Raw genomic sequence first — 72,089 nt, forward strand, 5'->3', positions numbered from 1 at the left:
AAAGTGCAAAAACAATGCTGCAAAGATGTGAATCAGTTACCTAGAAGTGAGTACTGGTAAAGTTACAGAGATAGTAAAAAGCAAGTACAATAGCTGGTCTGTTAAAAAGGAACAGAAAATAAGAGTTTAAAAAATATAAGTTTTTCTATAATGAAAGAAGACCCAATATTGAATCTGAAAGAGCTCACTCTGTACCAGGACAATTCATAAAGAACATCAATGCTAACATATATCCTAGTGAAATGACCAAAAGTCCTATAAGCAGTCAGAGAAAAACTGGACCACTAAGATGGGGGTAACTGCTGAGACAAACTACTATTTATCTTCAAGAACAGTAGGTGTAAAAAAGAACAATACAGGTTGGGCATGGTGGCTCACACCTGTAATCCCAGCACTTTGGGAGGCCGAGGCAAGCAGATCACCTGAGGTTAGGAGTTCAAGACCAGCCTGACCAACATGGAGAAACCCTGCCTCTACTAAAAATACAAAATTAGCCAGCATGGTGGAGCATGCCTATAATCCCAGTTACTCAGAAGACTGAGGAAGGAGAATTGCTTGAACCCAAGAGGTGGAGGTGGCGGTGAGCCGAGATCGTGCCATTGCACTCCAGCCTGGGCAACAAGAGCAAAACTCTGACTCAAAAATGAATGAATAAATAAATAAGAACAATACCTACTGATTTTTTAAGCAAATAGCATTTATTTTTCAAACTTTTTAAAGTTAATAGGTATATTGTAGAAAATTGAAAACACAAGAAACAAAGAACACAAATGCATCCTTAATCAAAGCAGTTTACAGTTTAAAGTAAACTTCTAGTTCTCTGTGTGTTTGTGTGTGTATATATAAACAGTGAACATACATTTAGGTGATTTACCAATTAAAAATTCCAAGGCCATGACTATTTTAACAACCAAAAATAGAATATGCCAATTTAATGAGGAGAAAAATGCAATCGTTCCTTTCTCAAGCTCAAAAATTGTTTAAACAACAAAAATGACAAGCCTCTGGATTAAAAAATGTTGGTAGAATTATAATTAAAATACAGTTTGAGCATGCCTAATCACAAAATCTAAAATCTGAAGTGCTCTGAAATCAAAAACTTTTTGAGTGCCACCATGACGCCACAAGTGGAAAATTCCATACTGAACCTTATGTGAGGGTTACAAGCAAAATGCATATGCACAACATACAGTTTATTTATCATCTCCAGTGGAAAAATGTACTTTCTCAGCCCCCTTCGGTTGCAGTATATCTTTTCTGGGGATTTCCAGATTCCCTCCTCAAGCATGCCCAAAAAGTTTAATGAAATGGCATGTATGCAGGCCCGACTCAACAATGGCAGTTTCTCCATGATGCCCTGCACAGGGCTAAAACCTATGTGCATTATTCACGGTATATTCTCTGTACTATGGTATAAATATATTACTGAAAATGTCAAAAAGGCCTGCAGTCATCCTAGTGGTAACAGTGATAAGAAAAAGAGGAAGCATTTATGTTTATATATGTCACAGAAAGTCAAGCTATTGGAGAAACCGGACAGCAGTTTAAATGTGAAATATCTTACAGAAGAATTTGGTGTTCAAATGACCACCTTATATAACCTGAAAAACAGAAGAATAAAATATTGAAGTTCTATGCTGAGAGTGATGAACAGAAGTTATTTAAAAATAGAAAAACACTGCATAAAGCTAATAATGAAGATCTTGATCATGTACTGAACGGGTGCATCTGTGAGTGTTGCAGTGAACATGAGCCACTTACCAGTATGCCAATTATGAAACAAGCAAAGATCTACAATGGACTGAAATTTGAAGGAAACACTGAATATTCAACAGGCTTATTGCAGAAATTTAAGATATACACAGCATTACATTTTAAAAAATGTGTGATGACAAGGCATCTGCTGATCACAAAGCAGGAGAGAAATTCATTGATGAGTTTGCCAAGGTCATAGCTGAAGAAAATATGACACCAGGACAAGTCTATAATGCTGATGAAACATTATCATTGTGGCATTATTGCCCTAGAAAAACACTGGCTGTAGCTGATGAGATGGACAGTATAGGAATTAAGGATGTCAAGGATAGAATAACTGTACTGGGATGTGCTGATGCAGCAGGCACACCTAAGTGTAAGTGTGTTGTCATTGGCAAAAGCTTGCATCCTTGCTGTTTTCAAGAAATTCATTTCTTACCTGTCCATTATCATGCTAACAAAAAGGCATGGATTACCAGGGAAATCTTTTCCGATTGGTTTCATAAACATTTCTACCAGCATCTCATGCTCTCTGCCACAAAGCTGGACTGCATGTCAATTGCAAGATTTTGTTTTTCCTTGACAATTATTCTGCTCATCTTCCAGCTGAAATTCTCATGAAAAATAATGTTTATGTCATGTACTTTCCCACAAATGTGACTTTATTAACTCAGCCATGTGATCAAAGTATCTTTAGATCAATTAAGAGTAAATATAAAAACACTTTCTTGAACAGCATGCTAGCAGTGCTGAACAGAAGTGAGGGTGCAAAAGATTTTTCAAAAGGAATTTAGCATGAAGAATGCCATATATGCTGTTGTTAATGCTTTTAATACCATGACTAAAAACACAATTGTTTTTAGTATAGCTTGCGACTGTTTTCAGTAATGGTGATGAACAAGGTGGTGACTTTGAAGGATTCCAAATGATGAAATTTTAAAAACTGATGTCTGACCTCCTTACATATGCAAAAAGTATACCTTCAGAGTCCAGAGTCTATCATGAAGGTGGAAGAAGTGGCTATTCAAGAAGTTTTTAACATCAGTAATGTGGCTCCAGTTATACATTTATTGACCAATGGTGAAACAGCCAACATGGTTCTGAATCAAGGTGATCATGATCATAGAAATGATGAAGATGACATTGTTAACATTGCAGAAAGAGTGGCTATAGACAATCTGGTGAAAATGTGTGATTGTTTTACTGAAGGAATAGAACAGTGTACATTCATAACAGATCAGGAAGTCATGTCAGTTTATAAAATCCAAGAGAGACTTCTGAGACAAAAAACATTCTTAAAGAGGCAGATGACTCAGGAGGGAATATTTTTAAAAAGCCATCCAGCAGAATGCCTCCTCATCACTAGAGAATGCACTTCCTGGTCCCTCAACTGCTTCTGATGTTTCTTTATACCTAAAAAATGGAATACAACGTACAATATCCTTTTACTCAAAACACAGCAACATAGATGGAGACTGAAAGCCTACTGTTGTTGTTGTTGAACAGTTGATATAGGTTTTCTGGTGTTGCCACTGTGCTGCTTAGTTACCCTGAAAAAATTTTCTACTGTATCAATGGTATGTAATATTTTTTTTACTAAGTACTTAGGTATGAATAAGTTTAAGGAAATAATTTCTTATCAGGAGCACATAAATACAGTCAAGAATAATTGTGATGCCTAACAACCCCAGATTTTCTACATGACTGGCTGAGATAGCAACACCTTTACTTTCTGATTGTTCGATGTACACTTTATTCCTTGCACAAAATTACCTAAAATATTGTATAAAGTTACTTCAGGCTATATGTATAATATGTCTAGAAAACAAATGAATTCTATGTTTAGACTTGGATTCCATCCACAAGATATCTCATTTATATGCTATTATCCATAATCTGAAAAAAATCCAAAATCTGAAACACTTCTGGTCCACAGCATTTCGGATAAGGGATGCTCAACCTGTACTGCATTGTCTTAATGTTCAGTTTAAAATGAGACACAACACAATGGAGTACAAGAGGTATAATGCTTCTAAAATAAGTCATTATTAGGTCTATAATATTAAAATAATAGCTAAAAGATGTTTCCCTTTAACTTTCCAACAATTTATTCATAAGTACAAAACTGTACTTATGGTCAAAAGAAATATACACATATATCCGTGGCTGTATTTTATATACTTTTAACATATGTTATACATTTCTAACATCTATAAATACTAAATTTTGCAAATTAGGACTTAAGTTTGTTCATTATACACAAACAGAATTGACTAAATCATATAGATGCCATAAACCTATAACCAGAAATTGTCTTCTAAATAAGGACAATTTGGCCTAGAAAGTTTCTTTTTCTTACTCCTTTTCACTTCTGTCCACTGAATGGACAAGTGTAAGCATTTGTAATGCTAAAAGGTGATTTTAACAACTGTATTTCCCTAAGTTATTTTCAGAAGACATTCTTGAATATGAAATTTAACAAGAAATGAAGAAAAACTTACTAACTCTACTTTTGTCATAACTGACAACCTCTTTAAATTCTAGAAAGACTAGATGTAAAATCAAAGCTGGTTAGTCCATTATAAACACCATAGACCAACAAAGTAAGATGACATATACAGAACATGGAGGACAAGTGTTTGTCTAAAATGATACAACTGTGAACACACTGCCACTAAGTCCTGAGTACTGTGTTCTCCTTCCTCTTGCCGGACCAAGTGCATAAACACAATGAGTATTGCTCCAAGAGAAGGTTTAGCCATTTCCTGCCTCAAAGATAAGATTTAATGTAAATTTCATATGAAAGTCTTATTTTACTACCACTAGTATAAATACATTGGACATTTCTAAATATTTAGAAAGTCTGCATATTTGAAGTAAGAACTTATTTGTCCATTTATGCAGAGTGCCATTCAACAAAACTGCACACACAAAATGATGCTTATGGTTTGAGGTGTCTCCTAATTGTACCCATCTTGGTCTTAAACCATGTCCTCCTCTCTTCACCCTTTTCACCACCAATTCAGTGGACAATTATAGACAAGTGTATTGCTTAGAGGCAGTTGAAGAAATTTAAATTTATTTCCCAAAGTGTTTTACAGAAGACATGTTTTCCTATGAGTTCCAATACAAAGTGTACAATGTTTTAGCTTTCTTAATACAATTAAGAATTCATAGAATTCTTTAACATATAGATAATAGAGGTTGCAAAATTGGGATGTATTCATTGATTATGTACTTATAAATATTGTAAAACAAAATACAGCTCACAAGGGAAGTTTATTTCCAAAATATATGATTTAATCTGAAATGTAACAAACACAATTAACAAAATGTGTTATTTTATTTCACTGTTTTTGACATACTTCGTGGACCTCAGAACATGTAGAGAGACTAGATATTTCAAAGAAAAGTAACATTATCAACGATATAACAAAAGGGGAACCAATGCACAAAGAGATGATTAATGTTTTAAGTGATGGATTTACTAATTACTCAGATTTGATTATAACACATTTTACATATGTATCAAAATATCACACTATACCCCATAAATATGTACAAGTATTATGTCAATGAAAAACAATAGTAAAATAATTAAAATAAGAAAAAGTAAAGGAAATATTGTTTTGAGGGGTGTGTGGGGTTGTAGGGGAAAAATGCATAAACAGAATGCATTTGTTATAAAATGAAATATCTTCTAAATATGAACTCTTTTCTTTCTTCTCAAGTCCTTTTGCTCCACCTCCTCTAACCCACCAAACAAATATGTTCATATGTTGCTCCTGATGTCCCTTTTAGTGGTTATATTCCCAGAAGTCATTTCCAGAAGATATTTATTTTTAAGTGTTTTTTAAAACAAAAGGTCACATACAAGACCAGACCTGTGATTTTCTAACTCTACATTTTTAACATATGTCAGCAACCTTTTTATTTCTAGAAGCCTAGATGTGGCAAAATAAGAATTTAAAGTTGTCTTTTAAAAGGTTGACAAAAATTGAGAGAAGTCTTTTTATAGTTATATGCGATAAGCCTTTTATAAATGACCTGAGCATCTTTCAAAACGTTGTTGGGCACTCCCTGCTGACCAAATGAAGTACGTTGTTCTAGTTTTTCTCTCGCCCACTCTCCAGGCCTGGTAGTAGGCCAACTGCTCACTTGCTGGCCACTGACTTCCTCCTGGCCTTGTCCAGGCTCTTCTCATCTGCTTGGACCCAACAAGGCCTGTTCTGTCATGGCCACAGCAAAGCAGGATCTATTTCACTTGGTACAGGGAGGCTGCACCAGATGCCTCGATCTGCATGTCTCCATTAAGCCAAGGTGGCTGAGCTCACGTCCATGTAAGCTTCTTCTCACACCTCTGATGCCCCTGTTATTCTCCACAGTGTTCTGACATCTGACAGCTTCTTGGCCCCACTGCAGTAACCAAATGGCTGGACCCAGTCGGGATTCTGGGCAGCCAGGCTCAGTGAGGCCACCACCATGACAATCAGGTCATCAGTACATATCATAGCTGCCTTCAGGCCTGGCATGGTCTCCAGCGCCTGGGCAGACCAGTGCAAGTGTCCCAAGTTCCCAGCACAAGGGCAGGTTGGTGGCCTGAAGGTCCCCAAAACCCTAGTGCACCAGCATGGTGGTGGTCAGAAAAGCCCACTGAGGCACCAGCACGAAGGAAGTAGCTGGAAGGGCCCCCTGGGGCAACAGTGTGAGGTCCAGAAAGCAGCTAGAAAGGTCTTTGTTTCCACAGCACATGAGCAGGTGGATGGCCCGAAGGGCCTGGGTTTCTCAGCGGATGGGCATAGTGATGGCTAAAAAGCCCCAACAGGTTATACAATGGTTATACAATGATTGAAAGGGCTAGTGGGTCTAGAGTTAAGGGGTGGGCCAGTGACTGGAAAAGACTTGGGGGCATCAGTGTGTGGCATGCATGACTGCTAATAGAGCCTGAGGTTCCGCAGATCACAGACAGGCTGCTGACCAGAAAGGACCCTGGGGTACTAGCGCCCTGGAAAAATGTTAGCCGAAAGGGCAATGAGGTCTGAACGTATGGGCTCACTGGTGACTGGAAGGGACTCCGAGTTTCCAGCCTGCTGTACAGATGGTTGCTAATAGGGTTCCATACCAAACAGGCAAGTTGGTTACTAGAACAAAGGCCTGGTTACCAGAGCAGGAGAAGGATGATCACCAAAGCCCTTGGTTCACTAACATGTACGTGGCAGGTCAGTGGTAGAAAACCGAAACAGCCCAGTTGCCTCAGTGTAGGATGGGAGGTGACTGGAAGGACCAAAATTTACTCAACACATAGGCAGAGTGGTGACTAGAAGGTCAAGTCCAGGGCAAGAAAAACTGTATCTGGAAATTAATACAGAAAGACTTGAACTGGGACTATTGGAATGGGAATAGGAGGACAGTTGCACTAGGGATATGCTGAAAACCTAATTCAGAAATATCTCAGGGAAGGAGTAGGCAAGCAAAGCTTTTATACGCAGATACCATGGGATAGGTGGCTGTGGAAGGAGGAAGTGAGTCCTAAAACTGCTAGCCAGAGGGCTTGAAATTACACAACTATATAAAATATTGCAATTAGGAGAATATTGAGGTAAGAAGTGTTTATTTGTGTTTAAGCACAAGGCGGAGGTTTGGGACTGAGATGAGCAAAGCAGTTATAGTGCAGGATGTTCCCATAAAAATTAGCATCTGGCTGTCCTAGTCAAGCCAGTCTAAAGTTACGTCAAGCACAAAGTTTCATCAATTTTGTCAGTACCTTCTCTTTTTCAAGACAGACTCAGCCAGATACTGTTCTTGAACAACTCAGGGATAAAGGGAACCAGAAACAGAGAATAGCTAAGTGAAATAATCCTCAGGGTAAATGCCTTCTTGGTGGGATTGTCCCTATAGGACCAGTTTAACCATCTGTTGCGCCAGGTGGCAGAGCTCAGTTGTTTTAAGGTCCTGCATTTGAGGCATTTTAAAAGAGTGGTGCCCAAAATGAAAATGATACATACTATTATAAAAGGTTATATGAAAGTAAACAGCCAGGAGTTGAGCACTAAGGGTATCCAGTTAAGCGAATTCCAAGAGGCTGATAGATGAAAATCTTTTGATTATGCAGCATTGCTCATTGAGTTTCTGGTACTCTTGGTAATGTTGTTCACAGTATTTGTTACCTCACTTATAAGGATATGGATTGCATGATGATTCTACTAGACTTTCTTAGTGTCTCAGACACTTGTCCCGTGAGAAATCTAGCCCATGCATAGTCTGCCATGGTAATGAATCCTTTAAGGTATATATCAAGTTGTTTGGGCTTTAAGTAACAGTGCTCCTTCAGATCTTGGGGAAAAGGCCAGCGATGGGTTTACTTGGAATTTCTATAAGGATCTGGGTAGCCATGTTTTATAGCTCTTGGTGATGTCAAGGCAGGAGGGAGGGAAAAAAATTGGAAATGTTAATTTGTGTAAGGTAACCAGATATTGAAAGAAACTAGAAGAATGGAAAATTTGCTATGGGTTGACAATTTAGAATCTAATCCAGTTTACAGGTAGGTAGCAAAACTGTTTTCTTCAACAGTGGGAATAAAAGTCAATTGAGTATCTACACCAGACAAGATAGAATTTGCATATCCATCAGTTACAAAGAGGTAAGTAGCTGAAAGACAATAAAAAGGACCAAAATCTTATAATCCATAAAGGTGGGCTATAGGTTTTCTTTATTGTATATTTTTAAGGTGTGCAACATGATGTTTTGATATAGATATAGATAGTGAAGTAATTACTGTAGTCAAATAAATTAACATCTGTATCTCACATAGTTCCCTTTCATTTTTGTGTGGTAATAAGTATCTAAACTTTACTCTCTTAGCAAATTTCCAATATACCATACAATATTATTAACTATAGTTCTCATATTGCACTTTAGCTCTTTAGGCTTATTCATCTCACATAAGTGCAACTTTGTACCCTTCGACATATATCTCGCCATTTCCCCTACTCCCTATTACTATGACTTTTGTATTAGTCATCTGTATTAGTCAGTTCTAGCATTGCCACATCCCTGGTAACCACTTTTCTACTCTCTGTTTCTATATATTCAATTTGTTTTAGATTCCTGATTAATGAGAGATCGTGTAATATTTTTCTTTCTCTGTCCTGTTTATTTCACTTAGCATAGTATCCTCTAGGTTGATTCATGTTGTCACAAATGGCAGAGTATCTTTTTTAGGGCTGAAAAACAATATGAATATTATTCATCCCTAAAAAGAATACTCTGCCATTTGTTCATAATCTTATGGAATTATGCATATATATACCACTACTTCTTTATCCATTATATATCAACAGACATTTAGGTTATTTGCATATCTTCATTATTGTGAATAATGCTGCAGTGAACAAAGAAGTGCAGATGCCTTTATAAAGTGGTGATTTTATCTCCTGTGAGTATATACTCAGAGGAGTGATTGTTGGTTCATATGGCAATTGTATTTCCAGGTTTTTTGGAAACTTACAAATTACATTCCAAAATTGATATACTAATTTACATTTCCACCAACAGTGTACTAGAGTTGACTTTTTTTTCCACATTCTTGCCAACACTTGTTGGCTCTTCTATTTTTTTTTTGTAATAGTCATCTGTATTAGTGAGTTCTAGCATTGCTATTAAAAATACCTGAGACTGGGTAATTTATAAAGAAAAGAGGTTTAATTGGCTCACTGTTCTGCAGGCTGTACAGGAAACATGATGCTGACATCTGCTTGGCTTCTGGGGAGGCCTCAGGAAACCTACAAACACAGCAGAAGGCAAAGTGAGAGCAAGCACCTCACATAGCTGGAGCAGGAGGAAGAGAGGGAGGAGGTGATACACACTTTTAAACTACCAGGTCTCACAAGCGCTTACTCACTATCAGGAGAGTAGCACCAAGGGGCACATCCACCCCCAGGATACAATCACCTCTCACCAGGCCTCACCTCCAACATCAGGGATTATAATTGAACATGAGATTTGGGTGGGGTCACAGAGAGAAACAATATCACCATCTTAACATGTTTAAGGTGATATCTCATTGTGGTTTGATTTGCATCACTTTGATAATTAGTGATGTTGAGCACCTTCTCTCATACCTGTTGGTCATTGATATGTTTCTTTTGGAGAAATATCTATTCAGGTCTTTTGCCCATTTTTAAGTTGGGTTATTGGTTTTCTTTCTATTGGTTGGTATGAGTTCCTTATATACTTTTAATATTACCCCCTTATCAGATATACAATTTGCAAATGTTTTCTTTATTTTGTTGTTCTGTGGCATGCAAATTCTGGTAATGTCAATCAAAAAAGTTTTATACAAAATATCTATAACATAGCGATTAGCCTTATTTTCAGAGAAAAGTGGATATCTCATTCATAAAAATGAATAAGCACAATTATTACACAGGAAAAAATCTTCAGATGTGTAAGAATCCTGAGACATAACACACCATAAGTATATCAAGTATTTAGTTAGAATATACCAAGACTATATCAAGGATATCAAGTAAAGAGATGCAGTCAGCCTGGAGTAGGTCCTAAACAACAGTATATAAAAACTCCATGGGTTAGTGATATGAATCCCCCATTGAAAACCACTGGTCTAGAACATACTAGATTGAATTTTAAGAAGTAAAACTGTGACCAAGTTAATGTTTTTAAAAATAACTAAAGTTATCAGTAATAACACCATACTGTTGTATAATATTAGGCAAAATAGCACCAGTACTCTGGTAAATAGAAACATCATGGACAGCAACAACACGGAAAATTCTCTAGGAACTTCATGTAATTTCTGAACTATTTATATTAATAAATTACTCAACATAGATTTGACCTAAGAAAGGCTAAATGTCTCTTCTGATTTGACAACCCTTCCTGTGCAACTCATAACATTTCAAATAAACCTAATTATTTCTAGCACTTCTTTTTGTACAAGGTGAAAGAACAACTCCTTTGTGATTTTCCAGGGACTTTCTGGGATGCAAAGGAAGTTTTAGGTGCTAAAGATAACATTTAAGATCCAATTTAAGGAAGACAAAATGCCAAAATTTGTCAGGAGGTTTGAACACTCTATTAAATAGAATCATGGGTGAGTGGAAAACAATACTGGGTTACTTATTTAATCCAAATGACAATGAAACAATTTAAAAGTAAATATAGGAGGTAACATGATTGCAGAAAACATTCACATTTTCAAATGGGATAGGAGGCTGGCTGCAGTGGCTCATTGCTATAATCCCAACACTTTGGGAGGCAGAGGTGGGAGGACTGCTTGAGCCCACGAGTTCTAGACCAGCGTGAGCAAGATAGCAAGACTCCATCTCTAACAAAAAATAAAATATATAAAAAAGAAAAAAATGTGAGATGAATTTTTTTCTTAAATAATCAAGGACGTAATAAAGTCAACGTAAAGCATCAGAAATTATTCTGATAAGAGATAGACTATTTACCTTCAAAGCAGAATACTTAAAAGGTAAAGGAAAACCTTTTCCAACCTCTTAAAAAAAGATCAATAATTCATGAAAATATTGTCATTTTGAGAGAAAAGCAAATTCTGATTTTGTATCAGTACCTTTGACACTGAAGTGCTTTCTAAATATTATCAACAAATGTATCAACGTTTGTTTTGACCACTGCAAAATTCTCTTTATCTGACTTTTTATAACTTTTTATATCTATTCAGGTTTTATCCTATGCTTTTTTCTTTACCATTCTGGAACAACCAGTTTTTTGACTTAGGACAAAACTATTCTCTTTTTCTTAATAAAAATATATTCTGCCTACCTTGCATATGTATACTATGTTGATTATAATTTTTACCATTGATAATTCTGTTTTACAAATAAACTTAGAGGTAGATAACTGTGAACTATCTGGCATACACTGGTATTTTGTAGCAGACTAGCAAAGCTTCAAGATACATGTTTAACAACTTTTTTGTTGTCATTACACAAAGGATATAGTACTACATCCTTAAAGTACAATTTCTTAATTTGGCAAAAATGAAAACACTAACAAATCCATGTATATATGTCCTTAAAATTATTTGTAGTACGATTTCAGTATTTTGTCTCATTTTTAATGATCTACATATGTAATGAATATTTATTAATTAGACTAATTTAGATAAGTCCAAGGTTTTCAGCTACCTAAACAGCTTGAAACTATCCTTTTTTTTATTTGTATAAATTCGAAGGGTACAAGGCCAGGTTATTTTTTGTTACATGGATATATTGCATAGTGTAGTGAAGATGTCTGGGCTTTTAGTGTAACTGTCACCCTAATAACGTACACTATATCCATTAAGTAATCTCTCATCCCACATTTCTTTCCCTCCTTATCTTGCAACAGTCAGAATAACTGCTATGAAAAAGTCACAAAATAACAGATATTGGTGATGATTCAGAGACAAGGAAACACTTATACATTGTCAATGGTAATGTAAATTAGTACAACCTCTCTGGAAAATAGTATGAAGATCTGGCAAAGAATGAAAAATTTTTAAACACCTGAATAGAGATAGAATTCATATATCGTACAGTTCAGTCCCCTAAGGACACAATTCAACAGTTTTTAATATATTACTGATTTAAAAAAAATTACACTAAAATTTCTCTTTTAACCACTTTTCAGGGTACAATTCACTGTCATTAAGTACATTCACAATGTTGTACAACCATTACCATTATCCATTTGCAGAACTTTTTCATCATCCAAAATAAAAACTCCGTACCTAATTAACAAGAACTCTTCTTTCTATCCTCCCCATCCCCTGGTAACCTCAATTACACTTTCTTAGTCTATGAATTTGCCTATGGGAGGTACCTCATATAAATGGAATCACACAATATGTGTCCCTTTTTTTGGTCTGGCTTATTTCACTTAACACAATATTTTCTAGGTTCCTCCCTGTTGTAGCATGTATCAGAAATTCATTCCTATTAATGGCTGAATAATATAATGTTGTATGCATATACCATATTTTATCTGTTCATCTAGATGGACACTAAGATTTTTTCGTCATTTTTTTCTTTTGTGAATCATACTGCAAAAAACATCTAACAATTAAACAGAACATCTAAATATTAAACAGAACAAGTATCTGAATATCTGCTTTAATTTCTTTGGTTATATACCTAGGTGGAATTGCTGACTCATTAGTAATTCTATGTGTAGCTTTTTGAGGAATTGCCAAACCATTTTCCCTAGCAGCTGCATCATTTTACCTTCTCACCAGCAATATATGAGGGTTCCAATGTTTCCACATTCTTGCTAACACTTCTTAGCTTCCATTTGTAAGTTTTAAATATAGCTGTCTAAGCAGGTGTGAGGTTCATTGTGGTTTCGATTTTCATTTCCCTAATGACTAATGTTGCACATATTTTCATGAGCCAATTGGCCATTTGTTTATCTTTTTTGAATAAATGTGTATGCAAAATTTTTACTGTGATGTTTGTTTGTTTTAGAGTTGTAGATGTTGTTTATATATTGTGGAGATTTAACCTTATGAGATCTATAATTTCCAAATATGTTCTCTCATTCTGTAGGTTGTTTTCACACTCTTGATAGTGTACTTTTGTGCACCAAAGTTTTTAATTTGATGGAGTTCATTATCTATTTTTCTCTTTTGTTGCTCATGGTCTTCCTCTGCCAAATCCAAGGTCACATAAATTTATTTCTATATTTTCTTTTAAGAGCTTTATGGTATTAGCACTTATATTCCGGTTGTTGCTTTATTCTGAGTTAACTTTTGTATATGGTGTGACGCAGAGGAGTCCAGCTTCATTCTTTAGAATGTGGAAATCCAGTTGACCATAGCATCATCTGTTGAAAAGACTATTCTTCCCTTGTTGAATGGGTGTGGCACTCCTGTCAAAATCAATTGCCATAGATGCATAGGTCAGTTTTTGAAATATTAGTTCTGTCACATTGGCCTATATGTCTATCCTTATGGCAGTACTGCCCTATTTTGATAATTGTAGATTTGCAGTAAGTTTTGAAATTTGAAACTATGAGTCCTCCAACGTTTTTTTCAAAAATGTTTTCACTATGTGTATCTCTTGAAATTTTATATGAAGTTGAGGATTGGCATTTTCACTTCTTCAAAACAAAAGCTGTTTTTATAGTGAATTTTGATAGAGATTGTGTGGAACCTGTAGATTGCTTTGAGTAGTATTGACACCTTAACAATATTCAGTCTCTCTATTCATGAATCCAGGATGTCTTTCCATTTAGTTAGGATACTTTTTGAGCAATGTCCTGTATTTTTTCATGTACAGTTTTTTTTCACCTAATTGATTAAATTTATTCCCATGTATTTTATTATTTTAGACACTATTATAAATGAATTGATTTCTTAGTTTCCTTTTTAGAGGAGTTTTTATTCCTGGTGTATGAAAATGCAAGTGAACTTTATGTTTTGATCTTGTACCCTGCAACTTTACTGAATTTGTTTATTAGGTGTAATAGTTTTCTTGTGGATTCGTGTTAGTCCATTTTCAGACTGCTATAAAGTCATACCTGAGACTGGGTAATTTATAAAGAAAAGAGGTTTAATTGACTTGCAGTTCCGCATTGCTGGGGAGACCTAAAATTATGGCAGAAGGCAAAGGGTAAGCAAAGACTTTCTTCACACACTGGCAGGAAAGAGAGATTGAGTGTGTGAGCACAGGAAAAACTATTTATAAAACCATCAGATCTCATAAGAATTCACTCACTATCGTGAGAACAGTATCAGGGTAACTGCCCCCATAATCCAATCACTTCTCACCAGGTATCTTCCTCAACAGCTGGGGATTACAATTCAAGAAGAGATTTGGGTAGGAACACAAAGCCTAACCATATCAGGATTCTTTAGGATTGTCTATATAAAGGATTATGTCATATGCAAATATAGATAGTTTTGATTCTTCCTTTTCAATTTGAATGCCTTTCATTTCTGTTTCTTGTCTAAATTCTTTGGCTGGAAATTCCAGTAAAATGTTAAATAGCAACGGTGAAAGCAGATATCCTTGTCTTGTTCTTGAGCTTAGGGGAAAAGCTTTCAGTCTTTTAGCATTGAGTGTGAAGTTTGCTATGTTTNTTTAATAAACATACTTCATTATGTTGAAAAAATCCTTTTCTATTTCAAGTTTTTTAACATTTCTTATCATGAAGAATTGGTGAATTCTTTTCATGTCAGTGGAGATGATTATGCATTTTCCCCTTTGTTCTACTAATGGGATGCATTAAATTAATTGATGTTCTTATGTTGAACCACACTTGCATTTCTGGGTTACATTCCACTTGGTCATCTTGCTTTATGAAATTGCACTCCTGTCTTCTGGCTTCAGTATGGAAGGTCCCCAACACATGGTAACAAGATTTACAGGATGATCAAACTTGGTCTGGGTATTGATGAAGATGACCTACTGCTGATGATACCAGTGCAGCTGTAACTGAAGAAATGCCACCCCTTGAAGGAGATGATGACAAATCATGCATAAAAGAAGTAGGCTAACCTCCATCTGAGGGATGACTTACCTGTTCAATACTCTACAATTCCTCTGATAATATATTTTCAAGGATGTTTTTCTTTATTTTTGTTAACATAAAAAATTCTGTAAGGCATAACAACAACTACTTTAAGGGGAAGATAAGATTTCTGTCTACTTCTAAGTGACGCTGTAATACCTTAGGCACTAAAGCAGAGCTAGTAATGATTTCTTAGTTTCACACTGGGTTATTTTAACAGATTGAGGTAACGTGTGTTGTAAGATGTATGTAACATGATGCTAACTTTGTGGTCTAAAGTGTTTAGTTCTCAAGCCAGATTCCTTAGTAGATCAAATCTTGTTATCAAAGTGTTTCTGAGGTATACCTTGATATTTAGAAGAAAAGTATTTGTTACATCTTGTAGGATCTACTTTTTGAACTTTTCATCCCCTGTAGTTGCTAATTCTGCATATACTAGTCCTCTAGAAATACGTTAAATTGAAGCAACTTGATGGAAGCAACTCTCCACAGGGCTTGTTTTCCAAAGAAAAGTATTGCTTGGAGGAGCAAAGTTATAAGCCTACCTAAGCATGTTATAAAAGCTGTTCAAAAACAACTCAGACCCAGTCTTGTGGATGGAAATGTAGTGCCTGAGTCACATTCTGCTTAAATATGTAACAAATACAGGTTAGTTAAAAGAAAAGAAAATCCACTGGGTCATGGTTTATAATCCTTTAAATGTGCTGTTGGAGACAACCTACAGAATGGGAATGATACGGTTTGGTTGCGTCCCCACCCAAATCTCATCTTGCATTGTAATAATCTCCACATGTCAAGGGTGGGGCCAGGTGGAGATGATTGAAACATGGGGGCAGTTTCCCCCATACTGTTCTCATGTTAGTGAATAAATCTCATGAGATCTGATGGTTTCATAAGTGGAAGTTGCTCTACACAAGCCCTCTTGCCTGCTACCATGTAAGAGGTGACTTTGTTCCTCATTTGCCTTCTGCCATGATTGTGAGGCTTCCCCAGCCATGTGGAATTGTGAGTCAATTAAACTTCTTTCCTTTATAAATTATTCGGTCTCAGGTATGTCTTTATTAGTAGCATGAGAACAGACTAATACAGGGAGAAATATTTTGCAAACTGTGCCTCTGATAAAAGTCTAATATCTAGCATCTGTAATATAAGGTATGTAAACAAATTTACAAGAGAAAACCAAACAACCCAATTAAACATTGGGTAAAGAATATGAACAGACACTTCTCAAAAGAAGACATTTATGTGGCCAACAAGCACATGAAAAAAAGCATAACATCATTGATCATTAGAGAAATGCAAATCAAAACCATAATGAGATACCATCTCACACCAGTCAGAATTGCTATTATTAAAAAGTTGGCTGAACACAGTGGCTCATGCCTGTAATCCCAGCACTTTGGTAGGTCAAGGCAGGTGGATCATCTGAGGTCGGGAGTTCGAGACCAGCCTGGCCAACATGGAGAAACCCCATCTCTACTAAAAATACAAAAAATTAGTTGGGCATGTTTGTGCATGCGTGTAGTCCCAGCTACTAGGGAGGCTGAGGCAGGAGAATCACTTGAACCTGGGAGGTGGAGGTTGTGGTGAGCTGAGATCGTGGCATTGCACTCCAGCTTGAGCAATGGGAGTGAAACTCTGTCTTAAAAAAAAAAAAGTAAAAAATAAATGCTGATGAAGTTGTGGAGAAAACAGGACACTTACACACTGTTGGTAGGAGTGTAAATTAGTTCAACCATTTTGGAAGGTAGTGTGGTGATTCCTCAAAAACCTAAAGACAGAAATACGGTTTGATCCAATATTCCCATTACTAGTATATACCCAAATAAATATAAATCATCCTATTATAAAGACATATCCACATGTATTTTCATTGTACCACTGTTTACAATAGCAAAGACATGGAATCAACCCAAATATCCATCAATGACAGACTGGATAAAGAAAATTTGGTACATATATCTCATGGAATACTATGTAGCCATAAAAAAGAATGAGACTATGTCCTTTGCAGGGACGTGGATGGAGCTAGAGGCCATTATCCTTAGTAAACTAACAGGAACAAAAAAGAAATATTGTGTGCTCTCACTTATAAGTGGGAGCTAAATGATAAGAACACATGGACACATAAGAGGAACAACACCCACTGGGGCCTATTGGAGGGTGGAGGGTGAAAGGTAGGAGGAGAAAGAGAATCAGGGAAAAAAACTGATGGATGCTAGGCTTAATACTTGGGTGATGAAATATTCAGTACAACAAATCCCCATGACACACATTTACCTATGTAACGAACCTGCATATCCTTCACGTATACTCCTGAACTTCAAAGTTTGAAAAAAAGTGTGTTGTTGAATTTGGCTTGCTAGTATTTTATTGAGACTTTTGCAGCTATATTCATAAGGAATACTGGTCTGTAATTTTCTTTTTTTGGGGATATCATTATCTGGTTTTGGTATCAAGGTAATGCTGGCCTCCTAGAGTGAATTAGAAAGTGTTCTCTCCTATTTTTTGGAAGCTTTTTTAAAAGAGTGATGTGGCAAATTTATCTAAACATAGCAATATTTACAAGAACTCTATTTAAACTTATGATGAAAAATGTAAAATGTCCATTTAAAACTGTCCAAAACAGTATAGATGTACTCAAAATTACTTTAGGCAGAACAAATACATTTGAAGACTAGATTAGCTTTAATGTAATTCAAACTTTGAGAAACTATAAGAACAGAAATCCAAGGTTCATAGATTCATTCAAATGTTTACTGAGCACCTGATATGTGCCAGGTAGTATTCAATATGCTAATGATACAGCAGGAAACAAAATAAAGATTCTACCTTATGCATTTATATCCTGATAAGGAAAGAGAAATAATAAGCAAGTATTCATGTAAATGTATAATATGTCAGGTAATGAGTGCTACAGAGAAAAATACAGCAAAAAAGAAATAGGATGAAGGGTAATGGGAAGGATTGCAATTATATGTAGAGCGAAGAAGGAAAGTGTAACAGCTAAGGTGACTTTTCAGCAGAGACATGATGATGAATGACGAATGATGTCGGCAAGGTAGCCATGTGATTATCCTCTATCCAGGTTGGGGGAAGAGATGGGCATTTTACTCTGATTGAAAACAAAAGCCATTAAAGGATGGAGGCACAAGAGAGTTCTTTTAACAAGATCCCTACATACTAAAGGATGAGGGTACAAAAATGGGTTTAGTTAAATAATTTTCGTTTGAACTAGCAACTTTAAAGGGCAAAACCATTTCAGTATTTAACTGCATATATTCTTTAAGGGGTGATTATTCAATCTAAGAAAATAGATTTTGGAAGCTTTTGAGAAAGATTGGTGTTAACTTGTCTTTAAATCTTTGGCTGAATTCACCAGTGAAGCCATCTGGTCCTGGATTTTCTTTTGTTGGTAGGTTTTAAATTACTGATTAAATCTCTTTACTTTGTATAGGTTGATCAAGATGTCCATTTCCTCTTCAGTCAATTTAGGTAACTTGTGGATTTCTAAGAGTTTGTCTATTTCATCTAGGTTAGCTAATTTATTGGGATGCAACTGTTCACACTAGTATTCTCTTATCATCCATTTTTTTTTCCTCAATGGTCATTAGTAATGCTCCCACTTTCCTTTCTGATTTTAATTATTTGCATCTTCTCTCATTTTTCTTTGTCAGTCTGGTTAAAGGATTGTCAATTTTGCAAATCTTTTCTAAGAATCAACTGTTATTTTCACTGATTCTCTGTATTGTTTTTCTATGCTGTTTCATTTATTTCTGCTCTAATCTTTATTATTTCCTTCATTCTCCTAACTTTGGTTTTAGTTTTCTTTTCCTAGTTTCTCAAGGTATAAAGTCAGGTTATTGATATGAAATTTTTCTTCTTTTTTATTAGTAGACTTAATTGTTACAGCACATTAAGGCTTATAGATAAATGGAGAATAAATTACAGAGCTTCTACTGCTTCCCCATCCCATACACACAGTTTCCTCTATTATTAATATCTTGTATCATTGTTGCACATTTGTTTCCATCGATGAGTCAATATTAATACATTATTATCAACTATAGTTCACAGTCTGCATTAGGGTTCACTCTTTGTGTTATGCATTCTATGGGATTTCACATATGTATAATGACATGTATCCACCACTACAGTTTTTTAAATGTCATATATATGACATTTATAAATAATATACATAAATGTCATATATATGTCATATATATGACATTTAAAAAACTGTAGTGGTGGGTCTCACTATGTTTCTCAGACTGGTCTCGAACTTTTGGCCTCAAGTGATCCTCCTGCCTCAGCCTCCCAAAGCACTGGGATCAGAGGTATGAGCCACCACACACAGTCACCATCATAGAATAGTTTCACTGTCCTAAAAATCCCTTGTTCTTCACCTCTTCATCCCTACTTCCCTTTCTCTGAGACCTTGGCAACTATTAATCATTTTATTGTCTGCATAGTTTTGCCTTTTCCCGAATGTCTAATCATTGTTATCATATAGTATGCAGCCTTATTTCACTTACCAATATGCATTTAAGGCTTCTCCATGCCTTTTCAGGACTTGATAGCTCATATTATTTGTATTGCTGAATAATATTCCATTGTATCGATATACCATGGTTTGTTTATTCAGTCACCTATTGACAGACATTTTGGTTGCTTCCAAGTTTTGTCAATTGTAAATTAAGCTGCTAGAAACATCTGTGTGCAGATTATAGCATGGATATGTTTTCAGTTAATTTGGGTAGATACCAAGAAGGACAATTCCTGGACTGTATGGTAAAAGTATGTTTAGTTTTTTAAGAAACTGTCAAACTGTCATCCAAAGTGGCTGTACTATTTTGCATACACATCAGTAATGAATGAAAGTTATTGCTTCATATCCTCTCCAGCATTTGAGATCAATGTTTCGGATTTTAGCCATTCTAATTGGTGTGCGGTGGTAACTTGTTTAAACTTGCAGTTCCCTAATGATATAGGATGTTGAGCATCTTTTAATATGTTTATCAGCCATCCTCCTTGGTGAGGTGTCATATCATTTACCTATTTTTATACTGGAATGTTTGCTTTCTTAATGTTGGGTTTTAAGAGTTCTTTGTGTAATTTGGATAATGGTCCTTTATCAAATATTTTATTTGCAAAAATTTTCTCCCAGTCTGTGGCTTATCTTTTCATTCTCTTAACAATGTCTTTTACAGAGCGCTTTTAAATTTTAATGAAGTCTAACTTATCCATTTTTTCTTCTATGACTCATGCTTTTGCTGTTGTATCTTAAAAGTCATTGCCAAAACCAAGGTTACCTAGATTCTGTACTATGTTATCTTCTAGGAGTTTTCATATTTTTTGTGTTTTACATTTCTCTCTTTGATCTATGATCAAATGTGTTCTAGTTGACACAGCAGGCAATAGGCTGATGGCAAAAAAACCCTTGGATTAGCAGCATGCCAGCCGGGTATAGCCGGAAGAAGGCTAGAACCAGCCTAGTGGGAAGTCTGATGCCTGAAATGTTCCCTGGGGCACTAGTTTGGTGAACAGTGGCCAAAAGTCTCTTGCTTTATTGGCTTGTAAGGCATACTGAGGTCCAAAAGACTCTATGGTACCCCTAGGAGAGGCCAGTACTATGACCTAAAATGCTCTCATTTCAACTACACATGGACAGTCTGGAAGTCAAAGAACCCTAGCTTCCTCAGCCAGAGGATGGACTGGGGACAGGCAGAAATACCCCAACCCTACATTGTGAGGCAAAACGGTGGCCTGAAGTTTTCCCAACACACAAGAACTCCGGAGGTAGAGTGGCTGAAAGGGTTTCCAAGGCACCACTGTGTTGGAAGGATGATTTACAATAGGTCCATAATTCCATAGTAATGAATCTAGTGCCCATAAGGGCTCACTGGAATCTAACCTGTGAGCAGTCTGGTCTCAAGAAAGGTTGAAGGGGGCATTAAGTACCAGGGGAGAATGTGTTTGGAAGTTCTCCAGGGTACCAGTATGCTGTAAAACACATATCTAGAAGAGCCCCAGGGTCCTAGAGGTAGGGATGTACTCAATGCCCAACAGATTCTAGGCTTCACAACCTAGAGAGAAGGTTGTGGCCCAAAAGCTATGCAGTTGCCTGGCATACAGACAGACTGCGGACCATGAAGACCCAGGGACCCTTAAGGACCAGGCCATCTGGTATTCAGAAAGTTCCCAGGGACAGAATTTATGGGAAAGTCGGTGACTAAAGTGTTCCAGTTTCTATTACAGATGGGTAGCTGAGGGCTAAGAGGGTCATTGGTTACCTAGAGCCATGCCTGTGGGTTTTCTTTTCCACATAATATGGGTAGGCTAATTGCTGAGAACCTTTGGTTTCCAGGCACACAGGATGATGCTGGGCAAGAAGGAACTCCACAACCCTAGCAAGTGGGCATGTTGATGGTTAGGTATTTTCACAGGTTCTCTTGATAGGAGAAGGGTGGACATATGGTAGCAAAACGAACCCACAGTACCCCTGCAGTGACCTGTACTGTGACCAAATATGATTCAGTTTCAACAACAGGCTTGCAAAATGATGACTGGTGATACCTCAGGTCCTTGGCATGCTTGTGTACTGTGGGCCAGAAGGAACTACAGAAATGTCTAGAGCTGAAAAGCCCTTCATGACACCACTGTGTTAGGAGTACAGGACCAAAAGGGGCACCAGTGTGCAGGAAGCATGATTCTCAAAAGGGCTGTACATTCTACTGCACAGGATCTGACTACTGTTAGCCACCCATAGAACTCCAGTGCATGGGCACTCTGGTCACCAAAAGGGTTTACTGGGCAGCAGTGCCAGGGCAGATAGTATCCAAAAGTATGACCTGAGGCACCAGTGAGGTGACAGGCTCATGTCAGGAAGTCCTGGACCTTGAAAGGGTACAATAGACCCAGGCGGAAAAACTTTGTCCTGCTGACAGTCTAGTAGGAGGAACCCAGGTTCCATCACATAAAAGACCTATAGATGAATGGAGAAAGAAAATGTGGTACTTATGCATAATGGAGTACTACTCAGCCATAAAAAAGAAAGTTTCTTTTGCAAGTCATTTGCAACAACATGAATGGAACTGGAGATCATTATGTTAAGTGAAATAAGCCAGGCTCAGAAAGACAAACATCACATGTTCTCAGTTACTTGCAGAATCTAAAAATCAAAGTAATTGAACTCACAGACATAGAGAGTAGATTAATTGTTACCAGAGGCTGGGATGGTAGTTGTGGGCTGGGGTGAGGTGGGGATGGCTAACAATTACAGAAAAAAAGAGAAAGAATAAATAAGACCTTCTATCTGATAGCATGATAGAGTGACTACAGTCAATAATAATTTAATTGTACATTTTAAAATAACCTAAAGAGTGTAATTGGATTATTTGTAACTCAAAGGATAAATGTGTGAGGAAATGGATATCCCATTCCCCATGTTGTGGTTATTTCCCATTGCATGCCTGTATCAAAACATCTCATGTACTACATAAATATATACCCCTACTGTGTACTCACAAAAATTTAAAAAATAAATAAATAATTTTGTTTTAACAAAAGAAGGATCCTGGACACCCTTGTGAGGTGTCCAGTGACAGTGGCCAACAGTCCTCAAAACTCCCAGGCTTGTGGGCTTCCTGAACACATGAAGCGCTAAGGGTTCCTGTGGTGGATATCAGTGCCCTGACCATAATCACTCTGCTTCCATTGCAGGCAGGCCGGCAGGTGGCTAAATAATCCTAGGTTCCCCAGCACACACTCAGATGTGCTAGAAGGAATTCCAGAACTCAGGGAGTTGGGAAGCCTTGTGACCACAAACTTCTCCAAGTCACCACTGTGATGAAGGTACATCAGCCAAAGATATTCTAAATCACCAGCTTTCTGGATGAATTATTGACAATAAGGCTCTATATTCGACAGCACAGACGATAGATGGTGCCTATAAGCTTCCCTTGTAACCTAGTGCGAGGCTTTCTGGTAACTAAAAAGTTATCCAAGGCACAGTGTGAGGGGACACTGTATGTCGAAGTGCCTTTGGGGCACCACTTTGTTTCCAGGCCATGGGGCCACAGAAGTTAAGATGGGCCAAGACTGAAAGTGCTTTCAGTTCTACATCTCGCAGGATGTTTGATACTCCACAAACTCTTATTTCCCTAGCACACAGGCAGGCTGGAAGCAGAAGGACCCTCATAACCCTCAGAGAAGGATTTCAGCTGGCCAAAACTTTCCCAAGGATACCAGCTTGGTGGCCAGATAGTGAACAAAATGGCTCTTGATTCTTCTGCTTGTGTGCTGGCTAAGGGCTGGTAGGATTCATGGTTTCCCTAGTCTGTCCTATGGCCAAAAGTGTTCCACAGCAGACAGCAGCTGATTACAGAAACTCCTTGATTCCCCAATACATGGATAAGGTTTGGTTGATAGATACCTTGTAACCCCAGGTGGCTGAAAATTTGGTGATCATAAGGTTCCCCAGGACACCAGTGAAAGGGAGTGGAGATACGGTGACAGAAAGGGCTCCCTCACAGCAGCACTTTAAACAGATTATTGCCAATAGGGCCTTATATTCCATATTTTTGTGCCTCCATAGCACAGATGGAGGCTGGTGTTCATAAGTGCACCCAGAAACCTATTGTGAAGGCTATCTGGTCACCAAAAGGGCCCCAAAAGGACCATGCAGCAGTGCATGGGCAGAGTTTCCGGAAGAGTCCTGGGAAGGCGGAGGGTGGGATGATGCAAAATTCAAAGATTTCCATATCCCACAGGATGGCTAATAGCCAATGATCCCTGTTTCCAAACACATAGGACTTAGTAGAGGGCAGAAGGCCCCCTTGGACACTAACACATGAGAAGTACCTTGGCCAAAAGGGTACTAAGGTCCATAGCACACAGGCTGGCTTATGGCCAACAAGGCCTTGTGTGCCATGGCACAGGAGCACGCTAGTGTGCCCATAAGTGCCCCCAGGAACCTAGTGTGTGGGATGTCTGGTTGCCAAATGGGTCAGTAGGACATCAGTGTAAGGGCAGGAGTTTCTAAAAGTGCCCCTGAGGCACAAGTGTGCTGGTAGGGGGTGTCCAGAGGAATCCCAGGGACAAAGAAGGTGGGATGATCAATGTCCAAAGGGCACTAGGTGCCACAGCCTATAGGGACAGTGACAATCAAAACAGTACATAGTTCCCTAGCACACAGACAGGCTATAGGGACCTGTGGAACTGCAGTGGGAGGGCTGGCTGGTGGTTGGCATGTCGCTAGAGATACCAATGCATGGGAAGGACAGTGGAAAAGGGTTTTAGGTTTCACAACACAGACATTGATTGAAGGCCAGAAAGGTCCTTAGTTCCCCAGTGAGAGACCTGTGCTGTAACTGAAAAGGTTCTAATTTCTGCATCACATGGGCAGGCTAGTTGCTGAAGAACCCTCAGTTACCTGAAGAGAGGACAGGATGGGGGCCAGAAGAAAACCACAAATCCTAGGTAGTGGAAGGTCAGCTGGCTAGGGAGTTTCCTAGGGCACCAGAACAATGGAGGTACAGTGTCCAAAAAGGCCTCAGAGCACCAGCATTCTAGATGGGCTTTTACTAATAGAACCAATGTTGTATGGCAGGGGAGTTGGCTAGTGCCCATATGAGCCTCCAGGATACCAGTGAGGAATGGTCTGGTCACTGATGGAGTATCTAGGGCACCAGATCATGGGGAAAACCATGATCAGAAGTACCCTCAGGATGCCAGCATTATGTCAGGCATGTGTCCCTAAGAGTCCCTGGCCTGCAGTGCATAATATGGATTAAAGCTAAAAGGGATCTAAGTTATACGACATCCACAACAATTCAGACTGCTATTAGCCTTGAATCTTTATACCTTCAATACAAAGGCAGGCTGTGGAGGCTGGGGAGGTGACAGGACTCTGGAAACCCTAATGGGCAGGCTATCTGGTGGTCAGAAGGCTCCCCAGTGCTGTGGACAGACCATACGTGAAAAGGTTTGCTTCCTCAGCTTGTGGGCTAGCAGAGCATCTATGGGGCCCACAGTTCTGCAAGAGGCCAATACTATGACTGAAAGTATTCTCTTTTTCACAGGAGGCAGCAGGGTGATCCCCAAAGAAACCTCAATTCCCCAGTAAACAGACAAGCTGGGTGACAAAACGAATCTAGGCACCCTTTGTGACAGGATGGCTGGTGGTTGGAAGGTTCCCCAGGGCACATGTGTGCTGGAGGTTTAGTTCCCCACGGGCAGGGCGCAGTTGCTCAAGCCTGCAATCCCAGCACTTTGGGAGGCTGAGGCCACCTGAGGTTGAAAGTTCAATACCAGCCTGGTCAACATGGCGAAACCCTGTCTCTGCTTAAAATATAAAAATTAGCCAAATGTGGTGGCACATACCTGTAATGTCAGCTACTTGGGAGGCTGAGGCAGGAGAATTGCTTGAACCTGGGAGGCGGAGGTGAAAGTAAGCCGAGATCGAAGCACTGAACTCCAGCCTGGGCAATAGAACAAGACTCTGTTTAAAAACAAGAAGAAGAAGACGAAGATGAAGAAGAAGAAGAAGAGGAGGAGGAGGGCCTTGTGTTAGTTTGCTAGAGTTATCATAACAAAATACCACAGACGTTGTGGCTTAAACAACAAAAATGTATTTTCTCACAGCTCTGGAGGCTGGAAGCCTAACATCGTAGTGTTGGCAGGTTTGGTTCCTTCTGTGGGCTCTCTCCCTGGTTTGCAGATTTCTGGGCTTGCAGATTCCTTGACTTGCAGCCTTTTCAATGTGTGCCCTCACTTGATCTTTCCTCTTTGTGTACAGGTTTGTGTTCAAATTTCCTCCTCTTAGAAGAACATTATTATCTTATATGACATTAAATCATATAGGATTAGGGCCCTATATCAGCCATATGACCTCATTTTATTTTTATTAATCCTTTAAAGACCCCAATTCTGAGATACTCGGTATTTGGACCTAAACATGAATTTTGGAGGGCACAACTCAGATGATAAATATCCCCTTGTACTAACAATCTGGATAAATGGTTGTCAATGGGGTCCTATGTTTTACAGCACAGGAACAGGCTAGTGCCCATAAGGGTCCCTAAGACCACCATGAGTGGGCAGTCTGGTCACCAAAAAGGCATCCAGAGCACCAACGTGGGGACAAACTTTGACTGGAAGTGCTCTGCCAGCACCCTGCCAGCCATGTGTCAGTTAAGAGTGTCAAATCTAAAGAAGGTAGAATGGACTGAGAATGAAAGGACTCTCAGTTCAACAGCAGGCAGGGTGCTGGTCAGAAGAGTACTTGGTTTGTTACAATCCAAACTCCCAGCAGAAACTAGTATAAACAGCCTTGTACATAAAAGGACCCTTACATGCTATGGAGCAGGCTGGCTGGTATTTGAAAGTTCCACAAAGATGTTAATGAAGGGATGCCAGTGGCTGAAAGATTACTAATTTTCATCGCACACTGGCTAGTTAAGGATAGAAAAGGCCATCGGTGTCCCCAACACAAGGCCTATTGAATCACCAAAAGGATTCTGGTTTCATCACACCAGAAGACTAACGGGCAAATAACCTTTGGTTCTGCAGCACACAGACTCAACAGGAGATGAAATGACCTCTGGATATCATGCTGATGGGAAGTGGCTGCCTGAAAGTTTCCCCTGAGCAGGAGTATTAGGGGTATGGTGGCCAAAAGGGGCATTAGTGTGCTGAAGAGCTGGCTGCCAACTGGAAAAATATTTCACAGCTCAAAAGCAGACTACTGCCTATAAAGGTCCCCATACTACTAGAATGTGGGTACTCCTCTTGCTGAAGTGGCATCCAGGACACTAGTACATGGGCAAACTGTATTTAGATGTTCTCTCTGGTCACCAACATTCTGCCAAGCAAGTGTCCAGAATGGCACCAAGGTAGCACAGGATGAGATGGAATGATGCCCAAAAGGCTGATTCCATAGCAGACTGGACAGCCTATGAACCCTCATATCACCAACACAAAGGCAGCCAGGGTTGCAGGGAAAAAAATGGAATCATAGGGAGCAGGCTGACTGTTGCTCAAAAATTTCTCTAGGGTACCAGCTCCATAGATGGATGGTGAACAAAATGGCTTTTGCATTCTCAGCTTGACAGCTAACTGAGAGCTTGTAGAACTCATAGTTTCCTATCTGGAGGCCAGTAATATAGCTAAATGTGCTCTTGTTTCCACACAAGTAGAGGAAAAATTGGCAAAGAGCTTTTAGTACCCTAGCATGCAGACAACCTGTGAGCCACAAGGAAAGCCAGAAATCTAAGGAGCAGAAAATAATATGGTGACTAAGGGTTTCTGCAGGGCATATCCCAGATGGAGATGCCCTGGTGAAAAGGGGCCTGTGCACCTGTGTTCTGGATGGATGTTTGTCAAAAGGGCCCTGTATTCCACCACATGGGAGCAGGTTCTGAGGGCTACCCTGGCACCCAATGTGGAGGCAGACTGGTCACAGGGTCCAGTGGGCAGCAGCACCAGGGCAGAATGTGTCTGGAAGTGTTCCTGGGGTGCCAGCACCCTGTCTGGTACAGCTGCAAAGAAACACCCAGGGTCCTAGGGTTCAGGATGACTGGATGCCAAATGGCCCAGGTCCACAGCATGTGAGGGAGAGTGATGGGCAGAAGGGTACACAAGAAAGGTAGGGATGGACCTGATGTCCAATGGGGTCTGTGTTCCCAAACCTATAGAAAGGGTGATTAATGATCAGAAGGGGATGTGGTTCCCCAATTTTTTAGGTAAGCTAGAAGCCATAAGGACATGTGGAATTCCAGGGGCCAGGACAGCTGGTGTTCTGAAGTTCCCCAGGCACACTAACATGTGGGGAAGGAAGTGACTGAAAGAGTTCCAAGATTCATTGCACATGGGGCAGCTGAAAGCAGGAAGAACCAATGGCTTGCCAGTGCGAGGACTGCCAGAGACCAGAAAGATTTTGGATTCTGAATTGTGAAAGCAGGCTGGTGGCTAAAGAACCTTCCCAAGCATGCACAATGACTTATGACCAGAAGGAGTCCTGGAACCCTAATGAAGGAAGATTCACCAGGTTATTAACACCAAAAGATTAACAGTGTAAGGGCCTGGATGATCACCAGAACTTTAGCAGAAGGTCAGATTGTTGATAGGAAAATTCCCTAGGGCACACTCGTCAGGGACAGGTGCTGGTCAAGAGGGATCATGATTCCTAAACTTTTAGTCTGCCTGAAGGACCAAAGAGTTCATGGTTCCCTTGCAAGATGGTAGGGCTATGACCAAATAGTCTCTTTTCCACCTAGGATGGGCAGACTGGTCCCTAAAAAACTGTTGGTTACCTACGGCATACACAGGCAAGGGCTGACAGGAAACCTGGGACCATAGTTGGCAAGAAATATGATGGTCAGAAGGTTCTACAGGGCACTGCAAAGATGGAGATGTGATAATAAAAAGTGGTCCCTGTGTCCCAGGGTCAGGATGGATGGTTGCATCCTGACCTGTGTTCCATTGTATGAGTACAGATTAGGGCCCATAAGGGCTCTCCTGAACCCAGTGTGAAGACAATCTGGTCCCAGAAAGGACCTGGAATGCCAGTTCCCTAAACAGTATGCGTACAGAAGAAGAGCCCATGGGCTCATATAGGTCTGAATAGGGATGGACATGATGCCCAAGGGGACTGGATTTCCCATTTCACAGGATTTGAGTGAGCATAGTGGGCATGAGGACACACAGAACCATAGTGGCAGGCTCAGAAGGCTATCAAAAGTTCCCCAGGGACACTAATGAGTGGGAAAGAGGTATACCAAAAGGAACCTGGGTTCCATGGCAAGCAGTGTAAGGTAGGACAGGACAGACCATTAGGATCTTGATGCTAGGCCTGTACAGTGAGTGGAAAGGATTCTGGATTCTACATTGTGCAGACAGGCTGGTAGCTGAAGAAACTTTGATTCCAAGGAAACTCTGATGACTCTGGGTCAGAAGGTGCTACAGAATCCTAGCAAGGGGTCACACAGGGGATCAGACAATTCCCCAGGGAACCCACATGGTTAACTTAGTAGAGGAAAAGGACAGTGACTGAAATGACTCTTATCCGTGAGAGCAGAGTACCCATGCTTCCCCAGTATGAGGTGTATAGAGTGATCAAACTTGCTCCAGTTCCAACAGCAGGCAGGTAAACTCATGAACAAAAACCTCTCAGAACCTAAGCATGGCCAGGCAGGAAAGAACCCAAAAACTTTATGGCCAGAAAGGCCCTGAAGTCACTAAAACCATGAAGTACAGGTGGTAAAAGGGGTCCCAGAGCGCTAGAGTCTTGTTACCATGATTTTCAATTAGGGTCATATATTCTATAATCTGTGATCTTGCTGTGTGGCTCATAGGACCCCCATTCACAGTCAGTCTGGTGGCAAAAATTTCTCCCAAAGGAGCAGTGCCGGGGCAGAGGGTGTCCAGAAGTCCTCTGTCCCTGCCCCTGGCACCCACAGAGTAGCTGACTTGTGTCCAAAAGGATGCTGTAGTGTAGGATATTGAGACGGACCCAGGCTGAAAGCCTTAGTCTTGCTGACAACCCTAGTAGGATAAGCCCCTGTTTCCATCCTAAAAGGATTATATGAGGACATGAAGGATTTCTAGAACACTGGCAAGAGCAGAGATTAGTGGCTGGAAGCTTTCCTGGGGACACTCACAGGAGGGATAGACAGTAGCTGAAAAAATCATGATTCCTGAGATTGTGAATTCACTTAATGCCTAAAGGGCTCATGGTTCTCCTGCAGAGTGCCAGTGGTCTAATGGTAAATGCTCTTCTTCCACCACAGGAAAGCAGGCTTGTCACAAAAGAAACTTTGTTTTCCCAAGGGCATTAACATGTGGGCAGTCCAGTGACTGAAATAATTCCAGGCTCAATTCCATACTTGGACTAGCTGAGGACCAGAAGAAACATTAAGTTCCCCTGGCCTGTCCAGTAATCAAAAGGATTCTGGAATCTGCATCATTCAGGTGGGCTGATGACCAAAGAACCTCCGTTTCCCAGGTACATGAGATGATGGGGCCAGAAAGAGCACTGGGACCCTAAATAAAGGGGCACATCCGTGGTCAGAAGATTCACCAGGATACACGCACCAGGGGAAGGGTGGTGGTAGGGACTAAAGGATCACTGGAACCCTAGTGAGCAGTCTGACTATGGATAGGAAGAGTCTTAGGGGTGCACTTGCAAGGGACAGACAGTGGCTGAGAGGGGTCATAACTTCTGAACTTGAAGCTTGGCTAAAAGCAAGAAGGGCTTATGGTTCGCTTGCCCAATGAAAGTGCTGTGACCAAAAATGCTCTTCCTTCCAGCTCATGCAGGTAGGTTGTTCACCCCTAGGGGGTTGAGGCCAACAAGAAACCTGGAACCCTAGCTGGCAGAAGTGTGATAACCACAAGGTTCCCCAGGGCACCACAAAGAGGGAGGTATGGTAGGGAAGTGGTTCTGAATGGATGGTTACCAACAAGACCCTGTGTTCCACACCACAGCACAGGCAAGTGCCCATAAGGATTCTCCTGGAACCCAGTGTGAAGGCATCCTGGCTTCACAAAGACTCTACAGGGCAGTGGTATCCCAGACAGTATGTGTTCAAAAGAATCCTAAATGTCCTGAATGTCAGAACGGAGATGGACATAATGCCCAAGGGGTCTGAGTTCCACAGCCTAAAAAGTGTATGATGGTTGCAGGCATACATTGTTCCCCAGCTGATGGGCAACAAGTGTACAGACCGTAAGGACATAGGGAACCATAGGTGCTAGCCCAGAGGGTGATCAGAAGGTCCACAGGGATTCTTGGTACCATTCCAAATAGGGTCACAGGACTGGAAGGGTCATAGGCTTCCCTCCCCAAACCTCTCCCCCAAGGGCTGTTCTGTGACTTTGATTGTTCTGATCTTGGCATCATGCAGCAGGCTTGCCAGATGACTTGATTGGAAGGAGCTCTTGCCAGGCTTGCTGGATGACTGGGTTGGAAGGAGCTCTGGAACCTTAGCAAAGGAGGCCTATTGATGGGCTGGAAGATTCCCAGTGTACCTGCACTGAGGAAAGTACAATGGCTCAAAGGGATGAGATCCTTGAGCCAAAATGTCCCACTGTGCCCCAGTATAATGCCTGTACTGTGAGCTGGGGGATTCCAGTTACAAGAGCAAGCGGGCAAACTGGTGTCTAGGCAATCCCTTAGTCCCCAGCATCCTGGTGAACTTTGGGCGAGAAGAACCCCCAGAAACTTTTAAGGCCAAAGGGCCCTCATGATACTAACACTATATAGAGTACAATGTCTAAATTAGACTGGTGACACCAATATGCTGGAAAAATAATTCCCAATAGGGCTGTGTATTTCACAGCAGGGTATCTGGCTATGGCTCTTGGAACCCCAGTTCAGGGTCAGTCTGGTCTTAGAAAGGGCCACAGGGCAGCAGTGCCAGGGCAAATGCTGTCCAGGAGTGCCCTGTAACTAGTATGTGCTCAAAGAGTCCCTAGTTGTGAGAGGACAAAATAGATCCAGGCCAAAAGGCCTCCCACCGCTAATGGCCTATTGCAAGAAACCTGTGTTTCCACCACATAAGGACTATTTGGCGGTCCTGAAGGATCCCCAGAACTCTGGCAAGAGAGGAGGCTGATGGCAGAAAGGTTCCCTGGAGCAGCCACAAGAAGGGTAGATGGCTGCTAGTGCTCATAATTCCTGAAGTTGCAGCTAACTCAAGGCCTGAAGAACTCACATTTTCCTTGTCCTAAGTCAGTATCCTAAAAATATAAATATAAATAATAGAAATGCTCTCCTTTAACCATAGGAAGGCAGGTGGATTACATGAGAACTCTCATTTCCCCAGAGATACAGGATGTGTGACAGCAGGAATCTAAAAACCCTAGCTGGTGGGAAGTCTGGTGGCCAGAGTTTTGAGATAATGCCCTGGTAGAGGGGCAGTGGAGAAAAGGGGCCCCAGTACTGGAGTGCTGGATGGATGTCTGCTTGTATTAGGCCATTCTGGTGTTGCTATAAAGAAATACCTGAGACTGGGTAGTTTAAAATGAAAGAGACTTAACTGGCTCACAGTTCTGCAGTCTGTATAGGAAGCATAGTGGCGTCTGCTTCTGAGGCGATCTTAAGAAGCTTCCAATCATGGCAGAAGGCAAAGGGGGAGCAGGCATATCACATGGTGAAAGCAAGAGTAAAAGACAGAGAGAGAGTGGTGGGGGAGGTGCCACACGCTTTTAAACGACCAGATCTCCTGTGAAACCAGGGCCACAGCTCACTTAACACCAAGGGGATTGCCCATTTATGAAGGATATGCCCCTTTGATCCAAATACCTCCCACCAGGCCCCACCTCCAATATTGGGGAATACATTTCAACATGAGATTTGGTTGGGGACAAATATCCAAACTATATCGCTCCCTTTAGGGAATTGTGATCCGTGGCATGGATGTAGTCTAGTGCCCGTAAGGGTTATCTTAGAACCCACTGGGCAGACAGCCTCGTCTCAGAAAGGGCTTGCATGGCATCAGCATCAGTGCAGAATGTATCTGGAAGTGCTCTTGGGGTGCCAGTGTCCAGGCAGGGTAAGACTAGAATAATGGACAGAGACCTAGAGGTGGGGATAGACATTGTAAGGGTTATTGCCTAGTCAAAATGAGGAAACTGAGGCCGGAGTAAGAATAATAAATGCCAATTTATTCAGCTCCTGGGCGAGGTTCTATGGTCCTGGGAAGGGGCCAGAGAAGTCGCGCCTGACTTCCAGAGGCGTGGGGTTTTATAGCGTGCGAGGGTGTGAGGGAACAGGACGTGGACGGGGCATCTGCTATTGGTAGGCGGGCGAGACTGCCGGTGAGCGGGCCGACCCGAGGGAAGTGGGGCATGGGGGCAGACTGCTATTGGGCGGGCTTGGCAGGGCTTCTTTTAAATTTAGGCGGGTTTTTCCAACGGCGGGCTAGGTGCAGAGTGCAGAGTCTAGTGTTGAGTGCACACTTGGGTGCAGAGTGCAGAAGTGGGCGTTGGGGGAGCTACGTGGCGAAGCTAGATGCTGAGTGTGGGGGTTGGTGCTGAGCGTGGGGGTTGGTGCTGAGCGCAGAGTGATGATGTAGTTTGCAGGCGCGGAGAGGGATGGACGTGTCTGAGCTCCCGGCGAGGCAACCGGCCTTACAGACATGACATCCGGTGGGTTCTGGGTTCTGAAGCTTGTAGGGAGGGTGAGGGGTGCAAGGGTACAAGATGCCCCAACTCACAGTCACACTGGGACCATAAGGATGCACGAAACCTAGGGACTGGGCCAGTTGGTGTTCAGGTCTCCAGGAACACCAGCACTGAGGCAGGTATGTGATCAAAAGAGTTACAGATTCCATTGCATACAGGCAATGAAGATTGGACGTGACATAGATTTTTTTCAGTACAAAACCTGTCTGGTAACTGGAATTGGTTCTGGATTCTGCAATATAGAGGTAGGCCAGTGGCCTACGAACCTTTGTTTTCCAGGTAACCCAGATGCTTCCGGGCCAAAAGGAGCACCGGAAACCCAGCAAGCGAGCATGTCAGCCGTAAGAAGGTTCCTTTGCGCACCCACACTGGGGATGGGGGATGGGGGCGGGGGCATAGGGGCACAGGAAGGAATGTACGGGTACAGACTGTGGTCAAAATTGCTCCAATTTCTGAACGCCAAGTCCCCACAATACCCCAGCATGAGGCCTGTACTTTGACAAAACTTGCACAGGTTTCTACATTAGAAGAACTTATGAGCAGAAAAACAACAGATACCAAGCATGTCTGCGGACTGTGGGCAGGAATGATCTCAGAAACTTTTAGGGCGAGAAGGGACCTCTTGACATTAATGTCGTGGAGTACGGCTGCCAAAAGGCGCCCCATGGCAGCAACATGCTAGAAGTTTGGTTCCCAATAGGTCCATGTATTCCACTGCACAAAAGCTGGTTAGGGCCCGTGGAATCTCATGTTGTGATCATTCTGGTCACAGAAAAAAAATGGTTCCCAGGGCAGAAATTCTTAGGTACATGTTGTCCAACAGTGCCCTCCTAGCAGCCCCAAAACAGTAGCAGGTATGTTATTTGGAAGAGTCCCGGGGTCTGGGAAAGCGAGAGAGACTCAAACTGAAAGGACTCGTGCTACTTAAAGCCTAAAAGAAGGAGCCCAGGGTTCCACCGCATAAGGACAATCTTGGGGGCATAAGGATCCCCGGAACCCTGGGGAGATGGCTGACTGGTGACTGGAAGATTCCAGGGCACCTGTGCGAAAGACAGACGGTGGTCTAGTGGGCTGGGCTCAGGATTCCCTAGATGGCTGGATGACCCCGAAGGTTCTGAAAGAATCATATTTCTCCTGCAAGAAGCCACTATCGGTATTGGAAATGTTACTTACATCGCCGGCGGGTGAGCGGGTTGCAGAACTCTCAGTTCTCCAGTGCTTGCACAGGCTTGTGGTAAGAGGCGACCCGGAACCCTAGCTGGTGGGAAGTTTGGAGGACGGAAGATTTCCCCAGTGCACTAGCCGGATGGAATTAAGGTGACCAAAGCTCCCTCACTCCGGAAGAATGAGAGCCAGTAGATCCCTGTTACCCGCGGAAGGGAGCAAGTTATAACCTGTGAGGCACCCCTGGAAACCAGTGCGCGTGCAGTCTGGTTTCAGAAAGGACTCTTAGGCCCCCAGGCGGCAGGACTGAAAGTGTCTGACATGCTCTCGGATGCGACTGAGGTGGCAGGTAAAAGTCTGAAAGAGTCCCAGATTCTGAGGGTGAGATGGACCCAGGCCAGACGGGCTAGTTCTGCTGATAGCTAGGGGTTCCGCAGCACCCGCATCACAGAAAGGGTCCCCTAAGGCCCCTTCGTATGGGCAAGGTGATTGCTGCCAGAGCCCTGGGTTCTTTTAGGCTGTCTTAGGTAAGCAGTCTGATGCTTCGAATGCTTTCCGGACACCAGTTCTTGGTCATTCTGGTGCCCCTGAGGGTCTGGGTCAGCATCTAGAGGACTGTAAATTAAACTGAAGGACCACTGGCCACCTGTGCCTCGTCAGGTTGGTGCTGCAAGGACCATGTTTCCCCATAGGGAATTTTTTTTTTGGGGGGGGACAGTTTCACTCTTGTTGCCGAGGCTGGAGTGCAATGGTGCGTTCTCGGCTCACCGCAACCTCTGCCTCCCTAGTTTAATCGATTTTCCTTTTTTAGCCTCTCAAGTAGCTGGGATTACAGGCATGCGCCACCACGCCAGGCTAATTTTGTATTTTTAGTAGAGATAGGGTTTCTCCATGTTGGTCAGGGTGGTCTTGAACTCCCGACCTCAGGTGATCTTCCCCCCCCCCCCTCGCTCCCCACCAGCCTCCTAAAGTGCTGGGATTACAGGCATGAGCTATCGCGCCTGGCCCCCATAAGGAATTTTGTGTTGGCTTCTACTTTTCTGGGATCATTACATGAGAGTTAGATAATGACTAGAAAGTGCCCCTGAGCCCCAGCACGGACAGTGGCTGCTCCTTATGTACGCTTTGCTCCTGGAACTCCTATCTAGTACTTTTCCGGGGAGAAATGTATCCCACTGCAATCCTAAATTTAACTAAACTGCCTTTTACAAACAAGATGACGAATTCCCAAAAACAAGAGACTTGGAAGTTTACCATCTTTGCACTAGTCCAGAAAACTCTTCTTGTATAAACAAGACAAGCAGGGAAGTTATATGCAAAAGAAGTTGCAATTCAAATCTTATACATGTAGATAAAGGGATGTTTAAGTAATTTTGATTAATGCTATTACAGAAGATAATATGCAGATATGCAGATTATAATTCCTGAAACAAAAGCTACATTATATATGCATAATTGTAATTTAACTCTAGTAGACTAGAACCAAAATCCCAGAAAATAAATTTACACAGTAAAAGAAAAAGAAAACACAAACTGGCCTCACCCCTTCTCCTTTGAGCATGGGGTTCATGTATAAGTTGTTAGAGTAAATGGTTTTGTTATTTTTAAAATTATTTAGTTGTCCTTATGATGGAGAAATGTAAGACCATGCCTTGGATAAATTGAGTTGAATTATTCTATGTAATAAAGTACAAGCAGATGGAAAATTACCTTTGTCAGATTATGATATGTATATATATGATTCATATATGCATATACATATATATCCATATATATGATTCATGTACATAAATTATATATGTAGAGGTAATATATATGTATGTGTATACACAAACACACACACACACACACACACACACACATTCCAGAAGCTTCACCTTGGCAGGGACTAGGGCCAAAGAAAAAATTTTTAGGATTAGATGAATTAATGGCCTTTGTGAACAGTAATGTTAAGCTATTTTCAGCTCTATGCTGGTCTATATTCTCCTATATTATTGCAAACTGTTATGAACTCTTAGTTAGACACATTATACTTGTTTTTATAAGACAAGGAAAATCCAACCTTGCAGGCACCAGATCTCTGGTGAGTTTGGCTTTCCAAACCCAAAGCAGAGCTGAGGACAGTAGAAATAAGGGATAAGAGAACATCTATTTTCAGAAAGGGATGACCCAGAAATTAGATGACAGATTTGTTTTTTAAAAAAACTGGGGGTACATAGTAGGTGTATATGTTTATCGGGCACATGAGATGTTTTGATACAGGCCTGCAGTGTGTAATAATCACATCATGTAAATGGGGTATCCGTCCCCTGAAGCATTTATTCTTTGTGTTATAAACAATTCAATTATACTCTTTTAGTTATTTTTAAATGTACAATTAAATAATTATTGAATATAGCCCCTTTGTTGTGCTATAAAATACTAGGTATTATTTTTTCTAACTATTTTTTGTACTGATTAACCGTCCTCACCTCCCCGCACACTCCCAATACCCTTCCCAGTCTCTGGTAAGTATCTCTCTACTCTCTATCTTCATGAGTTCAGTTGTTTTGATTTTGGGATCCCATAAATAACTGAGAACATGCAATATTTATCCTTTTGTGCCTGGCTTATTTCACTTAGCATAGTAAACTCCAGTCCCATCCGTGTTACTGCAAATGAGAGGGTCTCATTCTTTTTTGTGGTGGAATAGTACTCCGTTGTGTATATGTACCACATTTTCTTTATCCATTCGTCTGTTGATGGGCACTTAGGTTGCTCCCAGATTTTGGTTATTGTGAACAGTGCTGCAACAAATATGGGCGTGCAGATGTCTCTTCGATATACTGATTTTCTTTCTGTTGGGTATATACCCAGCAGTGTAATTGCTGCATCATATGGTAACTACATTTTTAGCTTTTTGAGCAACCTCCAAATTGTTCTCCATAGTGGTTGTACTGATTTACATTCCCACCAACAGTGTGCAAGGGTTCCCTTTCCTCCACATCCTCACCAGCATTTGTTACTGCCTGTCTTTTGGATATAAGCTATTTTTATTTATTTATCTATTTATTTATTTATTTTTGAGACATAGTTTCACTCTTGTTGCCCAAATTGGAGTGCAATGGCATGATCTCGGCTCATGGCAACCTCTGCCTCCCAGGTTCAAGTGATTCTCCTGCCTCAGCCTCCCAAATAGCTGATATTACAGGCATGTGCCATTATACCTGGTTAATTTTGTATTTTTAGTAGAGACAGGGTTTCTCCTTTTTGGTCAGGCTGGTCTCAAACTCCTGATCTCAGGTGATCTGCCCCCCTTGGCCTCCCAAAGTGCTGATATTATAGGCATGAGCCACTGCGCCTGGCCAGATAAAAGCCATCTTAACGGGAGTGAGATGATATCTCATTATAGTTTTGATATACATTTCTCTGATGATCAGTGATACTGAGCACCTTTTCCTATGCGTGTTTGCCATCTTTTCATATGCGTGTAGGTATTCTTTTGAGGAATGTCTATTCAGACCCTTTGCCCATTTGAAAAATTAGATTGTTAGATTTTTTCCTATAGAGTTGTTTGAGCTCCTTATATTTTCTGGTTATTAATATATATAAATATTATTAAATTTCTACGAATTTCTTGTCAGATTGGTAGTTTGGAAATATTTTTTTCTTTTCTGTGTGTTGCCTCTTCACTTTGTTGATTGTTTCTTTGCTGTGCAGAAGCTTTTTAACTTGATGTGATCCCATTTGTCCATTTTTGTTTTGATTGCTTATGCTTGTGGGGTATTACTCAAGAAATTTTTGCCCAGACCAATGTTCTGGAGAGCTTCACTGATGTTTTCTTGTAGTGGTTTCATAGTTTGAGGTCTTAGATTTAAGCCTTTAATCCACTGACAAATTTCTTTTGCCCCAAATATCAGAGAAAGTAATTGAAGAGGGATAAGCAAAAACCAGAGTTGTACTATCACAAATTGAGAGGAATAAATTAATAGTCAGGGTTTCATTTTAGAAATTAACTGAGGAAAATCAGTTTGAAGAAGATATTTTCATTCATAAAGGTAGCAACGTCAAATGTCAAAGACAGTTTACTTTAGAAATCATTGGAAAGGAAAACAGGATACACAGAGAAATATATGTTTGTCAGCTTTTTTGATACATCAACTTGACTAAGCTACTGTCTTCAGTTATTCAAACACTCATCTAGGTTTTGCTGTGTAGGGATTTTGTAGCTATAATTAAACTCTAATTAATTGACTTTCAATCAGGTTGCACCTGACCTAATCAGTTGGAAGGCCTACAAGCAGGACTGATGCTTTCCTATGACAGAGAAGATTTTCTTCCTGTGTACAGTAGGGTCTACCTGTGGCATGGACAGCTTCTGTCTTTCTCATAATTGTCCCTTCCTGACTGCCTGTGGGCACAATTTTGACCCATGTCCATGGGTTTCAACCTGTTTATGATAATTCCGTCCTGACTTCCTGCCTTACAGATACTGGATTTGCTTAGCCAGCCAACACAGTCATGTTCTTTGTATAAGATCAATCTCTCTCTCTAATACATCTATGTCTGTATCTCTCATGTATACTTATCTTACATTTGCCTATCTTATACATACCTACCCTACTGGTTCTGCTTCTCTGGTTGATACATTATGATAAAAATAAAGAAACGTAGAAATATCTTAAATGAAATAAGCTGAAACTGATGCTTTTCTTTTTAGAAAGTAAGAAACAAAAAGAAAAAAAAAGAGAAGAGCAATTGACAGATAAACCTAAGAGGTAGTCTTTTGATAAACAGATTCTATTAGTTAAGCAAAATTTGATATGAGAAAGTGGAAAATAACAAATTCATGCAAAAATGAAAGGATCACAGGAGACTATTTTCTGTAACTCTGCACTAATAGCTTTTCCAGTGTTATATGCTACCCTGAATTTGACTGAAGTACAGTTAAAAAGCAACAATAAACCACTTAACTCTGGAAGAATTAGAGATTGTAGTCAAAGGTACTACTCTGTTAAAACCTATACTGCTGTTTTTCATATAATTTCATTCAAATTATAGGGAATAGATTGTATAGCATTAACCATTCAAATCATAAAGAATGAAGAAATACCTAAAAGATGTTTATATGGAGCCATAATACAGTTATATTATTCAAACCAAAACAACTGAATATTACTTCTTTATGGTTACATATAAATTCCATATAAAATATTAATGAATATAATCCAGAATTACATTAAAAGAATAAAGGTTTAAGACAAACTGGTATTTATACAACAACTACAAGAATGGTTAATATGAGAATTTTATTATTATGTCAAAATAATTATAAGGTAATTTTGATAGAGGTTGATATTGCATTTGATAAACTTGAAATATTCATTCCTAATAATAAAATTTTTTACTAAAAGAGAAACATAAAGATGCCTCCTTACTCCTCAATAAATGAATGTTTTTTTCAACTTAACATACGCACACATATACATACACATATATGTATACACACTAAATGGTAAAAGACCAAAAGCATTTCTATTAAATTTGGAGGAAGAGAGAGCTATCTAAAATATTATTATTTATGTACATTTTGGAAATGCTAGCAAAAACAAGGAAAAAATAAGAGTAATAAATATTGAAAAGGTTAAAAATACATCTTCATTTGTACATGATATGGCTCTATACATGAAAAATTCCAGAAACAGACAAAGACCAAACATTTAAAGAATTATGAGAGTATTCAGAAAGTTGGGTAATTAAAATTAAAATGTTAAATTTATAGCTTCTTTTGCTACCAAAATCTTTTGAACTTTACAGAAGAACATTAAAAATAAACCTAGAATGACTTATTTTATTACTGGATAGACACACTATTTAAAAGATTCCAAATTTTAAACCATTTTATAAATATAGTGCAATTAAAACCCTACATATACTTATGTAGTTGTGTTTGTTCTTTTATTTGTTTGGCAGAAAGGAGCAAGAATGTTATGTGATGACTTTAGATATCTGGGTGAAATTTAGATTGGAAGTGAACACAGATAGGATGAAACAGAGCGTAGATAATTTACTTCATTTCCATGTACTTTCAGTTACCACTGTTATCTTGAATCAATAGTACTGTCCACTTAGATACAGTCTGAGTTTTAAAGTAAGTAGAGTATCTGAAAAGTAATAGCAATAATGCTAACATGTAGGGGATACTCAGTAAAAGCCATCTCCCTTTCTTTTATCCTTCTTAGATGATCTGGTAGCCCAGATGAAACAATTACAGTTGTCTATGATTTGAGCTAATGTATTTTGATACAAAATCAGAGTTCTTAATGTATTACTACGTAGAATAGTTCAGAGCTATCATATTTACTAACACATGCATCCTTATGTGACTGAAGGACTAACATAGTCTTTGGGGTAATGTTTAATCTTTATTTAACTTCAGAGTTCAAACTTTAGGTATTGGGCCAATTAGGGCAAGTTCCCAAAGCCTTAACTTGGTAGATCTCTAACTCAGTTTCTTTTGCCATTTGATCTTCTCTTCGGTTGGCTGGCAAAACCTGATGGAGCAAGAACTTAAATGAAGATCACTAAATCCCCCCTTTTCTGTTCAGAATCCCATGAGATTTCATTACATCCCACACACATCCGACTTCATCTCCAGGTTTCAGGGAAAGGAAATGATCCCTATCCTCTAGACAAGTTATAGAATCCTTTTTTAGTTTATATATTCTCAACTTAGCTTATGATAAATATCAGGTTAATGTTTCATCAGAAGGCTGGAGATTATTTCAGATATAAATAAAATGTTTTCTCCATTCTGCGGCTGTTTTCTGATAAGCAAGATTTGGCTGGAGATTCAGTTTCTTGATCATAAAACACAATTTCCACTGCTAAGGTGCTGTGATCAGGTCATTACCATGGTAGTCAAGCCCTTTACTTTGTTACACTTAGCTGCCAAGTATCTTCACGTAACCATCCCTGTTTTTCTTATGTATTTGTTTGCTGGTGGACTTTTTGTTAGCAGATATTTGGCATTTCAAGGTTGTCTGTGAACTTTTATTTTCATTAGTTTAATAAATATCTCCCCTATGTCAGATCTAGCAAAATATCTTATAGGACATAACTAATAAGTGTGAAATCCCCTTAAAGATGAGAAAACAATAGATCACAGTTCAATTATGGCAGTTTAAATGTAAGGAATCCATAACTTACATCCCAGCGGCCTCTAAAAGAGAAAAAAGTGACCATGTTTTTAATATATATATAAAAAATAATATTAAAACTGTTATTAATAGGGTATATTATGTAGCACACTTATATATAGGTCATGAAATGTACTATCTTATATTTGTCCTAAGGCAGAAAATGATTATAGTTTGTTTTTTACTTTCTGAAAGTGTTTTGAGGGAGATTAAAATAAATACACATGCAAAAAAATCATTCAAATAACTGAAAAAAGAAAACCCACACGCATACAATAAGACAGACTGACAAAGAAAAGAACTTTCAGATCAATGGGAATATTATATGAGAAAATGCAAGCTATAGCAACCAAGCTCTAAATTTCACCTGAAGAATTTTAGGATCTTTATTTCCTAAAGGAAATGCACTAAGGCAAGAGGAGAGATTTTTTCTTCCTTGTTATAAGCACCAAGAGGAATTTGTCATAGAATTATTTATATTTAAATGAAAAATGCTTTATTATTTAGAAGTGGGGAAATGGACATTGAAAACATTGGATTATTTGCATTCAATATTAATCTCCATTATTCTAAAAAAACCTAATTGTTCTACAGAATTTAATTCTAGAATCTTGAAAACATAAATAGTTTGAAAACAGGATTATTTATATAAACTATAAATATTATTTATATAAAATAATCCAGGGCTTATGGTGTGAAATTTATGTAATAATGTTTATTTTAATACAATATATGGCTAAAGTCCCTGAAAACATCTTTTTAATTATAACATAAGGATGATCTGATCAATGTAGCAAAATGACTGAAGAACACATTGAGGTGTACATCACCCTAAAATTTCCAAAGCAATAGGAAAATTCCTAACCTTTGGCAAATTTCAGAGTTGCTTTATTGACAGTGGGGGAAGAGAATATGTTTGGAGGGGATTCAGAGCGCCAATGAGAAAGAAACCTAAAGGAAATCCTTTGAGACTGGTTTTTTAAATGATTCTTTATAAACTCAAAAGTGAGACAAAGCAATGTAGATGTGTAAAAAATGATGAAAGCCCATCTACCCAAAGGGATCACTAGGGTTACACTATTTTGGTTAATCTATTGTTATCTAGGCTCAGGTCTACGGGTCTGATAGTTCAGATAATTAATTTCAAGAGCACAACACGAAAAGGTTTGTCACCCAAAACCAGATTTATATTCACTAAGCTTAGAGATAACTATGTGTAAAATTATAATAAAAGTTTGTAAAATTAAAATAAAAATTATCAATCTGTTTTAATCTATAGACTAGAGTTCATATGCAGTAGTGTGCATATGTTGATATGACCAATATCTTTTCTTTCCTTGGGTAGATCTACAGTGAGAAACTGAACCATAACTGAAACACTGCTAAGGAAATACGGGATGATGAGAGAAGACAAATTCCTCTTAGGATGTATTTGTTAACCATAGGTAGCTTAAACACTCATCCTCATAATAGTACCTTAATAAAATTTATGATCAAGACTCACTGTTCCCTAGACAGTGTTTGGGTAAGTCCCACACCCATTTCCTACTTCAACTCTTCTTCTTTATTTACAGAACCACTTTTAATATAGCTTAATACCTTCAGTCAAGCCCCATAAATATGTATATGAAATATTTATATGAAATATAAATATATATAACAAATATGTACATATATGAAAGCCATCTACCCAAAGGGATCATAATCCAAAGATGGCAGCTGAAGTCCCTGAAAACATCTTTTTGATTGTAAGTATAACATAAGGATGATCTGATTTATTTATTAAACCTGATTATCTTATTAATAATAAATATGTGGAGCTTGAGTGAACATATTAATTATATTAATATATATATATAATATGTTTAATCAAAACCAGGAGCTATACTAATATTTAAAGTAGTTTTATATATCCCTGCTGTTATTCTTTCTGGGCTGGATTTAGGGTAATACTTGTCTGCCTCATTTCTGAAGTTTTTCCCACAATAGACAGCTTAGCATTGCAATTAAAATTTGTCTTGCATATGATTGCATGTAAGGCTTCATAACATGACTCATATAGATTTGCTAACATACCTGGAGGTGAAGGGTTCTCTTCCCCCAATCTGGCTTGTTTTAAGAAAGTAGAATTGGCATCTATATGTAAAGTAGGATTAGAATGAATATCCTTTTTTAGAAACTTTTATTTTAGATACAGAGGGTACACGTGTAGGTTTGTTACATGAATGTATTGTGTGATGCTGAAATTTTGTGTATGATTGAAGCCATCACTGAGGTAGTGAGCACAGTACCCAAAAGGTAGTTTTTCAACCCTTGTTCCTCCCCCTCCCTCCTTCATATTGTAGTCCCCAGGTGTACCCAGGTTGTACCCAGTTTTTAGCTCCCACTTGTAAGTGAGAACATGCAATATTTGGTTTTCTGTGCCTGCATTAGTTCACTTAGGCTAATAGCCTCTAGTTGCATCCATGTTGCTGCAAAGGACATAATTTTGTTATTTTTATGGGTGCATAGTGTTCCATGATGTGTATATACCATTTTTTAAATCCAATCCACCTTTGATGGGAACTCAGGTTGATTCCAGGTTTTGTTATTGTGAATAGTGCTGCATTGAACATGGAGGTGCATGCGTCTTTTTGGTGGAATGATTTATTTTCCTTTGAGTATATACCCAGTAATGGAATTGCTATGTTGACTGGTAGTTCAATTTTGAGTTCTTTGAGAAATCTCCAAACTGCTTTCCACAGTGGCTGAACTAATTTACATTCCCACCAACAGTATATAAGTGTTCCCTTTTCTCTGCAGCCCTGCCAACATTTTTTTTTTCCTTCTTAATAGCCAAGGTATCAATGTCTTTAATGTTCTAGCATCCCTGATTTCAAATGAGAATGCAAATTGAGAAATTTTTATTTTTATTAAAACCATGAATATACCCTACATTTTAAACCTGAATATATCTTTAAGTGTTAAAATTATGACTTTTTTCTCCATAAATAAATGATAGAGGAAGAAATATATAAGGGGTTATCGAGCTTATATCTTAAAAAATAATTGCAATAAAGTTCTGATAATATTGCAGAGGTTATACATTTTTGCATGTAAAGGCAATCATATTTTAGTTGGTACTCATGGACATGAATTGAAAGAATGAATTGAAATGGTTATAATACTTTCATCTATTATTCAGCAAGCTATCAAATGAGATGTTATGACTTACAGTGAGCAACTTCAACCTATCATTTCTGCCAATCTAAAAATCTGATTAAATGTCAAGCAAGTGCAATGTGAATGTACTTTCCAGAAATGTCCTAAGTTAGTAGAAATGGCTGTTTCTGTAGCTTTTCTGATATAAGCTGTGCTCTTTATTTTTTTTGAGACATCAAGTTATTAGAACTGAGATGAACACTGGGTACCCCAAAGTGAAAATGACTGAATTTCAGCTGAGCAGCTTACCTCATGATCTAGTTCCTCTTCCTACTCACCCCCCCTTTTCATTATGCTCTAGTTATGTTGACCGTCTTTAGATTTCTTCCATATTCCTTTAATGCTAAGACATGTTGCCTTTTTCAGCCTTTACATTCGTGCTTCCCCAGACTGGATATCTACACTCAAATCTTTGTATGATTGCAGTCTCTGAAAGATTAATAGGGCTAGAAGATCTGCTTTTAATGTGGCTCACTCATATGGCTGCCAATTTGGTGCTGGCTGTTAGCAGGGGAACTTATTTTCTCTCCACAAAGCTGCTTGAATGTTCTCACAATATGGAAGCTGGTTTCTCAAAGAATGAGCTATCCAAGAGAAAGACAGCCAGACGTATTTATGATTTATATAACCTAACATTGGAAGTCACATAGTATCACTTCTACTCCATTCTATATTTTAGAAGTGATTACTGAAGACCATTCCACATTAAGGGGGAGGGAATTACATTCCACCTTTTGAAGGGAAGAGTGTCAAATAATTTGTATTTTAAAACCACCACGCTAAGACCTGATTTTATTGAATCTAAACAGTTACTCCTCACTTAACAGATATTGTATGGCTCATAAAATTAGTACAATGACAATAGTAGTATCTAATATTTATTTTAATATTGTCATCTTTTCTTTCATCATGTAACTTTTTTATACTCCCCTGAAATTTTAAATTTAATTTTGTTGTATCTACTGTTTCAAGTCTTATCAAGGATGTTTTTCTCCAATTTTATAATGCAAATATGTAGAAAATCAATTCACTCACAAATTGATCTATAGCAAACAATGTGGGACACATAGATTCTGATATATCCTATATAATAGTATCTATAAAATAAATGTGAATTTTAGATCATTTTAAATATTGATTAGCAAATGATGATAAATTGTATTATGTACAAAGATTTGCATACCTACATTTCATTTTATCCAATTAATTAAAGTAGAAATTATTTTATTCTAGGACCTACTTTAATTTTCAAAGAATTGTATAAAATTGTAAAAAGAGAGATGCCATAGCATATAAGAAGTGTGTATGTTTTTTCTTTTTTTAAATAATGTAATATAATAAGGGTAATTCAAACTAAGGTTTTAACTGAATTGGTTAAATGTTACTGCATTTATTATAAATTCTTAATCTTTGAAACAACTAATTTGATAAGCAATTTTTTTACAGAAATAGAAGGTAAAACTTTTAAGTGGCATTTTATGCATCTTATGTTGAAGTGATAAACAGAAGCGAGTTTACCAGTGTCCCTAAATATACTATAGTTAATCAAGCCTTAAAACAAAATAGCAGAGTGCATTTTTCAAGCACGCAAATATACAAAACTCTAGAAATTAAAGGCCTTATAATCATCCCAGCACCCACTATACTTAAAATATTCATACTATGGACTGATATCTTTCCTGGAGATATATTCCGTTATAGGCAAGAAGGGAATGTTTAAAATTACTAAAACTATTTCTGTTCTTCAGCTAGAAAAATTCAGTTACATCACCAGCTGGAATCTAAACACAATGCATAGCCTAGCATTGAGTGGAATTAGTGTCTTAAAAATTGTTTTTTGATAATAGTTGTTAATTATAACCATCTTATTAACCAAATCTTGTAGTGTTATTTTTTTTCTTGCTGTGATTTTCTTTCATAATTGTACAAAGTGATTGTTTTCAAATTGGATTATTTTTAATATACCAAGTAAATCTGCTTTGTTTCTCCCTGGACAGCAGCCTGTTATTTTTGAAAAAAGACAGGTTTTAGAGTCATTTAGAACTATATTTGAATTGTAGATCTGCCTTTCCTTTACTTGTGACCTTGGAAGTTACTGATCTTTTCTTGGCTTCAGTGTTCTCATATTTAAAACATGGGGTTAACACCCAATATGCAGTGCCATTTTAATGATTTAATTAGACAACATGTATGTTTGGCACATACAGATGTCAATAAATGTAAGTTATTCACCCCTACCCAAAATACCATTATCTTGGTGCCATTTTTGTTAAATACAAATAAAAACATTTTGCAAATCTTTTTAAGAAAAAAATTATATGTGGTTATAACCTGTGGTCTGATTCTGAGAAAATGATGAAAAAAAACAAACAGAAATGAATGTCTGTTTTCTTCTGAATCTACTTTAGGAAATCCTCTTCCTTTTTTGCTATCACCTGGTAGAATCTAGCATTCACAAGCTGTGGACTTGAATAAATTACTTAACCTTCTTGTGCCTCAGTTTACATATCTATAAATTGGATATAATAATCGTGCCTGCATCATTAGATTGTTATGAAAATCAGTTGAATTAGTTCAAATAAATGCTGTAAAATAATGAACAATTAATTTATATTAGCTACCAATATTATTTGTAAAGTTTGTATAATTCTTTTTCCTAATGCTGAAGAACCACCTCCCACCCCCTACAACCTAACTTGAATTTAAATTTCAAATTTTCATGTATTACCATCACTACCAACATCCTATATAATTCTACTAAATTCCAGGCAGATGGTACACTATAATTTCAGGAGGTTCCCACAGCTCTTGAGGTCCATTCTTAGATCACTTAACTTATTTACAAAAATTTCTAACTTGAGTGTTATGTAAAGGAATATATAATATTTTAAGTGCAGAAGTATAACACAGCTCCAAATACACAGCCTAACATTTGATATTTTTATAAAATGATTTCTATTTATTTAGACATCTTTAATATGTGCTTATTCTACATCTCCCAAGCCTAGTCTCGTAAACTTCCATGGATTCCTTTTTCTGGCTTTTTCATCCAAGTTTATAGCATGTATTTTACTACAAAGGCATTCTAATGTATGTGTCCTCATTTTGCTGTTTAAAGCTCAGGTGAAAATTTTCATTATGTGGAACATGGCGATTATTACACTAGCTTTTTAAAAAAGCACTCATTTTCCTCCCTTCAAAGACATGCAAAACAGAAATCTTTCATAATTCTATTTACATAATGGGGTCCTATTGTGTGAGTCAGCATTAGCATTTTTCAGTGAACCATTATTTCCTTCCTTACCTAAAGGTAGCAAGTCCTTTTTTTATTGATAGATCCAAATTTCATCTCTCTGGTTATTGATAAAGAATGAACTATTGGAAACGTCACAATTCGAACAGATGAAGAACATAAATAATGGGTCTGCAAAATAAACTCTGATGAGAAAGGAAGGAGAATGGAAATAGCATCAGAGCAATAGACCTTTTCATTTTAAAATATTAGTTTATTTCAGAACTGTACACACTGTCTGGGATCATGAGTAAGCAAGAACATCAATAAATGGGAAAGTCAAGCCCTAACAGTTTGTTTTATAAAATATTTTTTAAAAAATATATAACGTTAGTCTTGAATTTTATAAATTATGGTCTGGGAAATGCTTAAAACAGCATTTTTTCATCTAGCAATAATATAGTCCCAAAAATGTACCAGTTGTATACATTTAGCCTTTTCTTCATTGCTATAGAAATGGAAAGGGAACTAGAACTTGATCTTTTCCTGAAAAATTAAGTGGGTATGTTCTGGGGAGGTAGAAAAATGATTCAAATGCTTGTTTTCAGTTTCCGTTTTCTATAATTAAAAGATATACAAATGGCTAACAGGTATGTGAAAAGATGCTCAACATCCTTAAATATCAGAAAAATGCTAATGAAAACCACAATGAGATATCTCTTTACATCCATTAAGGTGGCTATTATCAAAATGACAAGAGAAAACAAATGTTGGTGAGTGTGTGAAGAAAAAGGAACCCTTATACACTGCTGGTGGGAATGTAAATTGGTACAGCCATTATGGAAAGCAGTATAGAAGTTGCTGAGAAAATTAAAAGTAGAAATATCTTTTATTCATACCCTTGACAATTATTTTCCTTTGTCTTTTTAATAATTGCCACCTAACAAGTGTGAGGTGATATATTATTATAGTTTTGATTTGCATTACTTTGATAATTAGTGATGTTGTGTACCTTTTCCCATACTTACTGGCCATTTCTATGTCTTCTTTGAAAATATGTCTGTTTAGGTCTTTTGCCCATTTTTTACTTGGGCTGTTTCCTTTTTTTTATATTGTATTGTGTAAGTTTCTTATATATTTTAGATATTAATCCTTTATCAGATATATAGTTTGCAAATGTTTTTTTAAAATTATACTTTAAGTTCTGGAATGCATGTGCATGAACATAAATCTTTGCGGCAGTTTTTTTTAAATTATACTTTAAGTTCTGGGATGCATGAACATGCAGGTTTGTTACATAGGTGTACATGTGCCATGGTAGTTTGCTGCACCCATCAACCCAATATCTACATTAGGTATTTCTCCTAATGATATCCCTCCCCTAGTCTCCCGCCTCCAACAGGCCCTGGTGTGTGGTGTCCACCTCCCAATGTCCATGTGTTCTCTTTGTTCAACTCCCACTTATGAGTGAGAATATGCAATGTTTGGTTTTGTCACTTTGCTGAGAATGATGGTTTCCACCTTCATCCATGTCCCTGCAAAGGACATGAACTCATCCTTTTTATGACTGCATAGTATTCCATGGTGTATATGTGCCACATTTTCTTTATCCAGTCTATCATTGATGGGCATTTGGGTTGGTTCCAAGTCTTTGCTATTGTGAATAGTGCTGTAATAAACATATGTGTGCATGTGTCTTTATAGTAGAATGATTTATAATCGTTTGGGTATATACACAGTAATGGGATTGCTGGATCAAATGGTATTTCTGTTTCTGGATCCTTGAGGAATTGCCACATTGTCTTACACAATGGTTGAACTAATTTACACTCCCACCAACAGTGTAAAAGTGTTCCTATTTCTCCACATCCTCTGTAGCATGTTGTTTCCTGACTTTTTAATGATCGTCATTCTAACTGGCATGAGATGGTGTCTCAATGTGGTTTTGATTTGTATTTCTCTAAGGACCAGTGATGATGAGCTTTTTTTCATATGTTTGTTGGCTGCATAAATGTCTTCTTTTGAGAAGTGTCTGTTCATATCTTTCACCCACTTTTTGATGGGGTTGTTTTTTCTTATAAATTTGTTTAAGTTCCTTGTAGATTCTGGATATTAGACCTTTGTCAGATGGATAGGTGGTTTGCAAATATTTCCTTTCAATCTTTAGATTGTTCCTTCACTCTGATGATTTTTTTTGCATGCAGGGACGTGCAACTCTAAATCAGGAAATGTAGTTGTTGCCATACCCAGGTTCTGAAATGTCTGAACAAAAATACTTTGTTTATTATTTGAGTATTTTTAAGAATTAATAAAATGATGGGTATCATTCTTCATTCTTAATGCCAGCTGTGACTTCAGTAGTGGTAGAAAACATATTTTATTTAATTAATGAAAGAGCCAATAAATGAAATCTGCTGAATATTATGCTAAACTAGAAACTTTGTTAATATTATATTTTATTTGAATTTATATTTCTATATACATATGGGTAGGTATGCATGCTGAATTTGAATTTATATATATGAATATATATTTGTAAATATATACATTTATATATAAATATATGAACATATATGCATCTATATATTTATTTATGGAACTGATGAGATAGAGGGTTGTTGATATATCATTTATCTTATTCTGTTATTAGCTCATAGAAGATAGAGCTTCTGTCTTTTACTTCCTGTGAAGAACTCTACATTTTCTAAAGTAATATTTTACATGGGTGATAGCCCAATTTATGTAGATTGAACAAATTATAATGATCATAAGATTTTTAACTCAAAAATTTTTAATATCTGCTTTGCAATTAGCAACAAAATAAGATGGAAATGGTAATTTTTCCTACAGTTTTGTATGTGTATAGTTCATTGATTTAAAAGACTCACTACATGCTTCCCATTCCTAAAATTGTGTACTATATCTTTTTTATTTTGCTTTAAATTGTACTAATTTAAATGTGTTTTCATGTTGAGAGTTTTGGCTTACCTCTTTACCTTGTATCTTTCTTTTTGGCTAATTTTTATTATTTTAGTTAATGTAAAATTGCTTTAATCCCCTTACAGAACTTGTATTATGTTGAAGAAGAAAGTACAATCACCATTTTTTATACAGGATAACAGACAACTGGTAGTGAAGTTCAGTATTTGGTGATAAAGCAAAACAAATGCAATCAATACACATACAAAATTTCTAGACTGTTTCCCCTCAGTTTCACAGTCAATTGTTACTATTTTGATTGGGAGAAACTTTGATGAAATATAAATATATGTTCAATGAAATATAAATGAAATATAAGTGTATGTTCAATATGTCATTTATATATATGCAAGCTTTCAGTGTTTTAGGTGGTTAAAAGCAAATAATGCATAAGTGTTTTGACTATGGTTTTAAGCTTAGGAACAGAGGTGACTGCCCTTAAGGCCTAAGATGGCTGCTAGCCTGTGCCAGGAAGGAGGGTAATGTGCACGGCTGGCATTCTGCAGGACAATAGATTTAATGCAACAGTGCGTGTAACTTTCTTTGTTACTATAATCAGGGCTGCTGTCAGTTGTCATGGCAGACTGCCAACTGGTGGAGTCAGTGGTTGTATTTTATCATCCTAAGGAAAATTCATTCAGCAAGCTATAGAATAACTGCTGGCCTGTGGCTTGTTTATTTTTTTAAAATAAACATGTAATCCAGGGAGGGAATCACCATTCTATGCCTATTTAGTTTTGAGTCAAAGAGAAGTAATCTTTCAGTCGCTGTGTATTTGAAAAGAGAATATTCGGGAGGCATAAAAGCAGTTGTATCTAGTTTGCCTAATATTTATGGCTTTGCTTCTTTAGGAAGTGACCAAGTTCTGTATTTTTTTGAGTTTCAAATTTTGAACATAAAAAAGTAGAGAAATTTTGGTACTGAATTTTAAGGAGATATTGTGGTTAAATGAAGCAAAATACATAAAGGACTTTTAAGTATTCTACTTCCTGACCTTCAATGTCATCAGTTAGCTGTAGAGATATGTTTCCTGAATATACATAAGGTATTGGATAGTTAAAACTATTAAACATCTCTTGAAAATGTTAAAGCCATGAAATTATTGTGTTGGCTTCAATTCAAGTGATGTCTAATACATATGCTGTACTTTGAAGGATATTAAATATACTTTATTCTAACTCTTAACCAGGTTAAACTTAAGCATATAAACTGAAGATTTGCCAAATTAAAAGTGAATATATAAAAGAAGCACAGCATGTTAATTGATTCCTCTCTGGAAGAAAAAAGTCGTTTAAGTAGGATTCCCTTCTTAAATCGCAACCTTGAGAACAGAGGTTTAGTCTTTTTGGCTTGGTGGCCAAATTTTAAGAGGCAATAAGCTGTCCTCAGAATCACCATAAATCTTTGTGCCAGTTTCATGACAGTATACTGCAGTAGTTGAATCTGGTCCATTACTCAAATGAAGAATTCCAAAGGAATTTAATGTTCTTTCTTTTACTCATGCTTCTTTCATTGATTCTGGCTTACAATTAGGGACAGAAGATTTAACTTAGCAAATGTGCCAAAATGTGGCATCATGTTGGCATGCAAGAAAGCACGTGAGGAAAACAGAAATAGCCTGTGACATTTAGCCAGTAATTGTTGAAGGCACGAAACAGACTCAGGGAACAATAACCCAACACAACAGTTCTCAATGGGTTAAATCAAAGTTTCTATGAAATACCAAACTGATACTCCTAACCTTTCACCAAAATGACATTCATTAATATGTTCTTTAGACATTTATTGAGTGCCAAATATGTGCCAGGTGTAACTCGTTCATCATCTCATACAGCATGTACTTTGAAAAAATTTCCGAGAGAGATAACAGATTTACTTAGCTCAACTGTGCTCTCTTGCTGGCCTATCTTATAACTGAAGCCATATATTTTGAAATAGGTAATCAAGGTAGAGGCAATGGAATGCAGTAAAAGTTGACAGCAAATTATTTACAGAATCTGATTTAGATTCACCAATACAGCTTTAATGCTGTGACTTCCCGTTTTCTCAGCAACCTTACGTTTAACTATTCTTTATATAGTCTTACAATTTCTTCTGGATCCTTCCTATTAGCTAGTAAAATGGTTTTGTTTTACTTTCCTATGCCTGCTGACATGATTTCCTTATCTATCATTCATATTTCAACAGTTGTCTTGTCCCAACAATTTCAATGAAATTACTCTGATTAATGTCAATTAAAATCCCTATTTGGATCAGTATAATTGTAACATTTCAGTTCTCATCTTAAATTTCACACCTCCATTTTTTTTCTACTGTTTCCTGTTCCCCTCTCCACTGTTGTATCCTCTCAGGGTCCCATCATTACATATTTATGGGGTACATGTGAGTGTTCATTACATGCATAGAATGTGTAATAATCACATTAGGGTATTTGGGGTATGCATCACCTTGAGTATTTATTATTTCTATGAGTTGGTATTATTTCAAGTCCTCTCTTCTCATTACTTTGAGATACATAAAATATTGTTACTAAGTGTAGCCACCATAATCTATTACAAAACATTAGAACTTATTTCTAACTAACTATGTTTGTATACATTATCAAAGCTCTCTTCATCCCTCTTCACACCCTCACAGCTTTCCCAGCCTCTGGTATCTATCATTCTATTCTCTATGTCCATGAGATCAAGATTTTTTAGTTCCTACATATGAGTGAGAACATGTGGTATTTGTCTGGCTTACTTCACTTAACACATTGACCTCCTGTTTCATCCATGTTTCTACAAATTACATGATTTTATTCTTTTTTATGGCCCAGTAGTGTTCTGTTGTGTATATATACCACATTTTCTTTTCTTTTTTTAAATATATATTTTATTGTGTTTTAGGTTTTGGGGTCCATGTGAAGAACATGTAAGATTGTTGCATGGGTACATACATGGCAATGTGGTTTGCTGCCTTCCTCCCCATCACCTATATCTGGCATTTCTCCTCATGTTATCTTTCCCCAACTCCCCAGTCCCCACTGTCCCTCCCCTAATTTCCCCCTACAGACCCCTGTGGGGCATCTCCCCTCCCTGTGTCCATGTGTTCTCATTGTTCAACACCTGCCTATGAGTGAGAACCTGCGGTGTTTGATTTTCTGTTCTTGTGTCATTTTGCTGAGAATGATGGTTTCCAGGTTCATCCAGGTCCCTACAAAGGACACGAACTCATCGTTTTTTATGGCTGCATGGTATTCCATGGTGTATATACCACATTTTCTTAATTCATTCCTCTGTTGATGTCCATATAGGTTGATTCCCTATCTTTACTATTGTGAATAGTGCTGTGATAAACATGCATGTGCTGGTATCTCTTTGATATACTGATTTCTTTTACTTTGGATATATACCCAGTAGTGGGATTGCTGGGTCGTTTGGTAATTCTATTTTTAATTTTTTGAGAAATCTTTATACTGTCTTCCATAATGATTGTAGTAATTTACATTCCCACCAACAATGTGTAAGAGTTCCCCTTTCTCTGCATCTTCACCAACATGTTATTTTTTCTGTCTTCTTAATAATAGCCATTTCAGTTGGCAACCCACAATGATATCTCATTGTGGTTTTAATTTGCATTTTCTGATGACTAATGATTGATGTTGAGCATTTTCCATATACCTGTTGGTTATTTGTATGTCTTTTTTTATTTTTTAGAAATGTCTGTTCAGGTCTTTTGCCCATTTGTTACTTGGGCCATCTGTTTTCTTTCTATTGAGTAGTTTTTTTTATATATTCTGGATATTAAACCTTTATCAGATATATGGTTTGAAAATATATTCTCCCATTCTGTCAGTTGTCCCTTTACTCTTTTGATAGTTTCCTTTGCTGTGCAGAAGCTTTTTAATTTGATGTAATCCCATTTGTCTATTTTCACTTTTTCGCCCATGCTTCTGGGGTTATATATATATAAAAAAAAAACATTGCCCAGAACAATGCCATGAAGTTTGTTTTCTTGTTTTCTTCTATTAGCTTCATAGTTTCTGGTTTTAAATTTAAATCTCTATTACCTTTTGACTTGATGTATATGGAGTGATTTGAAATGTTATGGTTAATTTGAAATGTTAATATGTATATATTATAATTAAAACTATATATTGATACTAATATTAAAACTAATGTTAAATATAAATATTAGTTTATTAACATTTAATATCTATAAATTTGTTAACATATACTATTGATAAATATATATTAACTCCACATTCTTCTGCATGTGGATATCCAGTGTTTCAGCACCATTTATTACAGAGACTGTCCTTTGCTATTGCATTTTCCTGGTACCTTTGTTGAAAATCCATGTGTAAATGCATGGATTTATTTGTTGGCTCTCTATTCTCTTCCACTGGAATATATGTCTGTTTTTATGCCACTGCTATGCTGTTTTGTTTACTATAGCTTTGTAGTATAATTTGAAAACATGTAGTATGATGCCTCCAGCTTTGTTCTTTTCCCCAGGATTCCTTTGGCTCTCCAGGTTTTTTTGTGGTTCCATACAAATTTAAGATTTTTTTTTTTTGAGACAGAGTCTCCCTCTGTCACCCAGGCTGGAGTGCAGTGGCATGATCTCAGCTCATGGCAGCCTCTGCCTCCTGGGTTCAAGGGACTCTCCTGCCTCAGCCTCCTGAGTAGCTGGGATTACATGTGTGCACCACCACATTTGGCTAATTTTTTATTTTTTTGGTAGAGATGGGGTTTCACCATGTTGGACCAGGCTGGTCTCAAACTCCTGACCTCAAGTGCTCCGCCTACCTTGGCCTCCCAGAGTGCTGGAATTACAGGCATGAACAACCGTGCTTGGCTTTTTTTTTCTATTTCTGTGAAGAATGTCATTGGTATTTTGGCAGAAATTGCATTGAATCTATATGTTCCTTTGGATAGTATGAACATTTCACGTCTATGTTGGCAAGGGTTTACCATCTATATTATGTGCTACAACCATTGTAAAATCTCCTGAACTTTCATCATCAAAATGAAAAATTCCATTTCTCTCTTTAGAATGAGCAGTCAGATTTCAAAAACGTGTTTCTAGTATTGAGAGGAAATGGATTTATTTTCTTATATTTTATCAATTGTTTCAACTAATGGAATATTATAGTTTGTTTTGTAATTCAGGTATAATTTTATAGAAAATTCCTCCATGAGTTACCATTGGTTTATATTTGTGTCATTTGCCTTTCAAATTTTTATTAAATATTAAGCGTATATCAAATAATTTTTATAAAAATTAAATATTTAATACAAATTAAACTTTATATTTCATTAAATATGTACTTTCTTATGCCTTTAATATAAAATATGAGATACTTTGGAAATGTTAATATGTATATATTATAATTAAAACTGTATATTGATAGTTACTAATTTATAATATTAAAACTAATGTTAAATATAAATATTAGTTTATAAACATTTAATATCTGTACATTTGCTAACATATACTACTTAAATGTATATTAAATAGTTCAATATATATAAAAAACACAATTTATATGTTTTTAGGATTGATGATAATGTAAACATCCATGTATTCATTAATATTTGAAAAACTAAAACATTACAATTAAATTTGTAATCTCTGTGGGGAAGTGCCTTCTACCATTTCCTTCCATTTAGTTTCATAGATAACCACTAATGTGAATTTAATATTTACCATATCTTGCCTTTTTATAGAGGCTTAACATATATATTGCATTCTCAATATATATTGTTTAAGTTTGCATGTTTGGAGTCTATATAAATGGAACCATAATTCTCTGTTAATCCATACCATTTATTTTTTCTTCCTGTCATTTCATTCAAAATCATTTATATTTACATATTCCTTACATTCATATAATTTGTCTCTGATTACCTTAAACCAAAGGATTAAAAATAATACTTAAATATAATTGCATTCATAATATACAAAATTTGATTTATTTGCTGTAAAATTAGTTACATTTTTAAAATACAAAAATAAAATTATTTCCACATGTTTTTAATGAAACATTTTATTATAGAAGTCAAAGTTGTGTACCAAATTTCAAAACCATAACACAATTAATAATGGGTATCAAAGTATTACAATCAAGATTATTTAAATAATGCTGAATTAAAAATTTTTTTTTCAAAACTTATATCAAATATTTATACAAATAAAACTATTCACAATTATACAATTTAGTGGTTTAATGTTCATATGTTTGCAAAAAGAAAGGATTGGGTGATGATTCATGCATGTTACATCTATACTAGTGGTTCTAAACGTGGGGGTGAGAAGCAGGGGTTGCTGCCCAGGGGATGTTTGGCAATGTCTGGAGATATTACTTTTTGTTATTACAACTTGTGGGTGATGCTATGGCACGTAATTAGTACAAGCCAGGGATGCTGCTGAACATCCTACAATGCACAGAATAGCCCCTCTAAACAAATAATTTTTTGACCAAAAATATCAATAGAGTCAAGGTTGAGAAATCCTGATTGAGACCTACATATATTCCTGGCACATAACTGTCATCCGGGGATCTTTCTTTGCCATCATCTTCAGTAGTCCTTCTGCCTATTTTGTGTTTTGGATCTCCAGTTTGCTTTGTCCCCAAGTTTTCCTGTGTTTTTTTTTTCTTCTTTTTCTTGATTACTCATTTTTTTTTTAATCGAGTACATGCTCCACTGGGATGCTAAGAAAGAAGGAATGTTTTATAAAAACTCTTCCACCTCAGTACCCAAGACACCGTTTCTTATCTGTTTTTTATGCCGATCACCTGCTTATCCTGTACATCGCGGCTTAAGTACATACTTTGTCTCTAAGGATTTAGTAAGCTTACCCTTGCTATGTGCTTTTATAGTGCTCAGTACCTTTCCTGGTAGCATTACATTATATATTTATCTATTTAATTGTTTTTTCAATATTTTTCTTCCCTGCTAGACCATAAACTTCATAATAGCAAGGCTCATCTCGGCTTTATTATCTGCAGTGTCTATCACAGGGGCTGGCACGTTGCATTGAGTAGATATTGGTCCACTGAATTAATGAGTAAATAATTTTGTGGAATAGCAATGGTACTAGAAGGCTTCCAAAAAAAAAGTTGCAAGTTTTAAATATCCAGTATTCCAATAGTACTTGATTTTTATTTCAGTGTGTTATTATCCTCTTGTAAAACTATAAATATGTCTTCATCTGGCATTCTTTAGATACTTGCCATTATTAACACAGTTTGTGTTATATTTTATATAATAGTATAATTTTATATAATAGTATAATTCCCCAAATTGACATTAGGCTTATAAAGGATATTCATATAAATATAAATTGATCAACTTTTTTGATACAGGTTTACACACTGCTTGCTGAATTCTCCTGAAACAGACACTGAGTCGGAGTTTGAGGGCCAAGATGCTTATTAGAAATTAATACCTGTGAAAGGAAAGCGGATGGCTGGGCGCAGTGGCTCACGCTTGTTATCCCAGCACTTTGGGAGGCTGAGGTGGATGGATTGCTTGATGTCAGTCAGGAGTTCGAGACAAGCCTGGTCAACATGGTGAAACTTTGTCTCTACTAAAAATATAAAAATTAGCCAGGTGTGATGGTGCACACCTGTAATTCCAGCTACTCCAGTGGCTGAGGGAAGAGAATCACTTGAACCCAGAAGGCGGAGGCTGCAGTGAGCCAAGATTGTGCCACCAGCTTGGGAAACAGAGTGAGACTCTGTCTCAAAAAAAAAAAAAAAAGGGAAAGGGAGAAGGCAGGGACAGAGGGAGAAGGCAGGGACAGAGAGAGAAGCTGATTTGTAAACGCTGGGCTGATAAAGCCTTGACCAAACCAGCCAGAGCTTCTGAAGCAAGATGCCCATCAGAATGTCCCACTCTGTCTGAAATCGCAGGGCCTTTACACCCCTGCCTGATTCAGTCACCAGATACAGGCTGTTCTGAGAAGAGAATGGTCCTCTGACAAGGCAGCTCCCAGCAGCTGAGGCTGACCCTGAAGGAGCTGCCAGATGGAGGCAGCCTGCTGACCATACTTCCCGCAGGTGGAGAGCAAAACCTTCCTATGCTTACCATGTAAGTTCAGTATTCTGAGTACTTGTGAGTTTTGGCTCATTTTGTCCACAAAACAACCGTATTCAATAAGAAACACTAGTAAGTAGCAGAGTTGGGATTCACACGCAGTAAGTTTGGCCTCAGAGTTCACACTTCACCAGTCTGCTGTTTGTCTCCCTCCACTGTTCAGTAGAGAACTTCAAGCACAATATGAACAAATTGACTAGCTTTCTCTCTCTCTCTAATACATTATATACATACATTCATATATATATGAGAGAATGTGTAGTTTGAGCTTATATGGTAAACTGTAATTATGTTACTCCTCAAAAGTATCATTTTTATCTTTGCCTGGATCCATTTTCTTTGATTGACCATGCAATCAAATTGTTCTCTTACTCAACTGGTCTCCTCTATTCCAAGCCAGTCTATTCTAACCTGGCTACTTCCTGGGTTTTGAGCCAATCTGTTAAAGCAGGAATTTCCTCCACTTATAAATCCTCGATGCCTCAGAATTTCTTGGAGTCTCAAGGGAGTGTCTCACATGTCCTCATAAAAATATTTGTTGTTCTTCTATATAATGCCCATGATAGATTTCTGTTCTTTTGTCCTTCTGTCCTCTGCCATGTATCAGTGTATCCATGAAGAATGGCCATGTCTGTCAGGTATCTCAGCCTCCAAAAATGCACTACTGTTGCGTTTTTAGCTTCAAATGAAGAGATGGGAGGGTCGATAATACCACAGGGTACATAGAATTGCCCCTCTCCCTTGACAACTATGAAGTTGTTACTGGATCAAGTGACTTGTCTGGTTCTCTCCTCCCTTAGGCTGAGTTCCCTTTTGGAGTCCAGTCCCAGATCCTAATCCATATAGCTGTCTGTTGTTCCATGCATACCAGTATCCTAATATTGGTGGCTATGGTGATGTTCGAGCTATATGTCTTAGGCTACATTTCCTGGAAATTAATTCTGAGATGGAGTTTTGCTGGCAGGAGATTGACTGGTGACTGCTCTCAGGATCAAAATCTGTAATAGAGTGAGCATAGCCCCAAGGAGCAGAGGAAGATGTTAAACTGCAGTAAAGAGAAGCCTTGTTACCCTTGGAGGGCTGGGGAACTGGAATAGCTCTTCAGTGTTTAGTGTATTCGGCTAAAAGATGAGAGTGGCCTGAGTCTTTTACCCCTGGGTAGATCGGTCATTGGATGCTCTGTCTATGACCTTGGGTGAGACATTTCCCTTTAGCTGAGAATGATTCCTGGGGAGAGTCTCTGCTATAAGCTGCCATCGGGTAGCATTCTCAACAGCAAGGGGAATGATTGCCTTAGTCCTGACTCAGTCTTGCAGGGGGCATCTGAGTGACACCTCACACTATTCAGTGTACAGTCCAAAAGATTTTTTATGTCACTGATTGATATTTGGTCTTTAAAGTTATAAGATGGCCTTTAAAATACTTCCTATTGTATTTCTTTGGTTCTGGATATTTTTTATCTTTGCTCCTACACAAACACACACACACGCACGCATGCACACATGATACTTTTGCTATTAGGATGCTATGCCCTTAGCCCTTTTACTCTGCCTGTCCTGGTTATGATGTTTTTCATTTTAAAGGTTACAAAACATTCTGGCTTCAGGCAAATAAAAATATTATCTTCTGAGATAAGTGTTGTCTGGAAGACATGTGTAATTCACATGTGCTTTGCCTGCATGATGGATTCCTTTCTTTCAACATAGCTGGGACAGGAAGCTTATTAGCCAAAGACTGCCTCACTGAAGCCACTGAATGTGAGAAACACAACTCCCAACAGAAGGAGTTCTAAATAAGCTTTTTTTGTTGAGTGTTTCCAAGAATAATCATCTACTCCCCATTGTCCTATTTCTGCCCCTTGTCTCTCATTCCATTCCTCAGTGCTGTAGATCTCTGACAAGTGTTAGGGCAATGATGAAATAAAACACTTAGACTTTAAGAAGGTAACAGTTTATGTACCTCTTCTAAATATTTGCATATGAAAACATGAAACCCTTTGGTGAATTTTGGGGCTGTGAGGCAACAATGAGTGAAGTCTTTCTATATGTTAAATTGTAAGGAGGCTGGCATTCCTAATGCCCCTTAAAATAAACAGTTTAGGTAAATTCTGATTCCCATACACAATTGCCCTTCTAATTTTTCAAAATTTTTTAATTTTTAACTTTTGTGGGTACATATTAGGCCTATATACATATGGGGTATATGAGATATTTTGGTACGGGCATGCGATGCATAATAATCACATCCTAGAAAATGCAATATCCATTCCCTCCAGCATTTATCCTTTGAGTTACAAAAAAATCCAATTATACTCTTAATTATTTTAAAATGTGCAATTAAATTATTATTGACTATAGGCCCCCTGTTGTGCTGTCAAATACTAGGTCTATCCATTTCTTTCTACTTTTTGTACCCATTAACCATGCCACCTTCCCCACCCTGTACCCCTGGTGCCATTCCCAGCCTTCTACTCTCTATTTTCCTGAGTTCAATTGTTTTGATTTTTAGATCCCATAAATGAGAATGTGCGAGGTTTGTCTTTCTTTGCTGGCCTTATTTCACTTAACATAAGGGCCTCCAATTCCATCCATGTTGTTGCAAATGAAAAGATCTTATTATTTGTTATGGCTGAATAATACCCCATTGTGTATAAATACCACATTTTCTTTATCCACTTATGTGTTGGTGGACACTTAGGTTAATCCCAAATCTTGGCTATTGTGAACAGTGCTGCAACAGAGTGCAGACCTCATTTTGATATACTGATTTTCTTTGTTTTGGGTATATACCCAGCAGTGGGATGGCTTGGTCACATACGAGCTCTATTTTTGTTTTTCTGAGGATTCTCCTAATTGCTCTCCATTGTGGTCATATTGATTTACATTCCCACCGACAGTGTACAAGCGTTCCTTTTTCTCCACTTCCTCGCCAACATTTTTTATTACCTGTCTTTTGGTTAAAAGCCATTTTAACTGGGGTGAGATGACTCCTCATTATAGCTTTGATTTGCATTTCTCTGATAATCAGTGATGTTGAGCACATTTTCATATGCCTGTTTGCCATTTGTATGTCTTCTTTTGAGGAATGTCTATTCATTTGCCTATTTTTGATCGGATTAATAGACTTTTTTCTATAAAGTTGTTTGAGCTCTGTATATATTCTAGTTATTAACCCTTTGTCAGAGAGCTAGTTTGCAAATATTTTCTTTCATTCTGTGGGTTATCTCTTCACTTTGTTGATTGTTTCCTTGGCTGTGCAAAGCTTTCTAACTTGATGTGATCCCATTTGTCCATTTTTGCTTTGGTTGCCCGTGCTCGTGTGATATTACTCAAAAAATTTTTGCCCAGACCAAAGTCCTGGAGAGTTTCCCTGATGTTTTCTTGTAGGAGTTTCATAGTTTCAGGTTATATATTTAAGTATTTAACCAATTTCTATTTGATTTTTGTATATGGCGAGAGACAGGGGTCTAGTTTGACTCTTCTGCATATGGATATCCAGTTTTCCCAGCAACATTTATTGAAGAGACTTTTTCCCCAGTGTATGTTCTTGGTACCTTTGTTGAAAATGAGTTCACTGCAGGTGTGTGGATTTGTTTATACATTCTGTATTTTGTTCCATTGGTCTGTGTCTGTTTTTATGCATGTATCATGCTGTTTTGCTGTAGTATAAGTTGAACTCAAGTAATGTGATTCCTCCAGGGTTTTTTTTTTTTTTCCCTCAGAATAGCTTTGGCTATTCTGGCAATTCTGGGTCTTTTGTGATTCCATAGAAATTTTAGGATTGTTTTTTCTATTTCTGTGAAGAATGTCATTGGTATTTTGATAGGGATTGCATTGAATTTGTAGATTGCTTTGGATAGTATGGACATTTTAACAATATTGATTCTTCTAATTCATGAATGTTGAATAGCTTTCCTCGTTTTGCCTCCTCTTCAATTGTTTTCATCAGCATTTTATAGTTTTCATTGTAGGGATATTTCACTTCTTTGGTTACCTTAATTCCTAGGTATTTAAATTTATTTGTGGCTATTGTAAATGGGATAACTTTTTGATTTTTTCACAATGTTACTGTTAGCATATATCAATGTTACTAATTTTTGTATGTTGATTTTGTATCCTGCAACTTTACTGAATTTGTTTATTAATTCTAATAGTTTTCTTCTGGAATATTTAGGTTTTTCCAAGTATAAGAGCATATCATCTGCAAACAAGGATAATTTTACTTCTTCCTTTCCAATTTGGATGCCCTTTATAACTTTCTCTTCTGTGATTGCTCTAGCTAAGACTTTCCATACCATGTTTAATAACAGTAGTAAAAGTGAGCATCCTTCTCATGCTCCAGATCTTATGAAAGGATTTAAGTTTTCCCCCGACTCAGTATGAAACTAGCTTTTAGTCTGCCATATATGCCTTTTATTATGTTGAGATATGTTCCTTCTATACCCAGGTTTCTGAGGGTTTTTATCATGAAGGGAAGTTGAATTTTACTAAATGCTTTTGCAGCATCAATTGAAATGATCTTATGGTTTTTGTCCTTCATTGTGTTGATACAGTGTATCACATTGATTGATTTGTATGTGTTGAACTTGAACCATTCTTTCATCACAGTTAAATCCCATTTGGTCATAATAAATGGTCTTTTAATGAATTGTTGAATTTGGTTTGCTAGTATTTTGTTGAGAATTTTTGCATCAATGTTTATTAGAGATATTAGCCTGTAGTTTTCTCTTTGTTGACGTGTCTTTGTCTGGTTTTAGTATCATGGTAATACTGGCCTCATAGAATGAATTTGGAAGTATTTTCTTCTCTGTTATTAAGAACAATTTGAGTAGGATTGGTATTAGCTCTTAAATTCAGCAATGAAATCATCAGGTCCGGGGTTTTCTTTACTGGGAGACTTTTATTACAGCTTCAGTCTCTTTACTTGTTATTGGTCTGTTAATGTTTTGGATTTCTTTGTGGTTCAATCTTGGTAGGTTATATGTATCTAGGAATTTATTCATTTCTTCTTGATTTTCCAATTTATTGGCATATACTTGCCCATAATATCCACTATTGATCCCTAGAATTTCTGCAATATCAGTTGTAATGTCTTATTTTTCATCTCTGATGAAAGAAATTGAAGTCAATACAAAAAAAGATATTCTAGGTTCATGGATTGAAAGAATCAATATTGTAAAAATGTCTATGCTATCCAAAGTAATCAACAGAATCAGTGTAATTCTTATAAAAATACCAATGATATCTTTCACAGAAATAGAATATATATATATATATATATATATATATATATATATATAATTTATTTAGAACCACATAAGACCCAGAATAGCCAAACGTATCCTGAGCAAAAAGAACAAAATTGGAATCATTGCATTGCCTGGCTTTAATTTTACTACAAAGCTATAGTAAACAAAACAGCATGGTACTGGCATAAAAACAAACATATGGACGAGTGGAGCAGAATAGAGAACCCAGAAGTAAACCACACATTTAGTCAACTCATCTTTGACAAATGCACCAAGAATATACACTGGAGAAAGGACAGTCTCTTCAATAAATGGTCCTGGGAAAACTGGATATCCATATACAGAAGAATAAAATGAGACCTGTAGCTCTCACCATATACAAAAATAAAATGAAAATGTATTCCAAACTTAAATCTAAAACCTGAAACTATGAAACCACTAGAATAAAACTTTGGGAAAACACTCCAGGACATTGGTGTGGTAATGATTTCTTGAGTAAGATCTCAAAAGCACAGGCAACAAAAGCAAAAATGGATAAATGGGGTCACATCAGCCTACAAAGTTTCTACAAACCAAGGGAAGCAACGAACATAGTGAAGAGACAATCTACAATATAGAAGAAAAAGTTACAAAGTATCAAACTGACAAGAGATTAATAACGAGAATATATAAGGAACTGAAACAGCTTAGTAGCAAAAAACCAAATAATCCAATTAAAAATGTGCAGAAGCCCTGAGTACATAATACTCAAAAGAAGACATCCAAATGGGCATTAAGTGTATGAAAAAAGGCTCAACATCACTAATCATCAGGGAAATGCAAGCCAAAACTACAATGAGATATCATCTTACTCTGGTTAGAAAGGCTTTTATCCAAAAGAAAGGCAATAACAGATGCTGGCGATCATGTGGAGAAAGGGGAACCCTTGTACGCTGTTGGTAGGAATGTAAATTAGTATAGCCACTATGGAAAACAGTATGGAGATTCCCCTACAAACTAAAAATAGAACTACCATATGACCCAAGAATACCATTGGGTATATACCCCCCCAAAAAATAAAGTTACTATATCTAAGAGATATCTGCACTCCCATATTTGTTGCAGCATTATTCACAATAGCCAAGATATGGAATCAACCTAAATGTCCATCAATGAATGATTGGATAAAGAAGATGTGGTAAAGAAGACATATACACAATGGAATAATATTCACCTATATAAAAGAAGGAAATACTATCATTTGCAGCAATACAGATAGAACTAGAGGACATAATGTTAACTGAAATAAGCCAAGCACAGAAAGATAATGTCACATGTTCTCATTCATATGTGGAAGCTAAAACAATTGAACTCCTGGAGATAGAAGGCAGAATGATGGCTACTAGAGGCTGGAAAGAGGGGAGTGGTGAGTGGGAATAAAGAGAGAAGGGTAAATTAGTACTAAAATATAGTTAGATAGATGGAATAAGGTCTAGTGTTCGGTAGCACAATAGGGTGATGATATTTAATAATAATTTGTTGTGTCCTGTAAAATATCTGCAAAAGTAGATTGAAATGTTCCCTAAACAAGGTGATGTTAAAGTTTTGATGTGATGGCTATCCCAACAAACCAGATTTGATCATTACACACTATATTTTTATATTAAAATATCACACATATCCCATAAACATGTGTAACTATTATGTATCCATAAAAATTAAAAGAAAAAAATTAAAAATGTAAAAAGAACCTATTCTCATCTAGTTCTTTATTTTAGTTCTAGGAAAATCATGAGGAAGAGAACCAAGTAAATTTTTTTTGACAGTACAGCAATAGGAAGAGGTAAGTTAAACCCGTTTTGGTTTATTCATTTTGGAGCTGCTTATCACTGTACAAGTGATTTTCACGTAAGTTTTAAATTATTTAATAAGAAGATGATTTTCTTTATCTTCAATATGTGTATTAAATGTGTTTGCAGACAGCCTGTGATTCCTCTTTATTTATAACTATTTGCAAATTGCAGCCAACTGCAAGTTAAAGATTAACATATTGAAGTCACACTTCTATCTAGGAACTATAGGTTATGACAGGCAACTTAACCCTGTGATGTTCAAATTTCTTTAAAAAATAATTTTTTATTATTATGGGTATGAAATAAGTGTATTTATTTATTGGATGTACTGTATGTGATATTTTGATATAGGTATACAATGTGCAATAATCAAATCAGAGTAATTGAGGTAACCATCACCTTAAACATTTATCATTTCTGTTTTAGGAACATTCCAATTCCACTGTTTTGATTATCTTAAAATACACAAGTTGTTGTTGACTATAGTCACCTTGTTGTGCTATGAAATACTATATCTTATTCATTCTTTCTAGCTATATTTTTGTACCAATTAGCCATCCTTGCTTGCTCTCCACCCTTCCCAGTTTCTGGTAGCAATCATTCTACTCTCCGTCTCCATGAATTCAGTTGTTCTAATTTTTAGCTCCCACAAATGAGTGAAAACATGTGAAGTGTGTCTAGCTTGTTTTACTCAAGGTGATGCCTTACAATTCCATTCATGTTGTTGCAAATGACAAGATTCCCTTGTTTTTATGGCTGAATAACATTTCATTTTGTATATATATACCATATTTTCATGTCCAGTCCAATGTTGGTGGATACTTAGGTTGACTCCGAATCTTGGCTATTATGAGTAGTGTTGCAATAAATGTGGGAGTGCAGATACCTCTTTGATATACTGATTTTCTTCTTTTGGATATATACCTAGCAGTGGTATTGCTGGATCATTTGGTAGTTCAATTTTTAGTTTTTTGAGAAGCCTCCATACTGTTTTCCATAGTGGCTATACTGATTTACATTCCTACTGTAGTGTATCAGAGTTCCGCTTCCTCCACGTCCTTGCCAGCATCCGTTATTGCCTGTCTCTTGAATGAAAGTCATTTTAACTGGGGTAATATGATATCTCATTGAAGTTTTGATTTCCATTTTTTGATGATTAATAATATTGAACATTTTTTCATATACATACCTGTTGGCCATTTGTATATCTTCTTTTCAGAAATGTCTGTTCAGATCTTTTTTGCCTATTTTTAAATTAGATTATTTGTTTTCTTCTTATTGAGTTGTTTGAGCTCCTTATATATTCTGGTTATTGATCTTTTCAGGTCACGAGTTTGCAAATCTTTTCTCTCATTCTACATGTTGTCTGATCACTTTTTTTACAGTTTCCTTTGCTGTGCAGAAGCTTTTTAACTTAACGTGGTCCCATTTGTCCTTTTTTGCTTTGGTTGCCTGTACTTTTGAGGTCTTACTCAAGAAATCTTTGCCCAGACAGTGCTTCCTCAATGTTTTCTTTTACAGTTTCATAGTTTCAGGTTTAGATATAAGTCTTCAGTTTATTCTGGTTTAATTTTTGTATATGGTGAGAGATAGGGGTCTAGTTTCATTCTTCTGTATATGGATATCCAGTTTTCCCAGCACTGTTTATTGAAGAGATTGTACTTTCTCCAGTGTATATACTTGGCACCTTTGTGAGTTCACTGTAGATGTGCGGATTCATTAGTATTTTATACAGAATAATTTTTCCCATGATTAAAACAATAAGGAGCACTAAAGTCATCACAATAATTGACAGTGACTCAATGCAGGGAAGGCTTTTATTGTGAATCTAGGTCAAAGTGAAGTAGTGGCACCTATTTTCAAGATTATCCTGCCATGATTGCTATAACATTTTTAGCAACTTTATTTCATAAGCATTTAGCTCTTCGACTGGATATTACACAGGTAAAATGACTATTTTATATATATATGCATACATATATATGTATGTATATAGACACTTCATAAATACATATGTATATGTACATATATTTATGAGGGGTCTTCTAAAAATTTATGGAAAATACATATTATGAAAAATATGCATACATTTTAAAATTTTTGACACCAAAATAAACGTGCTAAATTTTTATAACATATCTGAACAAGATCTAGTTGAGAAGACATCAGTTTGACAAGTCTCTATCAGAACAACATGAACTCTGCTAAAATTGAAGCAAAAATAAACTTCAAATTCATGGTGAATCTTGAGTATAAGAATAGTGAAATCATTCACCATGAAAAGTTTATAGTGAAAGTGCCCCCAAAGAAATCAGCAGTTTACAAATGGATAACTTTTTTTTTTTTTGTAAAAAAATTTTTTAGAGGTTTGTTGAGGCAAAATTTACTTATAATAAAATATACATACTTGAAATGTACAACGTAAAGTTTGGATGAATGAATATATCTATCTAAATTTATCAAATCCAGAATATTTTCAACACTCCAGAAAGTTTCCACAAACATCTTATCAGCCTGTCCTCACCTGCAGAGGCAACGACTTTCCCAATCTTTATTTATTTATTTTTTTAATTTTACTTTACGTTCTGGGGTACACGTACAGGTCACACAGGATTGTTGCATAGGTGCATACATGACTAGGTGGTTTGCTGCCTCTATTCCCCCTTCATCTGTATCCGGCATTTCTCCCCATGTTATTTCTCCCCACTCTCCCCACCCCCCCCTGTCCCCCCCCTAGCCCCCCCCAACTGCCCCCAGTGTGTGATGCTCCTCTCCCTGAGTCCACGTCTTCTCATTGTTCAACACCTGCCTATGAATGAGAACATGAGGTGTTTGGTTTTCTGTTCTTGTGTCAGTTTCCTGAGAATGATGGTTTCCATATTCATCCAAGTGCCAACAAAGGACACGAACTCATCGTTATTTATGGCTGTGTAGTATTCCATTGTGTATATGTGCCATATTTTCTTTGTCCAGTCTATCATTGATGGGCATTTGGGCTGGTTCCAGGTCTTTGCTATTATACACAGGGCTGCATTGAACATATATGTGCATGTGTCTTTATAATAGAATGATTTATAGTCCTTTGGGTATATACCCAGTATTGGGATTGCTAGGTCAAATGGAATTTCTATTTCTAGATCCTTGAGAAATCGCCACACTGTCTTCCACTATGGTTGAATTAATTTACACTCCCACCAACTGTGTAAGAGTGTTCCTGTTTCTCCACATCGTCTCCAGCATCTGTTGTCTCTCGATTTTTTAATGATTGCCATTCTAACTGGGGTGAGATGATACCTCAGTGTGGTTTTGATTTGCATTTCTCTAATGACCAGTGATGATGAGCATTTTTTCATATGTTTCTTGGCCTCATATATGTCTTCTTTTGAAAAGTGTCTGTTCATATCCTTTGCCCACTTTTGAATTAGTTTGTTTTTTTCTTGTATATCTGTTTTAGTTCTTTGTAGATTCTAGATATTAGCCCTTTGTCAGATGGTTAGATTGCAAAATTTTTTTCCCATTCTGTTGGTTGCCAGTTCACTCTAATGATTGTTTCTTTTGCCGTACAGAAGCTCTTCAGTTTTATTAGATCCCATTTGTCTATCTTGGCTTTTGTTGCCCTTCCTTTTGGTGTTTTAGTTATGAAGTCCTTGCCTATGCCTATGTCCTGGATGGTTTTGCCTACGTTTTCTTCTAGAGTTTTTATGGTGTTAGGTTTTATGTTTAAATCTTTAATCCATCTGGAGTTAATTTTAGTGTAAGGTGACAGGAAGGGGTCCAGTTTCTGCTTTCTGCACAATTGCTAGCCAGTTTTCCTAATACCATTTATTAAACATGGAGTCCTTTCCCCATTGCCTGTTTTTGTCAGATTTGTCAAAGATCAGATGGTTGTAGATGTGCGGTGTTGCTTCTGAGGCTTCTATTGTGTTCCATTGGTCTACGTCTCTGTTTTTGTACCAGTACCATGCTGTTGTGATTACTGTAGCCTTGTAGTATAGTTTGAAGTCTGACAGTGTAATGCCTCTAGCTTTGTTCTTTTTGCTTAGGATTGTCTTGGCTATGTGGGCTCTCTTGTGGTTCTATATGAAGTTTAAAGTGGTTTTTTCCAGTTCTGTGAAGAAGGTCATTGGTAGCTTGATGGGGATAGTGTTAAATCTATAAATTACTTTGGGCAGTATGGCCGTTTTCATGATACTGATTCTTCCTAACCATGAGCATGGAATGTTTTTCCATCTGTTTGTGTCCTCTCTTATTTCGTTGAGCAGTGGTTTGTAGTTCTACTTGAAGAGGTCCTTCATGTCCTTTCTTAGTTGTATTCCTAGGTATTTGATTCTCTTTGTAGCTGTTGTGAATGAGAGTTCGCTCTTGATTTGGCTTTCTGTTTGTCTGTTATTGGTATATAGGAATGCTTGTGATTTCTGTACATTGATTTTGTATCCTGAGACTTTGCTGAAGTTGCTTATCAGTTTCAGGAGATTTGGGGCTGAGATGATGGGGTCTTCTAAATGCACAATCATGTCATCTGCAAATAGAGACAGTTCGACTTCCTTCTTTTCTAATTGAATACCTTTTATTTCTTTTTCTTGCCTGATTGCTCTGGCTAGAACTTCCAATACTATATTGAATAGGAGTGGTAAGAGAGGGCATCCTTGTCTAGTGCCTGATTTCAAAGGGAATGCTTCCAGCTTTTGCCTGTTCCGTATGATATTGGCTGTAGGTTTGTCATAAATAGCTTTCATTATTTTATGATACGTTCTGCCAATGTCTAGTTTATTGAGAGTTTTTAGCATGAAGGGCTGTTGAATTTTATCAAAGGCCTTCTCTATTGAGATAATCGTGGTTTTTGTCTTTGGTTCTGTTTATGTGATATATTATGTTTATGGACTTGCGTATGTTGAATCAGCCTTGCATCCCTGGGATGAAGCCCACTAGATGGTGATGAATAAGCTTTTTGATGTGCTGTTGCAATCAGTTTGCCAGTATTTTATTGAAGATTTTTGTGTCGATATTCATCATGGATATTGGCCTGAAGTTTTCTTTTTCAGTTGAGTCTCTGCCTTGTTTTGGTATCAGGATGATGTTGGTCTCATAAAATGAGTTAGGTAGGATTCCTTCTTTTTGTATTGTTTGATATAGTTTCAGAAGGAATGGAACCAGCTCCTCTTTTATGTCTGGTAGAATTCAGCTGTGAATCCATCTGGACCTGGACATTTTTTGTTTGGTAGGCTATTGATTGCTGCCTCAACTTCAGCCCTTGTTATTGGTCTATTCAGGGTTTCAACTTCTTCCTGATTTAGTCTTGGTAGAGTGCAAGTGTCCAGGAATTTATCCATTTTCTTCCAGGTTTACTGGTATATGTGCATAGAGCTGTTTGTAGTAATCTCTGATGGTGGTTTGTATTTCTGTGGAATCAGTGGTGATATCCCCTTTATCGTTTTTTATTGCATCTATTTGATTCTTCTCCTGTTTCTTTTTTATTAGTCTGGCTAGCGGTCTGTCTATTTTGTTGATCTTTTCAAAAAACAAGCTCCTGGATTTATTGATTTTTTGAAGGGTTTTTTGTGTCTCTATGTCCTTCAGTTCTGCTCTGATCTTAGTTATTTCTTGTCCTCTGCTAGCTTTTGAGTTTGTTTGATCTTGCTTCTCTAGCACTTTCAATTTTGATGATAGGGTATCAATTTTAGATCTTTGTTT

Source organism: Cebus imitator, unplaced genomic scaffold (genome assembly GCF_001604975.1).
Source record: "Cebus imitator isolate Cc_AM_T3 unplaced genomic scaffold, Cebus_imitator-1.0 Scaffold282, whole genome shotgun sequence".
Lineage (NCBI taxonomy): Eukaryota > Metazoa > Chordata > Mammalia > Primates > Cebidae > Cebus > Cebus imitator.